General features: G+C 39.6%; 3 protein-coding genes across 3 annotated transcripts in view; all 3 read left to right on the forward strand.

Moving 5' to 3' along the window:
- The first annotated feature begins 4854 nt into the window (after positions 1–4854).
- LOC124112551 (solute carrier family 22 member 6-A-like) lies at positions 4855–15319 on the forward strand. Its single transcript, XM_046472701.2, has 11 exons — positions 4855–4994; positions 8708–8868; positions 9072–9244; positions 9533–9763; positions 10105–10307; positions 11209–11487; positions 12237–12371; positions 13874–13959; positions 14362–14479; positions 14638–14710; positions 14965–15319. The coding sequence occupies exons 2-11, from the start codon at positions 8718–8720 to the stop codon at positions 15118–15120; spliced, it is 1605 nt and encodes a 534-aa protein (XP_046328657.2). The 5' UTR covers positions 4855–4994; positions 8708–8717; the 3' UTR covers positions 15121–15319.
- A 14352-nt stretch (positions 15320–29671) lies between these two features.
- Positions 29672–43973, forward strand: LOC124112552 (solute carrier family 22 member 8-like). The gene is made up of 11 exons (XM_046472702.2): positions 29672–29823; positions 33268–33428; positions 33632–33804; positions 33965–34195; positions 34524–34726; positions 36797–37072; positions 38624–38758; positions 41443–41528; positions 41906–42023; positions 42815–42887; positions 43084–43973. The coding sequence occupies exons 2-11, from the start codon at positions 33278–33280 to the stop codon at positions 43237–43239; spliced, it is 1602 nt and encodes a 533-aa protein (XP_046328658.2). The 5' UTR covers positions 29672–29823; positions 33268–33277; the 3' UTR covers positions 43240–43973.
- Positions 43974–63789: 19816 nt separating this feature from the next.
- Positions 63790–72089, forward strand: part of LOC124112549 (organic cation transporter protein-like) — a 9294-nt gene continuing 994 nt past the window's right edge. Inside the window, exons 1-10 of the mRNA XM_048399348.1 lie at positions 63790–63984; positions 64185–64357; positions 64650–64880; positions 66115–66317; positions 66788–67063; positions 67669–67803; positions 68164–68249; positions 69255–69372; positions 71025–71097; positions 71423–72089. The exon at positions 71423–72089 is cut by the window's right edge and continues 994 nt beyond it. Of these exons, the coding sequence (XP_048255305.1) occupies positions 63834–63984; positions 64185–64357; positions 64650–64880; positions 66115–66317; positions 66788–67063; positions 67669–67803; positions 68164–68249; positions 69255–69372; positions 71025–71097; positions 71423–71578 (1602 nt within the window). The 5' untranslated portion in view covers positions 63790–63833 and the 3' untranslated portion in view covers positions 71579–72089. The remainder of the gene's footprint in view (positions 63985–64184; positions 64358–64649; positions 64881–66114; positions 66318–66787; positions 67064–67668; positions 67804–68163; positions 68250–69254; positions 69373–71024; positions 71098–71422) is intronic.

The following is a 72089-nucleotide window of genomic DNA, read 5'->3' on the forward strand; positions in this document are numbered from 1 at the left end:
CACCCATCACAAACACATACAAAGGCAAGTCATTTGTTAACCTGAAAAGAAAATACGGGAACATATGGTATAAATCAAATAGTGATATGCATCGGCCATTACCGATGTCACTGCTTGGTCAAATTTGGAAATGCCCTCCACATGTCTACCATAAAACATTTTGAAAGCTTTACTGAGGCCTAGAATGTTGCTATCTTGATCAAACAACTTCTGAGCAAGAATCGTACGACGCTCTTTTAAATGTTGATTAACGGAGCATGCTCAAATGTACTTAAACTGTTGTAAAGTAAACACTAAAGATCTGAGGTGCAGGAATATTGCTCGACATTAAGCCAAATTTGACTTTTGGAAGCAGTCCAAGTTTTGTAAAATTGTCAGGTCATTGTTTAAACATGTCAAGTACCACTCACCTTATTGGGTTGCACAAATACTGTGACCTATGTGAATCTGCATATGAATGCATGCTCGGCAAAGATGTTTATATAAATAATATGATATTTATTTTATATGAACATGTATATACTGACAGCGACCTGAGTGTAAATAAAAGTTAATTTCAGTTAGAACAATGAAGAGTGAATCATGTCAGTTCATTTTACAATAAATAGCATTTCCCGGAAAACAAAATATCCGCCAAAAGCACGCCAGACGTGACCTGAATCTTGAAGAAAAGATCAAGCTCAAAAGTCGTTTGAAAGCAAATGTGATTTTTATCCTTGCTACAGAATGTATGTGAGTGAGTATGGTTTTACGCCGCTTTCAGCAACATTCCAGCAATATCACGGCGGGGGACACCAGAAATGAGCTTCACACATTGTACCCATGTCGGGAATCGAACCCGGGTCTTCGGCGTGACGAGCGAACGCTTTAACCACTAGACTACCCGATCGCCCCCAGAATGTATGTGAGATACATTGGACCACAATGTACCAAATGAAATGTTATGAATTGTTTGTCCGACATGAAACCCTGTCGTTTCCGACACTTTCCCTCCAGTCACGAGCAATGTCGGATTACTTTTGTACCAACTGTACATGCCGATATTTAAAAGGCATACACACTGGTGAGTGAGTATAGATTTACTCAGCTTTTAGCAACCATTCCAGCAATATTAGCAACACCCGGACAGTAGGAATGGGGTTTACACACTGTACCAATGTGACAAATCTATCCGGGTTTTAGAAGGGACGACCAAATGATAAAGCACTGGGCTACCCCATCATCCCACATAAACCCTAATCACTGAATAAAGTACATTACGAAAGCTGCCTGTCTGTCATAACTGAGCCATCACGGACCAGGGAATGCATGTCTGGATACGCTATGAGCCTTAACCGTATTAGTTTCAACATTCTAACAAACGGGTATTGTCTGCTTAAACAAACAGTCTGTAGGCTATCCTACTGTAGGCGTCCATCCACTCACCTGTCCCATAAGAGGGGAACAAGTAAGTAGGTGATCTAGATTCGCTATGCTAGACTTGGTTTATCAGATTATGAGATGTGGGCATGGGAAAGCCCACTCCTGAATTCTTAAGGGGTTACCTGGGGGTTCAAAAACTGGGAAGATAATGATACCAGCGATGGTACAAAAGCATGAAATGTAACAATTAATATTACAAATATGATCTAGATGACAGTTCAACAAGTTCATACAAAGTGTGGTCATTATACAAATAAAGTCTAATACGTGTGAAATATGTTGGGGTCCTCAATTCGTTTAAGTTGTGAAAAATAAGCAGGCGTTTATATTTATAGATATTTGGCCATTTAATAAATCTCTCTTCTACACGACAACCTCATCCAATGATTCAATCAGTTCTATAAGTTCAGAAATACGGTCTATTTCTATATTTTGTCAGAAAACATCAGAGTATTAAGATATCTTATATTATTAATCACAAAGTAGATGAGACATATCATTCTGAGATATTTAATCTTATTCTGGAGGAACTTGGGATAGTGAAAGTATCATCGGTGGTTATTTGAAGTCTATCGAACATTATTGCATATTTCTTCGTTCTTTCCATTGACTTTGTACTTCTATCCATCGTTCTAAGCTTGTCTGCCGCCACGAGGGTGAAATATATAAGACATTGTAAGTATACTATTCGTTTGTATTACTATCTCCTAAAACATATTCCTCCTCAAAAGGTATACATTGTACCATGTCTATACTTGGGGTACAGTGGTGTTGTTAAATGGTCAGTCAGATGATATGTATCACCGCTGTCTAATTGATAGGCATGTCCAAGAGAGTAGCGATGGTCCGGTGATCACTGCCATAGGTAACCTTGATGATTAGGTGCTCTGAGCAGTATTTGAACAGGAAAATTAGGTGGTTTCTCCCTACTGTACATGCCTGAAACCAGATAGAATTCGCCAACCAACACTGCTACTGATGCGCCTCCTGTAATAGAAAAGAAAGATATCCCCAAGATACACTTCAACTATTACCTTCTTTGATAGTGAGTGAGTGAGTATGGTTTTACGAAGCTTTTAGCAATATTACGGCGGGGGACACCAGCAATAGGCTTCACACATTACACCCATGTCGGGAATCGAACCCGGGTCTTCGGCGTGACGAGCGAACGCTTTAACCACAAGGCTATCCCACCGCCCCGTTTCTTAGGCAATAAGAAGTTTGAGTACAAAGGAGCTGGAGTCGTCATAGAGCTGGAATATTGTTGAGTGCGGCGTTAAACAAAAACAAACAAAAACAATTTTGGTTTTAATATGTAGCACATCTTGAAGGTAATATTTGAGTAAGGATAAGATTTTATGGAGGAACAACTATCAGATGTAGTTATACTGGAGTGGAGAAGCCTGTTGTGTACACAAAAGGGTAGTAAAGACATTACCGGCGAAGTCAGTAACATAAACAAAAGAGTGAAACAAGTAATATAAACAACAGGAGTATGATATATTGGGGTCTTTGATGAGTTGATGGCTTCTTCAATCCAGTATAACTACATCTGATATCAACTCTACTGTATAAACAATTCCTTCCTGTATATATACTTGTCAACCTTTCTCTGTATATCACTTGGGGGCACGGGTGGCCCAGTCGTCTAAGGCGCCGCGATTCGCTGGGCAGAGTTGCGTCCCTTGGGCACGCCAAAAACCTATGATTGTGGGTTCGAATCCCGGTTCGCCCCGATTATGTTTCTAGGTTTGTCATCACCATAACCGTGCTCGTGGGTTTCACCGAAGGGGTAAATGTCTGAGACCTGCATCACTTCGGGCTTTCCTCCCACATTAAGCTGACACACCGCGATATAACTGTAATACTGTTAAAAGCGGCGTTAAACCCAACTCACTCACACTCACTCACTGTATATCACTTGCTTGATAACGGTGTTAGAACCTACACCGAAACCTCACTCTTAATTGTAATAAAGTTGTTCATCCATAATATCTTATCCTTACTCAAATATTACCATCAAGATGTGCTACATATTAAAACCAACATTTTTTTTGTTTCTTTTTTGTTTAACGCCGCACTCAACAATATTCCACCTCTATGACGACGGTCCGGAAATAATCAAATCTGAACCAAACAATCAAGTGATTGACATCATGAGCATAGATCCACAAAATTAGCTACGATGACATGAATCATCCAAGTCAGCGGGCCTGGCCATCTGATCCCGTTAGACGCCATTTAAAAACAAACATACTCAGAATTTACGAAATATATATGAGCACAAATTTCACAATCCGAAGCGACTAGTGACACACGTAACACATTCACTATTGTGAGAGAGTGAATATGGTTTTACGCCGCCCTTAGCAATATTCCAGCAATATCACGGCGGGGGACACAAGAAATGTCACTATTATGAGATCACAAGTAAATACATAACGTCAAAGCCAGAAAATAACCAATCTCGATTATCTGCTGAAATTATGAGTGAGTGAGCGAGTATGGTTTTACGCCGCTTTTAGCAATATTCCAGTAATATCACGGCGGGGGACACCAGAAATGGGCTTCACACATTGTACCCATGTCGGGAATCGAACCCGGGTGTTCGGCGTGACGAGCGAACGCTTTAACCACTAGGCTACCCGACCGCCCCCTGAAATTATGAAAATCAAAATATATGACACCAGGTGTTCGCGAAAAGGGAACGTATGACCTACTCTGCCGATAGCACCCGCCACTCACACAATTTGCATAAAAAGAAAGTCTGTTTGTTGTCAAACGCTGCAAAAAGCAATTCCACAAAATAATCACACCAGGAGAACAGTCAGTGGTAGCGGATTTTGTAAACTGTAATGATGTGTCAAACCACAACTGTTCGTTAAAGAATCTCTAAAAAGTAAATCTGCTCTTGATAGCATATTGTGTCATCTAATGCCTAATTGCAAACTTTCTTTCGTTCTCTAAACTGTACACAACATGGTTAGAGCTGAATATATGAGATCTGAATATCTACTTATAAAACTTCATATCTAAAGGTTAGCAGTTGTGGGTGGTGCTAGTTTGTCGTTAGGGACCGACCATGTGATATTCTGGGGCTACAGTAACAGCTGAAAAACCAGATATTTATGTTTATTTAAAACTATGAACCTGAATATTTATGAAGTCTGAAAAACATTTTGGCCCATGTATTTCCTCCTCTGAAAAGCCGTGTGAACTTCGAAGCTTGCACGAACGATTCAATCAGTTTCTTTTCATGATGATTATCAAAACGACTACTGACTGTTTTTTGAATACTGGATAACAACATGGAATACAATGTCCCCTGGTATGACAGATGGTTGGTACATTGTCACATACCTTTATCGTGTGAGTAATGTGTTACTTAAGTACATCAATGTTCAAGTGTCTACGGCGGGAATGACCTTCTAACCCAGATTCTGACTGCCGTACCAGCGGAAATTTACACCTGTTTTCTCAGGACACGTTTGGGTACACGCCATGCACGCAGTGGTCTACGAAACGGCCACCACACCAGACACTGTTCCTACGACCCCAACCTCAACCGTGTGGTATGTAATATTTTCATGTCTTGATATACATATGTAACTCATGTCCAACTGATATCAATGATAATATCGCAGGCTGACCTTGAGACATTTCATATTTAGTACAACTATCTGGTGTTTGTTTGTTTTTGTTTGCTTGTTTGTTGTTTAACGCCACACTCAGAAATATTCCAGCAATATGAGGGAGGCCAGTAAAAAATCGAATCAGACAATCCAGTGATTTACATCATGAACATCGATGCACGCAATTGGGACATGATGACCAAGTTCAACCAAGTCAGCCAATAGCCTGGCTATCGCCTCTAACGACAGGAGTACATGTAGGCTGGTGGGGACCGATATTCTCACCCAGAATACATAAGAGTGAACTATTTGATGTAGTAAATATGCCAAGTACTGTTGTCGATATTTTCCACAGCATGACATCCCTGTTTTCAGTACACTTAGTCTGATGAAGCAGCATCTTTGCGCCGCTTTTATCAATATGCCAGCCACATCGCGGCTGGGGCACACCGATATTCGACCTTTGTCCTCTACTGGTACCAGGCCACCCAACCACCCAAATGATAAAGAGGAACACTGCCAAACGTTTCTTTTTATTTATTTTACCAACGAGTGTATTCCTAACATGCACGTTAACTTCACGATTGTAACGGAGAATGAAAAGTGAAAGAAAACTCGACAGTAAAAGACGACAGGGGTGTTGTACACATGAACGTTGAGATGACTTGATCAACAATGGGTCATGCCCCGGAGATTGATTTTACGTTCGTTTATACGACATACATTGTGTAGCATCTCCTAATGACAATTTGAGGGAGTCTTGTCCATTCCTCTTATGTTCACTCCTCTTGTAGCGCCTGATCCAGTTCGGCTAGTGTAGCAGGACGCCTTTGACACCGGAGTACATATTTTGCCGAAATCCCAGACGGTCTGGACACATTGCATTCTGGTGACGTTTGACTGCTTGATGTAGTCAGTTACGATACGTGCAAGGTGCGCACGAGCGTTATCGTCTTGAAAGGCAAAATTTGGACCAGCATGGTGCCTCATTAGTTGTATCGATAGAAAACCGCATAGAAAACATTACAAGAGACCATGGACGATTCCCCCAGTTTCTGACGACCTTTCACTGAAGTGGCAAACTCAACAATGACTCCTTACCGATGTGTACGGAGAAATTGCATTGTTCACGAAGAATGTTTAGGGTGTGTTCGGGCGTAAGGTTTGATTCCAAAACCAATGCAAATGCGAATGCTGATCCTTCTTCTGAAAACCGATTAAAAGATATATGTTTCATGATTCCCTAATGTTTCTGGGGAGTATGTCAGCTATAAGTATATTGAGATTATTGTTCTTCTCAACCATATTTCAAATTCCTGAGACACTAATTACTGGCACCACATTACGACGTCTTGAATACAATAGTGAATATTATTACTGCTAGTTTAGCATGACACATTTACAATAACTAATAACTTTCAAGAGTAACAGGCTGATGTTACTTTCCTATCAGGGTACGAGCACACTTAACGCAATACACAAAACTGGATCTCGCGCTTCCCTTCACCGTTCATGGTGTGTACACGTGGATTAACATAACTTTTGTCATACCTGCCATACCTAGAACAACCCCTTACGACCGTCTGAGATCAGCGTACATTATAGGTCGAGGGTGATAATTTGTGCCATGTGCGATGCGTCAGATGCCCATTGTGAAATGTAGGGGTATATGTCGTGCAATCTGATCGGTTGTGAATTTGACCCGTGAAGATCCACGGTAGAATAGGTCTTCAGCAACCCATGCTTGCTGTAAAAGGCGACTATGCTTATGTGGTAAGAGGCGACCAACGGGATCGGGTGGTCAGGTTTGCGGACTTGGTTGAAGCATTGCATCGATCCAATTTGCATGAATCGATGCTCATGATATCAATCACTGGATTGTCTGGTCCAGACTCGATTATTTACAGACCGCCGTCATATGGTTGGAATATTGCAGAGTGCGGCGTAAAACAACCAACCAACCAACCAACGGTTGTAAATTTGAATTGGATATCGGAAATCGTCTGGAACGTTCATCACAACCCCGAATAGTATTTTTGATGAGTATTGCTTTTTGTAATTCCGCTTGGCAAAACGGGTACAGTGTGAACAGTTTTTCTCCCTATAGTCATCTAACAAGGCGGGTTCAGAAATCATTGCATGATGACATCATATCATTCCGGAGTGACGTCCAAGCATTCCAACGTGATGTCATGTCTATTCCATAACTGCAGTTGTAAGCGTAAATTTGGAGCCCTACTGATAGATTTTATCTTCACGATGTCAATTCAGGTCATATAAATATTCATATAATTATATGACTAATAATATTTGTCCTGAATATAGTAGTAGCAACCCTGAAGATGCCTCCATCATTTATTGTGTGGTATAGGACCGAGGGCATTTGGTGTTTTATTACCATTATTTATAGGATGTTAGTAATAAAACGTCAGTTACAGATCGTTATTTTTTATTTTAAATATCCACAATTCCAAGATCAAAGGTCGTATTACACATTCAACAACGTATTCAATGTTGATACTTTTGTAGGATTGACAGAAATACCAGAAACAGTACATGTGTAACGGCTTAGAATCACAAGATAGATAAACGTGGCAAAAATATCACCCAATGAAAACAGTTGTGACCGCTGCCCCGGAAGTTCTGGCCTACTTCCCCAAATAGGTTTGTTTTGGAAGCCGATCAAGGAGCGTGTTTTATTTCCTCACTTTCTACGAATATTAAGAATTTCGAAATTGGCTTAGTGTGTCAAGGAAAAATGATATTCACAACACAATCGCAATCACTTTTTTCACTTAACGTGCCCTTTAAATACTTGTTCTGGTCTCAATATAAACCATATCATCACTTTAATGACACATAATTGAATACACCTTAAGGGATCGATTACACGAAAAGACATTCTTGAGACTTCGTCAACGATTCCCTTACCCCTTTATTGCTTCTTGTTTTGTTACTTGGGCTCTGTCTATACATTTTGTGATTATGGTTGTGTTCGGATCACACATATTCAGAGGGTAACTAGTTTGTGGTATAATTCAAATCTTGAAATATCCATGTTCATCGAAATTATCATGACGTCATTACAAAATGTATTCTTTTTCGTTGGCAAATATAGTTGACTATAAAGAGGTTGTAAAAGAGTGCGTGCAATAATGCAATAACCCCTTAAATATGTAGCATAAGCTTCTCATTAACAAAGAATTTATTTCATTTCGTACAGGAGCTTCCGACACGGTCGATATATACACGGGTCTCCTTGAATTGGTTTAGTTTAAGTCACACACACACACACACACACACACACACACACACACACACACACACACGGGCGCTGACGGGAGCATACGTTAGATGTAGGTCATGTGTGACACCAAGGTAACAAAACCTTATCCATATCTGGTTTTCACTAAAGTGACAAACATCTAGTACCTGCTACATTTTAGGCATTCCTGCCAAAGTCAGTTGACATGATGTTAAGTAACTCGAATGCTGACCAGAGCGTAGTAAGCAGCACGTCTCTATTTCCTTCATTCAAAGATGTTCATATCATCACAAGAATTGTGCCTAAATCGCAATTAGCAGGAAAGGTCTATGATTAAAAAACTGTTCATTTACATGTATGTAACCAACCTCGGGCATGCTTGTTTCAGAGTTTTGAACATGGCCGACGTCAAACAGGAACCCCCACGGACTATTGACAGTATCCTAGAACTACTTGGCAGTCTGGGACGCTATCAGCTGTTTCAAGCGGTTCTGCTATGTATTGGAAACTTAACAATATGTTTCCATCTCCTTAACTTCGTGTTCATAGGTATGTTTGTATCTGCAAACATCAAGATGAAAACTTACATGTGTGGCAATGCATATCAATTGAAGTAAAGCAAAACAATGATAAGAAATATATTACACAATCATAAATCAGATAATACGCTTTAAATACAAACTACATTGGCAATCTAATAAGAGAATGGTTATATTGACGCAGAGTTTACACCGCAATGCATTATTCAACAGCTCAGACCGTGAAACAACAGTGTGAAGTGACGCCGCTTTATGGCAACAACAGCAACACTAACTACGGCACCTGTGACGTGTCAGTACAAAACACCACCACCAACGTCACCTCAACACATACTTGTAGTGCCTGGACATATGATGTGCAGAAAGATCATTCCATTGTGTCGGAGGTGAGGCGTATTTTTAACTTTCTATAGAAGGTGAAATGTGAAATGGGGTTTAACGTCGCGTCCAAGATTATTGCACTTATATAGCGACGTGCATGCACGTGTATGTGTGTGTGTGTGTGTGTGTGTGTGTGTGTGTGTGTGTGTGTGAATGTATTACATATAACTGACACATACAATGTAATGCCTATTTCATAAACACTGGCATCATAAACAAGCGTCAAAGACGAAAGTCATAGGTAAGACATTCAAACATGTTATACAAGTCAAACTGTTCTGGGTTTTTTATAGTGGGATCTCGTGTGCGGGAATGTCTTCTTCGCCCGCCTCCCACAGTCTCTCTTCATCGTAGGGCAGGGGGTTGGCGCAGCAACTGTCTCGGGGATGTCAGACAAATTCGGGAGGAAACCGTTTCTGCTATTGTCACACATATTGACCGCCGGCGCCGGTCTTGCTTTAGCCTTCTCTCCGAATATCGCAGCCTTTTCTGCTCTGCGATTGGTGAATGGCATTTTTCAACAGGTAAACCTTCACCGGATAATGTTTTTCCATGTTAAAGTTGCATTAGCCGTGAAACTGCATCAGTTCAGTTTGTAATGTTTACCAACTGATGTCATGTATACATGTACAGAAATACGGCCGTTTGAACAAGGAACATTTACATTCCATCTTACAAACGTCCATTTAAAAGTTTTTTTTGAGACGTGTACCAATGATTATTTAGATAAAGCCTATGTCTATCCTTTATTCATGGCATATATATGATATACAACAATACGGAAACATTATTGTATGTAATGTTGTTATTTACTGTACATATTGTATTGCTGGTATGACTAATATCCTATTTTACGTTGTTCCAGGGCATTGTTGTGTGTACATACACCATGATCATGGAGACATTTCCAAGAAGCAAACGTATTGAAATATCCACATTCTATACCTTATCGTGGAATTTCAGCACGATACTCCTCACAGGGACGGCCTACTTGTTACGTGATATGGACTGGAGAACTCTGCAACTCTGTTTCGTGTCTGTTTCCATCAGTGTCTTTCTTCAAATCTTGTGAGTTCAGATTATTTCGTATCCCTTTTTCTGGAATGGAAAAAGGAAAGCATGAATGTGGATTACTCAAAAATGTTTTCTAACATAGGCTCATAGGTGCATCACTTTGCTAGGAACTGATCATTGGTATTGGTTTTTTCTCCCACATAACGCTGCGTTGGTATAACTGAAATTCTTCAGAAACTGATGCAGAAACAAGCATAGCTTTGTATTCACAGTTTAGGTTGTTTGATTGTTAACGGGGATATCACACCATTCTGTACCATGCGGATTTTATTGATATACCCAAAATGATTGGTAATGTGCGTCAAGTTTTTTATGTTGTGTCATCATCCGATAGTCTGTTTATAATATTTAATAAATAGATTTTGCCATCGATGACAAAAACATTTCCACTCCTACTCGTGCCTCTAAATATAAATTACATTGACAATCACTGATAAAATTCAACTTGTGCAGAAATATTATCAAAACAGATCGTTATATTTGATAATACAACATAAATTTGTTTCATCCAATGTTGAAGTATATTTCTTCCCATATGTCTACATATGTACGCAGAAATTAGACTTCAACATGTTTGTAATCGACACTGTCCCAAATGAGCAAATTGTACAATAAACTAAAAATATAGAAATTTGTAAATACCTTTGACCGAGACTCGGCAAAGACCGTAGAGTTTCTTGACTTTTTGGTTTCCAGAATAAAAATGGGACGTGTTAGAATAAGTAAACATCACATCATGATTTATAGCAATTTCATAACATCAATCAGTACCACATGCAAATATTGTATAGATCAAGATATTTCAGGAGTCAGCGTGCAGCGTCAAGGAGATGCAGACTTTACTTATATGAATTCCAAATGTGAGACAACAGAGAAACGATGTTTATTTCCATAGCTTTATGGCGGAGTCCCTGAGATGGTTGATCACGAACAAAAAGGTCAAAAGAGCAATGGCGTTGTTCAAAAGAGTGGCGAAGACGAACCGCCTTGACGTGACTGACGTTCAACTTCCAGGTATAGACATTACGCAAACACCCGTTGACCTGAGCAGCACCAAGAGTAAATACGTGGAAACGCCACCAGAGAAACAGCCCGAAGTAGTAAAATACAGCTGCCTTGACTTGGTGCGGACCAAGTTTATGTTGAAGATATGTGCTGTCGTGTGGTTCTCCTGGTGAGTGAACTGAATGTTGGGATTCACGCTGCAGGGATAGGTTTTGTTAGGGTTCCTATTTCTTAAACAGTCAATCAGTTGGTAGCTAGCTATTCATTCGTTCACTGAAAGAGGAAATATAATATATATTATATATTATATATATACTACTATAATAGCACAAAAGCGTTGATAACAAGAACCAAGTTTAAGTTATGACGATATGGTTCGATGACAGTAACCCTTCTTAAATGTGCATACTGAGACATAGGTACATAAAGTCACAAAGGAATTGCATAATTTATGTATCAATGGCATCCTAGTGTTTCGCTAATGACCTGCAACCCCGAGTGTTGTAATCGTTGCATAATTTGTACAAGTTTGCTGTTTGATTATTGTTTAACGCCAAACTGAGCAATATTCCACCGATATGAATAATCGAGTCTGGACCAGACAATCCAGTGATGGACATTATAAGCATCAATCTACGTAATGGGGACACGATGACATGCATCAAACTGTTAGGCTTGGTATTCAGCAACCCATGCTTGTCGCAAGAGGCGACTAACGGGATCGGATGGTCCACTTGCTGTCTTGGTTGATGCATGTCGTCAATTCCCAATTGGTAGATCGATGCTGGAGTGCCTGAGCCAAACTTGATTATTAACAGCCCGCCGTAACATAGCTAGGATATTGCTGAGAGCGGCGCTAAACAACAAACAAACAAATAGTATGAGAGTTTATGTAGTTACAATGTGACAATGTTGCAGGCTAGTTGACAGCTTGACGTACTTCAGCCTCTACCTGACATCCTCCTCCCTGCATGATGATCAATACCTGAACTTCTTTCTCAACTCTCTGGCTGGAGTGCCATCGGGTCCACTTTTCTGGTTTGTCGGAAGGAGGTCTGTTATGTTCTGAGTATCATATTCGATATTTAATTTAATAATGTTGTTACAGAACAAGTTGACACATCAGGTTTAAACCTTTGTTTTTTTTAGTAATGAACTTCCAACAGGTCCTCATCATACGCGGCAGTAAACCACAAATCTCTATCATCTTATGCTGTTTTACGATAAAGGTATTACGTTACAACTGACCCAACTCAGTCATCGTTTGAAACAATATGAGAGCGACATATCTATCAGTGATGACACCAGGTGGTTTGGGAAAAGGATAAGCATGTCCTGCTCCACCGGTAGAACCAACACCACATCCAGCAATAATCCTGCCTTTCAAAGACTGCCAGGTATCACGAGCAATGATCTATTTTCGTCGGGTACAATCAAAACAATGTTTCACGTGTGAAGGTACTGATTTGTCAGTAGACACCGTTGACACCGAAAACATCCTCAACATATACTGTAGTGCCAAACTGCCCTGGTGGAATAGTGGGATCGAATTCTTGTGAAAAAAACATATTTTTATTCATTTTTTTACCTTCAAATATTTGTTTCGTTTTCTGAAGGACTATCCCGTAGGTTACTTGTTATCTGTTTCATTATCAAAAGTCAAAATAATTGTGTTATTTGGCGCTATGATACATGTCCTATCAGCTTGGTCATAGCTTTCATATCATATTGGTAGTGTTCACAAAAGACGTGATGATTTTCAATATGTTAATCAAACATCATCTTCGATTATCCAGTGTATAATATCTCCTTTCTACTATCATTCATATCAATGACCAATTCGTCGATATTTTGTGTATCCACTTAAAGGACATCGTAACGTTTCCTTTTACGATAGAAACAAGTAACATTATCACTAGTATTCGTCTCAATTGGGAACTCATTGTAACATAAAATAAATATACTGCATGTTTGGTTGTTGTATAACGCCGCACTCAGCAAAATTCCAGCTATTTGACGACGGTCTGTAAATAATCGGTTCTGGAGCAGACAATCCAGTGATTGACATCATGAGCATCGACCCACGCAATTGGGATAGGATGACATGCATCAAACAAGTCAGCGAGCCTGACCTCTTTAGTCGCCTCTTACGAATAGCATTCGTTGCTGAAGACCTATTCTACCCCGAAACTTCACGATTCATATACTGCAAGTGACTCCTTGGCATTTGATTGGCTTCTGAATGGACTTCTGTTCCATTATTGACTTAAACATATTGAGGGCTCGTTCGCACGACAGGGAAGGAACTTACGAAACGAAATTAATGTTGCTAATAGGTCCCGAGTATATATAAAGACTCTGAGAAAATGTAAGACATGATATACTGGATAATCGAGGATGGACATACAGCTGTCCCAACAGTAATGCTTTGATTAAAATATAAATAATATTGATCCAGTACACATTCAGTCTTAATATTTACGTTAGTATTTTTCGTAACACCTGACTGAATTTCAAGTTTTAAACAAGACATTTCCACTGTTGTTACTTTATAGGTGGGGGAGGAGAGTTTTTTTCATGTCTTTCCACGTACTTGCCGGTGTGTGTCTTCTTTTGGCCACAACGGTCCGGGCATTTGCGGGTGAGTTTGTTGACGAATCAATGTACAGTACTGGGGGTGCATATATTTTGACTTTCAATAAATTATAATGCAAAGGAATTGACTAATAATCGCTAATATTTGTCCACACTACTCTTATCTCACGGAGCACAACGAACAACTCGTAGGTTGCCAAACGCCTTGTGTATGAAGAAGAGATCAGTATCACAAGGTGATTTCCTTGAGTAAAGATCCTGAATAGTGATACTTAACATATCGATCTGTGTGTTGGTATAGAACGATGTTATGTTAAACACTTGCTTTAGATATAGTCTGAATCGTATGGCTATGGAAAAGGTTTCATCGCATTTATGTACAAGGGTACGTTCAAGTAAGTAACATTTTAATATTTCAAATACAACTATTTAGACTTTTGACTTTCAGTTGGACAAGCAGCATCAGTAACGGCTACAGTCTTGGCCTTCGTGGGGAAAATTGGTAACAGTGCCTGTTTCAATGCTATGTTTGTGTATGCGCCCGAGATCTATCCGACAAACCTCAGGTAATTTACACATCAGGAAACAATAAAATTAATGTAAATGTTTTTGATATCCTCCATTACATACCCTCATACATGGTTGTACGTTGATATGGTCGTGTTGGGAAGCTTTACAATATTTACTGCAACACATTGACATCTATTATCACTTTGGTTGGCAGATCGGCCGGTATGGGATCTGGTTCCACAGCTGCTAGGGTTGGAGGGATGATCGCGCCTTTTATATCCATTCTTGTGAGTTATTGTATAATTACTAACATTCTTTTACTTCCAATGTTTCTAACAAAATACAACCACCATATACCTGGAATATTGCTGAGAGCGGCGTTAAACAACAAACAAACATAAACAAAATACAAATGTGCATATATGAATCCTTCAATGAAACTGCTCCTCGCAATTAGGCAAAAACACTATCCTCGTGATAGAACAGTGTGATGTCTTCATGCATTAAACCTTTAACTGAATCCTCCACTGTTTTATTCCAGGCAGAAATTGTACCCTGGGCTCCTGGAACTATTTTCGGGATAGCCTGTTTGGTAACAGCCGCGCTTAATTATATGCTTCCTGAAGCAGAGGGGCGAGAACTTCCCCAGACAATAGAGGACGTCAAGGCATGGGGTAAAGCGCCTGCAAGAGGTTAACGTCACTTCAATTAAACAAAGATGTACACGTTTGAATAATATCCCCAGATACAGCCGAGGTGCGGACATTTCTTAACCTCTTCTGAAGTTTGTATACATGAACGCTCTTCAGAGTTGCCATGTTATGCAATTACTTCTGTCCATATCCATATTCTGAAACGTGTGTAAAGACAGTCGAATAAAGATACCTAAACCATCATACATGTGTATGTGTTATATGTCTTAACGTCATATTCGTAACGCTAGGGACAGTGACTAACGTCAGACTGGTAAATAGTGGGATTTGTAACAAGTAGAAAATAGATTTTCGTTAGCCACAATAAATAATAAATTCAAATGGTTTGGAGCGACAAAATCTGACCATTCCGACTATATCACAAGCATGTTTATGAATCACTATCAAACACAAATGATACTAGGTTTTCGTGAACAGGTAAGCTTCCTGCACCACTAGTGGCACCCGATTAGTCGCCGAAACAGATTCCACTGGACGTAAAAGGCAAAATAGTGGTGACAATTATATATGGCCCATCAGTTGGTCATTTGTCATTTGGCTTTGTCACCGTCACTTCCCACCATGAGACGCACTTGTTCTACGGTTACTCAACCCAGATGTCAACAGAGAAAAGGTGAACACATTTTAGTCCACAGTTATGCAAACCCCTCTCTTTCTTATGGCGGTTTACAGAGGAAATACCATTGACCCAATGTGCTAGATATGCTACTGTTTGTTTTTGGTGTGTGATATAAGTTGCGAAAAATATGTTTGGATTGTCATATTGTAAGATGAGCAATACCCAAATCATCACGTTCAGACCCTTCACACACAAAAGATTATTAGAGGTCTAACCCAGTGAGACGAGCCTTTGAGAGTTGTACAAACAAGTCACCGATATCCCGATCTTGTTCGTCCCAATGGGTTGCTGAAGATCAATTCTAACCCGGGTCACAATAGACAATCCACCTATACGTCTGGATACAAATGTCTCTCTGTATAGTAATAGTAAATGGATCCGTGAAACTTGACGGGTCACAGTGACCCAGATCCCTGTTGATTGGCATGCCAAGTGTCATTTGCATAAGGCAATCCATATTTTTTGTATGTTTTTCTCCCCTCAAGCCTAAACTAACCAGAAAGCGGGCGGACGAAATAAAATATATTACTAATAAAAAAAAGTCTTTCAATAATTGTGTAAGTTATTTTATGATATTTAAAAAAAATAGTTCAAACACTTGGTACTAGAATCTAGTCTATGAATTTAATTTATGATGTAGATCGATTCGCTTTGCTTCGGAAGCGATTTTTTAATAAACAACGGAACAAAGATAAAGTTGACCTGGTTCTTTTATGACGGTGCAATGGTAGATCTAGTAGTATTTCTTTTATTAGATCGGTGCGCAATTTTCCACAGCGGCAGCAAAATTAAGACACGAAAACATTAAATTATTTCACGTCGGAATGGAAATACAAATATTAAAATACGGACAGCTTCACAGCCTCACAAACACATGTTTTGTCTCGAAGCTCAAAGCAACAATGTTTCTCTCAGATACATTTTTTTCTCCATCCATGACGAGCATCTGTCATAATGTGCCTCAACAATCTTCCTGGTCAGTTGAATTCAACGATGTAATACACACGGCCTCATTCACAGCGTCATCACAAGATTCCTTCCAAATACCCACCACGTGATCAGGGTTACGACCTTGGGGTGAATTAATAAATTAATTGGCACTTTTAGAAAAGATTTTTTTTCGTGAATATTCTTATTAAAAAATATCCTGTACATGGTACTTTTGGATTGCACTGCGGATTTATTTTATTACTTTCTAAAACTTTTTGTTTTCCCCTTTCTGACCACCTGATCTCTTAGCAACCACGCCCCATGAGCGCATCGAGTTGCTGCTTACAACTGTCAAGAACTTTACAATTTCGCTTGTCTTCATTATGAGCAGGAAAACATTTTCATGTAAATCCTAATTTGACGAAGAGTTGTTCGAGATAATCAGGGAGCCTTTGGTCATTTCGATTATGACATTGATGTCTTTATCGTGGAGAAAGTTCCAATTCAAGATGACATCATTCCGATTCACAACTCGAATCGACAAGATGGCGCCTCTCTTCCCGCCGTAGCAAGTGCAACAGAAACTTTGACAAATTCAGTGCCGATTCTTGGGAGTAGTGAATCAGTGTCACAGCAAGATTTCATTGTGGAACCAGATGAAGCCGAATATGTATGTTCACACTTCTTTTGACAACCATGCGTGACACGGCACAGGCAATCGCAGTTAGGGAATGGTGCGGCCACCATGTTGCAGAAATTCGTCGATTCGAACACATTGCTTCTGGACTGAGCTAAATAAACGAAGTGTTTGGAGAGTTCGCAGATACTTGGACTTGAAGCAATGGATATTAAACGTTGCAGCAGATGAAGGATTGGTGTGGACCAAACGGGAAAGGGATCCCAGTTTGTATTTTAAAACTTGTGCACGAAGTGTATCCAAATACCCCGAACAAAAAAATACATGGGACAAGTGTGGATCTAATGATCAAATTCAATTTTGTGTGTGAAAATTCTGTGAAGGAAAAGGAAATTCAAATTAGGCCTCTTCCTAAACACTAGTTGAACAATCTGTGTAATAATTTAAGTTTTATAAATATAATCTGATTATTGTGTGGCACAGATCTAACTGTTGAATGCAAATGACCAAAACTAAAAAAAATATATCTGTAATTTTCGGATTGAACTGAAGGAATCGTGTCGTCAATTTCGTATTTAAGTATCGTTACTGTTATATTAACCGAAACCGATGTTCTGCTGTTGTTCTGCCGTAAAAATATACAACACAATGCACTTTGACCACAAATACATTGAATGTGTCACATGTACACATGACCATGTGCTTTGCTATTTACAGCGCAACCGTAAATAAGCTCCGCCCACTGTGATTGATGCAGACGCCAAACACGATCGATTCGATTTTTTATGATAAAACTACAGAAATTTTATTGACTTATATCTAGATATGGAGCCATTTGTTGTATCCATGGTTTGTCATTCAAGTTGATACGAAGTTTGACGGTCAATGGTGATCTGGTTCCCTTATGGTTTTCAAAAAACGTCTCCCGACACTCGGTTGTGTTTACATTGTCGAAACTGAAACACCTTGCGGGCTATTTATAGTCAGGGTGGGGCTTTAAGTCTACCTTCTGTGTGACGCGTACAGCGTGTGCCTTATATACTAAAGACGCAAAATCATTTCGTTATCCATAATCATAAGAATTCTTTGCTAAAAGAAAAGCAGAATTCATTGTAAGGTTTCGACTATTATCATAAGCATGTGTCCATGAATCAGTATAAAATAGGAAACTGGGAAGATCCGGGGTAAAATATAGGTCTTCAGCCGTAAAAGGCGGCTATGCTTGTCGCAAGAGGCGACTAACGGGATCAGTTGGTCAGGATCGCTGACTTTATATCCAAATTGCATGGATGGATGCTCATGATATCAATCACTGGATTGTCTGGTCCAGACCCAATTATTTACAGACCGCCATCTTATAGCTGGAATATTGCTGAGTGCGGCGTAAAACAACAGTCCAACCAACCAAACCAACCTTCTGCCCTTCTAGTTTTTTCTCGTTTCAAACATGACAGTAGCCCTTAGGCGTTTATCACCTTGAAGACGACGTATTCCCAATCTGAGCTTTAAAACAACAAACAAACAAACAGTATAAATTAGTGATGACGACACGTTTTTGGTCTGGATTGTCTGGTCCAGCTGGAATATTGCTGAGTGCGGCGTTAAACAACAAACAAAAAACGTTTCTTGGTAATTGAAGCTTGGGACACGGAACTCATCAAATTGAATCTCCAAATGTCACAAAACTTCGATCTGGTCCACTCCTTGTAGAATGTGCGCGGAGACGACAATCTGTCAATCTGCTCAAAGTAAAAGAGTTTGTCAATATCAAGGTTAAGTCTTCCACCTTCCTCAACTATCCAATCAGGGCTTCGGACTGTGTATGATCAGCTCCCAATGCAGTTCATAATCATGGGCGATTTAAACGTCGTTCATAATCCCTTATGGGGGAGTACCGATACAAATATACTCTTAAAAAAACCGCAATACGGATATTTTGGCCATAAAAGCAAAATAAGCGGATCAAGAGGTACAAAATGAAGAGGTTTAATGTGTTATATTTTTAGTGACAAATTTCGCTGATCAAAATGATCACATCAAGGACATGCAAACCATTAGTCGGGAAACACGAACGATTCGGAAAAACCCACCAAGTGCATTAACAAAAGGGCCATGGAGCTGCGCGCGCAGCACGTGCAGCAGGACTATGAACGGTATTAAAGTGCAGGGTTTTTGATTGCCTGGCATCTGCGTCAATCGAACAGTGACAGTTCAACAACATGCCAAGATTAACAGAAGTGCAAAGAAACAACGTCATAGGCCCATTTCATAGCACCATCACAAGGCTAAGGGATCGGTTTCAGCTGCATGGGTTAACACGTGATCGGCCAAGATCGGGACGACCAAGATTAACCACCCCCGCCCAAAATCGTTACATCCGACTGCGCCACCTACGTGAAAGGACGACCACAGCCACCTCAACCGCATCCCAAATACCCGGACAGCGCAGAATCTCCGACCAGACCGTACGAAACCGTTTTAGAGCAGCAGGTCTACGAGCAAGACGTCCTGTTCGACGCGTCATATTGAGTCGACAATATCATCAACAACATTTACATTGATGTCGTCAACATAGGCCTCAACTGTGATGGTGAGATGTCTGGTACAGCGACAAATCAAGATTTCTCCTCCGTCGAGTTGATGGAAGAGCACGGGTCTACAGACGTCGGGAAGAACGTTACGCTGGAAACTGCGTGTACGTACAGGGAGTGGACAGGTTTGGTGGGGATAGCGTTAGGATGTGGGCGGCTATCTCTCATCATGGCTTGAAAGGTTTGGTCCATATCCAGGGCAATCTTACAGTTCAACGATACATCAACGAAATTCCCCTTCCACACGTCCTCCCAATTGCAGCCAACGGCAACGGCGTATTCCAGCAGGACAACGGTCGACCGCATACAGCACAGATCACAAGAGCCTGTCCACACAACACCAACGTTGATGTTCTCCCCTTGCCCTCCAGATCCCTGGATTTGAACCCGATAGAGCAGCTGCAGGATGAACTGGATAATTAGCTACGCCGACGACAACCATAACAGCAGTTGGTTTTTGCGTTGCAGGACGAGTGGGCTACCATTCCCCGGGATGTGATTCGCATATTCGCCTCTTCCATGGGCAGGAGATGTTAGGCCGCTATCGATTCCAAATGGGTATATAGGCGTTATTGATTGTAGCTGACCTTCACCTTGGACTTTTCCTATGTTCCGATGACTGAGATGACTACAATCACCAAAAGTTCTCTCCCAAACATTTTGGCTCAATACCTTGTAAAACTCGTATACTTGTATTTCCTTACCTCACACAAATCTGGCTTTGCATTTCGTTTCTTGAAGAGTATAATAAGAGAGGTCCTTGAAGATTTTATCTCAAACAGTGATTTATGCATCTTCAGTGATGGTACTAACACCTATCTACATCCTGCCACTGGCACATACTCTGCCCTTGATCTTTCACTAACAGATTCAAATATCTTAAACAAATTCGAAATTCGGGTATATAGGCGTTATTGATTGTAGCTGACCTTCACCTTGGACTTTTCCTATGTTCCGATGACTGAGATGACTACAATCACCAAAAGTTCTCTCCCAAACATTTTGGCTCAATACCTTGTAAAACTCGTATAATTGTATTTCCTTACCTCACACAAATCTGGCTTTGCATTTCGTTTCTTGAAGAGTATAATAAGAGAGAAGTCCTTGAAGATTTTATCTCAAACAGTGATGGTACTAACACCTATCTGCATCCTGCCACTGGCACATACTCTGCCCTTGATCTTTCACTAACAGATTCAAATATCTTAAACAAATTCGAATGGTCGGTTCATGATGACCTTTGTGGAAGTGACCATTTTTCAACAATACTAACAACTATCAATCCCGCTGACGAACCACCTTCAACAAGGTGGAACTCTACAAAGGCCTATTGGTCTTTATTCTAAACAATATGTACAGAAAAAAAACTAAACTCGAGAATGTTCGACCCACGAGCACGGGTAAGGTCCTGACAAACCGAGTAACATATTCGGGGCGAACCGGGATTCGAACCCACAATCATAGGTTTCTGGCACGCCCAAGGGACGCAACTCTGCACAGCGAATCGCAGCGCCTTTGGCTACTGGGCCACCCATGCCCCACGTTATGCATAGATATAAATATGAAAAATATGAGGCAGATTAATTTGTCTCTTTTATTGCTAGTTCATTCGGGTAAACCAGTTTAGAGACACATGCCTCACGGATAAAGGAATGAAAATTTACCTTAAATCTGTCGTGTTGGATAGTGGTTTACAAAGTTGAAAACTCAAATGTTTAGACAGAACTGAACATTTGCAAGACTGCAAAAATAATTTTAAGCAAATGCGTTTAGTTCCTGACATTTCACGTGGTAATAATTCCACATGTCTACAACACATTCTGGGAACATTTTTAGTCATCCGTGAATAACAAGTTTTCACGGGATTACTAAGTTCAGGCCATGTGCCTTTTTTACTGTTTTGAGTCTAGATACTTTGTACATAAAGTACCTGCATTTGTAGGAATTCAAGTATTCCTATGTTCAGTCCATCGCCCATCTGTGAACCTCGTCCTGTAGTTAGCATTCCAATTTTAAGTAATAGAAGTATCATCACTAAAAGCGAGACGGTTCTCTTTTCACTATTGTGATTCCGAAGTTTATGTGATAATAACCCAGTGCGTCTGAAGACGCTCATCTGGCTGACCTTAATGACGCAACGACAAGCTGGGGTAACGTGAAACGCTGACCATGGACAGGAGACTGAATGTGAACTGTCCATGCCTACCAAGCGAATGGGGAAAACATTTAAAAGACATCACTGGTGGTACACTTGTAAGGATTTGTTTTGCATTATCACGGCATTACTTTTTCAATTTTGTTCCAAGGTACCATTTGCCGTAGTGTCAGTGTTGAACACTAATGCGTTTTCACTCGTTGTTGGAAACTGAACATAAACGAGGGCGACTTTCATTGATTTGCACAGACTGCCTCTTCTCATTCTATTCATTTAAGCATGTGTTACGTCATATGTACATGTAGGTAGAAGACCAGATGTGAGTTTAGTGTCTCTGAATAGTGGGCGATCTCTGTTTCAGCTTAGATAAATATAGATATTACACAGCAATAGAATGTTAAGATTTACTTTCATTTCACTTTTTACTTTTCACTGTTGCGATAGAGGTAATTACTGTGAATATCGAAGGGATATGTGATCTCCAAATATTGGTAATATGGTTTGGTTTGACCTCAGCAAATCTCGCTGCACTGTGTGGGACAGATATAAGAGAAAGGCATGCCACCGCAGCCAGAAATACAATACAAGCCTTGGGCATCATTTGCGTCAGGACCAGTGCAATGTGATTGGTCGTTGTGAGTGAGTGAGTGAGCAATGTTCCAGAAATATCACGGCGTAACATGTGTAACATTTATACAAGGCGGACCACAAAGCATCGTTTCCCCGTAAATGTTACACCAAATCTCGCTGCACTGTGTGGGACAGATAAGAAAAAGGCATGCCAGCGCAGCCAGAAATACAATACAAGCCTCGGGCATCATGTGCGTCAGGACCAGTGCAATGTGATTGGCCTCTGTCTGTGAGTGAGTGAGTGAGTGAGTGAGTGAGTGAGTGAGTGAGTGAGTGAGTGAGTGAGTGAGTGAGTGAGTGAGTGAGTGAGTGAGTGAGTGAGTGAGTGAGTGAGTGAGTGAGTGAGTGAGTGAGTGAGTGAGTGAGTGAGTGAGTGAGTGAGTGAGTGAGTGAGTGAGTGAGTGAGTGAGTGAGTGAGTGAGTGAGTGAGTGAGTGAGTGAGTGAGTGAGTGAGTGAGTGAGTGAGTGAGTGAGTGAGTGAGTGAGTGAGTGAGTGAGTGAGTGAGTGAGTGAGTGAGTGAGTGAGTGAGTGAGTGAGTGAGTGAGTGAGTGAGTGAGTGAGTGAGTGAGTGAGTGAGTGAGTGAGTGAGTGAGTGAGTGAGTGAGTGAGTGAGTGAGTGAGTGAGTGAGTGAGTGAGTGAGTGAGTGAGTGAGTGAGTGAGTGAGTGAGTGAGTGAGTGAGTGAGTGAGTGAGTGAGTGAGTGAGTGAGTGAGTGAGCAATGTTCCAGAAATATCACGGCGTAACATGTGTAACATTTAAGGCGGACCACAAAGCATCGTTTCCCCGTAAATGTTACGCTTGATAACAAACGTGTCAAACCATATGTTGAGTATACCCTCCATTGTTTTCTGTGATGCAGGATACATGTGATCCCGTCCTCTTAACATTCACTTACTTAATTCGACGCGTTTCCGGACACTTTCATGACGTTTACCAATTGATAAATTTATTTGTTATTAAATTTACTTTCACGGAAATGTATACGTGAAATCAAGCAACAGTGGGGTGCATTCAGTTCAACTTGAACCTTTCTAATGAAGAGAATATATGGATACATTCACCTGATGAAAGAGTTAAAGTACTCACGGAAATGAAAAAAAACTGTTTTATCGATCTCAGATTTTAAATAAATGCAGTTAATATACAAAATATATAAATATTCAAACAACTCAATTAGTAATAATTGGGCCTTGGCACGAATACAGTGTATCAAAGGTTTTTATGTCTTTTTACACGTAAAAGTGTGTAAAAATATGAACAAAACAGACTATTGTGAAACTGAGCATAACCAGGTGTTGGTAGATCAAGGTGAATGTCAATGACCTATGACACCTTGACGACAGGTGAAAACAGGTGCTTGAAACCCACGTGCATGTGATTTGTCAGTGGTTAGTGATTTGTGAGTGGCATGGTGAATCATGGTCAAAACATCCGAACGTAAAAGTAAAACATATTCCCTTCTCAAACAACAACTTACATATCATTATTATTATATACATAAACATAGCTGTTATTTTTATTGTTGTTTTGATAACTTTTTTTCCAGGCTAATTTGCATAATGCCTATAGCCTGTTTCTGCCATGTCAATTTGGACTTAGTTTATTTTTGAATGTTGAAAGTGCCTACAAATTACCTCCTGTAAAGTACATTTTGTATTGAGCACTGAGATAAAACTAGCAAATCCAGACTAGTACTTTTCCGGTTGTTTTGTTATTTCGTATTTACATCTACGTAATGCTTTGTGTCGATTATTAAATCCAGCAAAATAGGTTTTTTTTTCATTTCCATGAGTACTTTAGTATAAATTCCGAAACGTTGTGTTCCTCATAATAAACAGTTGACATCCATGAAATCTCTTCCTCATATGCATCACTTGTAAAATGATATTCAAAGACCTTAAACCTTCAGTTTGAAAATGTAGTTATATCTGTATAATAATACGAATATTCTTAAAGTAAATTCAAAGTAATGCACTAACTGACCCCCACATATGTTTACATTCCACATATGCGTCCAACTCCCATATTTGACCTGGGGATCGCCTATGCAAGTCTACCTAGCCTGACAAGACATAGATGGTCACTCGCGGAGACAGCGATTGATGTGACGACTTCACGTCACGTAGTCAGTCCCGACTGTGAGTCAGTCGTCAGAGGTAAACAATCATCCATGTAAGCAGCCGATATACTGCCGACACTATCTAAAATTGTGATCTTTATGTTTTGTAACATAATCAAACCATATATACGGCTCCCGACGGTATCTACATTGTGTTCATGTGTACTACACTCTGCCTCCGCTGATTGAGACCTGAAACCTCGGCAACTTTCACCGTCCTCAAGGTAGGAAGCTTTTTCACTTTTTTTACTGTTAACTTATGCTACTTGCAGTATGTTCTAAAACCATTATGTTAAAGTTTCAAATAGTTTCCCTTTTGTTAGGGGCAGTGCTAGATCATTTATTAGAACTTACATATTTTGCGGATCAATAGAAAGTATAATTGTTAGATTAAGAATAGGGTTTTATACCTTGTTTGAAGGTCGATGTTCTAAAGACGTTATGTTTAAGTTTGAGATAGAGATTGCCTATAGCGAAGGATATCCCCAGATAATGTATTAGAACGTATATAGGTATATCTTAGCTTTGTGATCTGTATCATGGGCTAAATTCTACATTTAAAATACCCCCCTCTGGGGAATGTGTAATTCTCTCTGTAAATGTGATGGTACTATTTGCGCGGCAGTTTCTCGAAAATGATCAGTGGTAACAATGTCAAAAACTAGTCTGTTATTCACATTCAATTACTCATGCGCAGAGCAATGCTCACAAACGAGTATTCAAACGAGCGGCTTTAATTACTATTCTGAAAAATACCGTATTTCTGCCAAGATATAACTATTATCTCAGAATAAATAAATAACATTTAGCTTATTTTTTTTCTGAAATGTTGATATTATCAAGTTTGTTACATACTGCCGTAGATATATCGACATAGTGTTTAAAAGGTTTAGAATAACCGTATTCATGCTAAATAATGTATTCAGTAATACTTGTCAATGTATATTTCTATTTCAAGTTATTTTATTATCTGTGTTATTCATGTCAATTCACATACATTGATGAATATATTTATTGTTAAAACGTTTTACAAAAACATTAAATATGTACTGCCGACAATAGCCATCAACATGCCAATGACATGAAAATATCATGAGTCAAATACAAACAGCAGTTAGCAACAGAAATTAATTTTGAGATGGACTTTCCTTTTGACTCCCATGGACAATAAAAACGGCATGAAGCTACCCTGGTCTGTCTTGACAGGCGGTTTGTTAAGTGCACCTAGAGACGATTGGCCAATCTGGAGACTCTCATATGCCATATCATCATGATTATTATCATAATCTTTAAGTTGCATTTTTGAAGCTGTTGCCCGTGAGAGGCAAATTAATGGATCGCATGGTCAGGCTCTGTGACTTTGTTGATGGCCTCTCAATGTGATCCGACAGCGTGGATGGTTTCTCATAATCACTGGGTTGTCCTTTCCAGACTCGATTATTTACAGGCCACAATTAAACTATGATGAGCCCGATATGCCAGATATGTGCATATGCTGTCTTCACATGAATGTTTGTCTACATTCATGAACTGAGAATAGTCACTTTGAAAATATGCTTCCTGTTTGTGCATTTGGTTCAAATGCAGTCTGTAAGCATGGACAGTATTGAACTTAATACATGCAAACTGTGTACCATACTACCTTCTTAGTTAGCCTAAGAACATTTAAGCCACCCCTTGTAAGGTGTGTAAGAGTTTCCGCGGGTAATAATTAAGACATGATCGCAAGCATTTGGCTATCCATTTGTGGTTTAAATCTTGTCGCGTCAAAATAATGAAGAATAGTTTCATGGAATATATACTCTTAACCTGAAACAGGCATGTGTACAAGGTGTCGAGATTTATTCAAACATTCTACGTTTACATGTACACCAACTACTGGAAGATAATGTGCAGCCGCGACACGTACCAGTATGATTTCCCTCTACCTTTCTTCTACTCTGTCCTTCTCCCTTCTGTTGACATGTAACTGTCGACACTGAGTAGATTGTCCAGATGACCATAGGGTGGTGTATTACATGTTACCGTTTAATGGGCCATTCACCAATCTACCCAACTGAAGCTGTCATCACTGTTACAGATGCCATCAAAGCTTTGTGTCATTGAAAAGAGAAACAAGAAATTATTGAGGGTACCTAAAACGATAACTACTAATACTGCTTGTTAACATAATTTTTATGTACATACAAAGACTACCATCTCTCTTTTGTTATGGCAGTTTATAGAGAAAATACCATTGACACAATGTGCTAGATTCGCTACTGTATGTTTTTGGTGTGTGATATAGGACGCGAAAAACATATTGTGATAGTCATATTGTAAGACGAGCAAAACCCAAATCATCACGTTCAGACCCTTAACACAGAAAAGATTACCACACGCCTGACCCCAGTGAACCTAACCTTTTTGAGTTGTACAAACAAGTCACCGAGCCTGATCACCCGATCCTTTTGATCGCCTTTAACGCCAAGCATGGGTTGCTGAGATCGGGTTTCAACTGTTCGGTACTAGTAGTAATACATGTGTATTCATGTACTTGTTATGCCGATGAAGTCAATAGCCAATTGATGTTGACACGGATACATGTGAAAATGCTTTAATGATAATTCAGTTAATAGCCACACGTTGTACCTGGACATAGTAAATTTTGTACATGATTTTTGTCCAGTGCAGGTCATCAAGTATTTCAAGCCAAGTGAGTTGATGCAATGGCAGTGTTTGTATTATAGTCATCAGTCCGTTGTCTGTCATTTGGAACAGGATAGAAGTCTCATTGCTAAATGGATTGACATACCACATAAACCTAATGTTTCAATACAAAGGCAAATGTTATCATTCAAAATTACTGCTCATTAGCATTCTTAAAATAATTGTTCCAAATAAGGGGAGATTCCTGAAAAACAATTCTGCCAGATATTTCCGTAGAAATATATTTTCCGGAATTTTGTTCTGCAGATATACACTTCAAACCAACTTGTGGGTAAATAGCACGTGTTAGTTCAATTCATCTCATCCAGAGTTTCCAATGATACGAAGTTTCTTCAAGTGGTTTACCCGCCCTGCCCCTACGATAAAGGTACATGTACACGTCCGTGTTGTTTAGATTTAGCGTACTACTAGGATACTCACGGTGATGTTCTGATGATGATGATACATCCGGCAGTTAGAAACATTTTTTGCTTGTTTTCAGCTAACCCTTGGTTACTGTCTCGGATTATAATTCATTTCTGGTTATAATTGAATTTAGAATATGCGGCCGTGCATTAAGAATATGTTGCAAGCACACAATAGGGCTATGTTTTGAACACTAATTCGAAGGCTCAATCGTGGTTGTACCTCGGGCTTATATAATAATATTGCTGTTTTCATATTCGTCACTTTTGGAAAAAAACAACGTATAAGATACAAAGGCAGTGTGTTATTCTTTTTAGAAAACCCTTTTTAAAGTATAGTTTTTATCAGGTTTAAGTGACACAAACAGAGAGTGTTATCTACATGGAATTCGATACACTATGAATATAATGTACAATTAGGAATCTCTTCATTACATACACACAGTAGACTCTGTGAAATCCGACATCCGTCCATCGGCAGTAAGAATTCCGACAAGTTTTCTTGGTTCCATGGGCAAATTCAACGTCAACCACATGACCACACCATAAAAACATGTCAATGTTCGCTTAAAGATTAGATCAATCTGTACTTTCAGGGAAATGCCATTGAAATGTGAATCAACACCCGTAGAAAGAATATCAAAAGGTTTGCAGATTGTCACTTGATATTAAACATATAAATTGTTCTAAATGTGATAAACTATAAAATGATCGCTAATTATGTACGATGCATGATGAAAAAAGGATATAACGTAAATCTTCATAGATTGGACAACACATGAAAATCTGCACAGCACTGTTGGAGGGGGCAGTTGCGCTGATCACCAGGCGGATTCGTCAACACATCATTCAAATTCATATGTGTCGTTTATTCTTATAACAATATGATGGGGTGTAATATTGGGTTGCCATGTACGAAAATGTTATGAATTGTCTCATATGAAATGCTGTATTCTCCGACATATATTATCCGACACTTTTTCAGGTTCCTAATAATGACGGATGATTCCTTTAAGAATTTCAAATTATCAGCTACAATTTGTATATGTCGCTTTTAGCATTATTTCAGCAATACTGCTCGGTACCTATGTAGGTTGGACGATCACTGGGCTATCCGACATAAACACAACGACTGAACATAGTACATTTCGAATGTCTACCAGCTATAACTGAGCCAGCGTATACATGTACCAGGGGATACCTGTCTGAATATGGTTTGGGTTGTAGGCGTTTTGACGTATTTGTTCAAAAGTCTGCATTGAGATCTTTGAACGTTTGAAAATTGCACGAACGAGTATTGTCTTTTTAAGCAAACAATCTGCCGGGTATACCTACATTCGGTGTCTCAGTTGAATATATGTACTTTGTATATCAATTAACTCGACAATAGATAACTTTCAAACAGGAATTTCTGGCAGATACTTTATGGTACAACAATGTGCTCTTGGCCCAAATAAACTTTAATGAAGGAATGGCAGTATTTGTGGTAGCTGTATTTGTTTCGAAGAATGGCTGCCTTTTGTGACTTTCACTCAGTGTGAGTGTTATCGTTATCAAGTCATCAGATTAAATCAGTTTGTTTGTCTGATTATTACCGAAACAACCACTGTCTTCTTTTCGAAACTGGATAACAGAGTTAGTCTGCCCTGCTATGACAGATCGGTAGTACATAGTCATATACCTTATCATCTGAGTGGTTGATTTATTAACGTAGTTTATCTGTGCTCCAACGTGTAAGGGGTAAATTTGACCTAACCCAGATTATAACTGCAGAACGAGCGGAAATTTACACCTGTATTCTGAGGACACGTTTATGTACTTTCAATACAAGCAATGGGCGAAGAAGCACCGAACTAGACACTGTTCCTGCGACCTCAACCTCAACCTTAGGGTATGTAATATTTTAAATGTATTCAATAGAACCTTTTTTCCAAATGATATCAATGATAAAAGAATGGTGTGACCTGCGAAATGTCGACAAATGTAAAGAGGAGCAGTCTAATAACACTTTCAACACTATTCACAAAGCAGGATCTAAAGCTAGATTCGCCTTTCTTGGTGTTCCGTAAACGCGACTTTTTTGTGATACGTGCTATCCCATTGTAAAAGAGAGAGTGCTACTGACACCTTTTATCCTCACAGTGTCGATTCACGATATCTCATGGCTATCGTAAAAACAGACTAACGCGGGTCTGGTTCTCTCTCTCTCTCTCTCTCTCTCTCTCTCTCTCTCTCTCTCTCTCTCTCCCTTTTACATTCATGCATCAACCATTTCAGCGAGACTCTTGCGATATGCATGGGTTTCCGAAGACTAATTCCAACTCGAATTTTCGCAGGGCATCTCGCTAATAGTAATAATAATAATAACAACAATAATAATAGTGAAAACAAGGCATTCCACAGTTTTCTAAAACGAGCCAAGGCTGTGGGACATAATCTCAATGTCAGGGTTTATTATGTTTATGGTTCTGCACTGCTTGATGGGACAGAAATGAGAGTCAACCAAGAGAAGTGCCACATCAAATCGGCCCAGTTTTTCATTGACAGGCTATATGAACGACCACTGCATCAAGTTTATTTGCAGTGTGTTGAGAAGGTGAACAACCCTGCAGAGTCCTTCGCTTGGATAAAGTCGGCTGGCCTGAAAAGTGAAACAAGGCTTTCTGTTTGCTGCTCAGGACCAGTCACTTCCCACTCGAAACCGTCAATGTGTGATTTTGTATCAAAATGTGAATATGAAATGTAGATTATGTAATGAATTTAATGAGACTGTCCAACACATTGTCAGTGGATGTCATGCTTTGGCACAGACACAGTATCTTAAGCGACATGATGGCGTGGCTCGATCATTTTATTACCGTCTTCGTCATGCGTGTGGTTTTGACACAGAGGTCCATATATGCTACGACCCGGAATACGTAGAGGGCGTCATGGAAAATGGTCAATACAAAGCCCTTTGGAATAGGCCCGTATACAGCCTCAAACGTATCCAGGCCGACAAACCTGATCTTGTCCTTTTTCATAAATCCAATGAAACCATTCATATCATTGAATTTTTTCTGTCTCTTTTGACACTTATGTGATTGACAAGATTCAGGAAAAACATGGCAAATATGCGAACCTCGCTTTCGAAATGTCACGCTTGCATCCGAAGTGCCAAGTTGTCCGACTCCCCATTGTTCTCGGTGCTTTAGGTTTGGTACCTCCCAATTTTTTGACTGACATTGGGAGAGTTTGCGACCAGGAATACAGCCCTTCTGACAATTTGGGTAATGCAGAAGGCTGCAGTGTTGGGGAGTCTTCACATTCTCCGAAAAGTTCTGGGTGGGTTTGACTTGGCAGCGCTTCCTGGGAGAAGTCTCATTCGCTGTGTGGGCTGCGTGTAGAGGGTACAAGGGCCCCGATGATGAGCCTAACCAGCCTGACTGTGCCAGGATCACCCAAACCCTCCTTGCTGCATTTTATTTTAATCTGTAAATAACAATAACAATAATAAAAATAAAAATAATAATAATAATAATTATAATTATAATAATAACTTTTTTACTTTTTCAGGAATTCGATGTACATCACAGAACATGAGAATTTAAATATTCAGGCAAAACCACACGTGAACTTATACGTGAAACATTTATAAATTAAATACATATGGCGTATGTACCCGTTATGTACTATGATAAATATTATAATGAATTAAATGCATAAAATACTCATAGTAGATGATTATATGTAAGTTTGGGACATTGGAATACAAGACAAGTAAGAGTGATATTAAATTCAAAGATAACACATGATTATTAGTTTTTTCTGTTATGTGGGCTGTCTATACATTTAGTACTTATGGATATGTTAGAGTCACATATATTTAGAGGATGACTAATTTGTGTTATTATTTCAGATAATTCAGTTCTTGAAATATCCATGTTCAACGATATCGTCATTAATCGTTGGCAATATGTATGTGTCTCCACACAAAAGTAGTTATAAGGTCACGTTTACAAGGATCCTAACTGCCAATACTTTCACGCACAATAACAAAATAATCCGTTTATATATGTGGCATAAGCTGCCTATAAACAAAAATTAATTAGCATTTTGTACTTGAACTTCCGATAAGTGAACTTGTCATACTTCCATGTCAGAATGATAATATCTCATTTGTCCACGTGATCTTGTCCAAGTGAAATACTGTATATCTGGCCTTGGAGAGTAATGTATATATTTGCCAGCGGGCGAATAAATCTCTTATACTCCGCCACGACCAAGTCAGACTGTACGTGGATTTCTGAAGACGGATTAAATCCCTCATAGCACAAACTAGCTCAACTCAATCGAACAGATGTTTTCAATCAATTTTGAATTTGTTTGAATTATTTTATAATGTCATATTAAAAATAGTCGGTAAGGTAAATTCGTTGCAGCAGGATCACTCGGGGTACATAGGGTTTCTGGGTCCCTCGTTAAGTTTTATACCACTCGCCTCCGGCTCATGGTATAAAACCTGATGCTTTAAAAGGAGACATGTATCGTCTAACACGTTTATGCACATACACGGTCGAGGAATACATGGGTCTCCCTGAATTGATTTATGTCAACTATCTCTACTGTGTGTATAGATTAAGTTACATAGACACACACTCGGTGACGGGAGCATATGTTAGATGTAAGCCCTGTGTGACACTGAAAATAAAATCATTTGACAAATCTTTTCAAACCTGTACCGAGCATTCATGTCTAATTTTGAACAACTTTGTACATTTGTGGGGTGTCACTATCATAGTATATGTGTGGCAATAAATCGTGGACAGAAAACACAGCAAAATTCGTCTGAAAGGGTGCGCTTCGATTGTAAAGGGACAACGGGAAATGTTCACTGCTTGTTCGGTGCTACTGGAGACAATGCCCTAAGATGTATAAAGTATTTCGATTCCCTAAGAAAGATTAGCGTCAGTGTAAAACGGAACCAGTCACAAATCTATCCCCAAGCTAGGGCTTATAAACCCCCTGACATATAAAACAAACTGAAATATACTGGCCAATAGTTTAATATAATGCAGCTTCATATATCAGAAATATGCATGTAAATAACATTCAAACATCAAACGTTATGATGGATATGATGGAGTTATTTAAAGACTCGTGTCGTTGAACGGCTTTGTCGTCTTAGGTGCCGAACGTCGCTGTGTCAGGACCGAAAATCGTGGGTTCGAATCTCATGGTCGTCCTGACTTTGTGCCTTGGTTGGTCAGAATCATATCATATCAATGTCCTTGGGTTTGCGACATTTTAGTTATCTGTTAAATACATAGAGTACTAATCATCAGCTTTGTTTCAGAGTTTTGAAAATGGCAGACGTTAAACAGGACCCACCGCGAACTATTGACAGTATCCTAGAACTACTTGGCAGTCTGGGACGCTATCAGCTGTTTCAAGCTCTTCTACTTGCTATTGGAAATATGTCAGTTTGCTTCCATCTCCTCAACTTCGTATTCATCGGTATGTTTGTTCCTTCAAATAACAAGACCATAGCTTCCATGTCTGGTAATGGATATCGATTGAAGTCAATGAAAACATTCATTAGAAATATATAACACAATCATGAATAAAATCATTCGCTTTAAATACAAATTACATTGGCAATCTAATAAGGGAATGGTTATATTGACGCAGGGTTTACACCGCAATGCATTATTCAACAGCTCAGACCGTGAAACAACAGTGTGAAGTGACGCCGCTTTATGGCAACAACACCAACACTAACTACGGCACCTGTGACGTGTCAGTACAAAACACCACCACCAACGTCACCTCAACACATACTTGTAGTGCCTGGACATATGATGTGCAGAAAGATCATTCCATTGTGTCGGAGGTAAGGCGTATTTTCACACTTTAATTACAATTCATTACATCGACTATAACACATACAATGTAATGCTTGTATCATAAATGAACTGGCATCAAAGTTGTAAGCCAAGGAAAAGACACACAAACGAGTTATAAAAGCTAAACAGTTTTTGTTTTTTTAATAGTGGGATCTTGTGTGTGGGGATGTTTTCTTCGCCCGCCTCCCACAGTCTCTCTTCATCGTGGGGCAGGGAATTGGCGCAGCAACTGTCTCGGTGATGTCGGACAAATTTGGGAGGAAACCGTTCCTGGTTGTGTCACATTTATTAACAACCGGCGCCGGTCTTGCTTTAGCCTTCTCCCCGAATATCGCAGCCTTTTCTGCTCTGAGATTGTTGAATGGCATTTTTCAACAGGTAAACGTTTCACTGGTTTATGTTTCCACGCTACAGTTGTATAAGCATTTGCATCAGTTCAGTTGATAATGTTTGACAAATGATGTCATGCACACTGAAATACAAACATCTTCATTCCATCTCTCAAACCTACATATATGCAGTTGTAGCTTTTGTCGGGCCTTTATGTATGACATGTATAAGATGTACAACAACACGGAACCATTATTGTAAGTGATAGATGTGTCACCATTTTGTTATTCAAATTCCATTTTAATCTGCTGGATTAAAATAGCACTCAGCATCATTGCCAGTGCAATGACTAATATCAGTCTTTCTGTTGTTCCAGGGCATTGTTGTGTGCACATACACTATGCTAATGGAGACGTTCCCAAGAAACAGACGTATTGAACTGTCCGCATTCTATACCTTATCGTGGAGTATCTCAACGGTACTCCTCACAGGGACGGCCTACTTGCTACGTGATATGGACTGGAGAACTTTGCAACTCTGTTTCGTTTCAGTGTCCATTAATGTCCTCCTACAGATCTTGTGAGTTCAGATTTGTTCATATCCATATTTGTTGAAAGGTATAAGGAAAAAATGAATGTGTATTTAAAAAATGCTTTATAACATACAGCTAAAAGGTACACTAATATTGCTTGGAGGAGCTAATGGTCAATGGTTCCAATAACGATCCACGACTATGATGTATTATATATATGGTTTGTAGATACCAGTCCCAATTTGGCGTTTCTCCCGTATTACGCTGACATGGTATAACTAAATGTTGTATATCTAACGCACACACAATAATACCTGTTTATACATATTTCAAGTTGTTTCAGTATTAAAGCTGCAACAAACGGTAGGCACCTACGGAATCAATCCTTGCCAGTGAGCAAGTGGTCAAGGCTGTGTCTGACATTGGAGTCCTATAAAAAGGCTCTCAGCCAGGGAAGCTGGGTTAAATTTAGAAAAGCACATGGGACAGACATAACTTATTCTGCTTTATCTTTCACTGAGTATTTAGCAAATGGAGTGGGAAGAGTGATATGAGAAAAGAATGACTACAAGTGCAATCCCCATACACAAACAAGATCATTCTTGTTCACGTAAGGTAAAAGAACTCCTCACGGTACTGTGAGCATATATGTTGGAATGTCCCTGAATATACAGTCTTGTGTTCGGATCTTCAAGTACACAGAGCATTACAAACTTTCACTTTTACAGTACCAACTTTGAAAATCGCTCAAATGAGAGCTGTATACAAACGCTCCATGTAGTGAGTGAGTAAGTATGGTTTTACGCCGCTTTTAGCAATATCCCAGCAAAATCACGGCGGGGAACACCAAAAATGGGCTTCACACATTGTACCCATGTCGGGAATCGAACCCGGTTCTTCGGCGTGACGAGCGAACGCTTTAACCTCTAGGCTACCCGACCGCCCCCGCTCCATGTAAATGGAGCATCCATGTTTATATTTCCAATTTCCAGTTTCTGCCAGGCTAGTAGGACCATCTGATATTGCTTTGATCTATAAATTGTCAATGATGCGAAATGTCAGTTTATCTTTATATTTTCTTATTCACTTATTACTGAAATCAACAGTTGTCCCTGTCAATTATTGTCTCCCTGCGGGGTCTGATCCAACATCCATAGGAAGGTCTGACCATATTGTGGACAGGGCTTATGCATTTAGACGGCTTAGCTTTACCCTCGATTCACAAAGAACACTTTGTCTCATTCCCGCAACTGACATACCAGCATGGAGGCATGGAGAAAATTGTAACAATATATATATATAACAGAAAAACATGAACAGGAAGCCATTAGAGCTCTTTTGGCCAATTGTGACTGTGATCCTGATATAATTAGCGAACAGTTTGAAAACAGAGAATCTGTAAATGATTCAGTAACTATCAGAACTGCAAATGAAGATATTGTGGTGTAAAAAAACGAGGCAAACACATGTAATGTTGGTATTGAAAATACAAGTAAAATGTCAATATATTTCTTGTTTAACTTCATGCACGTCCTGTCTGTTTTCGCGAAACCAGTGATAAGAATTTGCCCCGCCATCTGTTGCATACCCCAGCTACTTGATGTTAACACGACCCATGACCATTGTACCAGTCAATCAACCTTTGCAAACCTACACAGATCAGAGCATTTTCAAATACAATCTTTTGGTTACTGCATAACCAAATTGTTTTTAAATGTATATGTATGTATGTCTACACCCGCTTATTTTGAGTGTTACCAGAACAAGTCTCAGCTTTCAATACGTGCTAAAGTTAGAGTCTTCTTCTATCAGTGGAGAGATTTTGTGAAGTCACACGATCCTGTGCGCTATGTATTGTGCAGCAACACCATTAACGACAATATAACACCTCATTCCTAAAGTTCACCATGCTGTGCCATGAATAAAATAGACAATGATAACGTCTTCAATGGCAATGACGTCACAATGCATCATTGATGTACTCAGGGTGATTAACTCTTTAGCACAGGCAAAAAGCAAGATAATGCAGAAGTCAGCGTCTGACAAGGACACGCAGACTTTACTTATATGAATCATAAATGTCAGACAATAGACAAACGATGTTTCTATTTCCATAGCTTTTTGGGGGAGTCCCTGAGATGGTTGATCACGAACAAGAAGGCCAAAAGAGCCATAGCGTTGTTCAAGAGGGCAGCGAAGATGAACAGCGTTGACGTTACAAACATTCAACTTCCCGGTATCGACACGAAGAAAGAATCTGTTGAACTGAGCAGCACCAAAGGAAAATATGTGGAAACGCCATCAGAAAACACAGAACACGTGCAATACAGCTGCCTTGACTTGGTGCGGACCAAGTTTATGTTGAAGATATGTGCTGTCGTGTGGTTCTCCTGGTGAGCATGCAGACATGCAGCTGTATGTTGGGATTAAAACTATAGGGAAGGGCGTTGTCAGGGTTCCAACGTGATAAACAGTTAGGACAATATATGATTAACCCATCATTGTGGGTAGCCATTCATTCTTTCACTGGAAGAGGAAGATATAGGACACACAATTTGATTTGCATAAGCCAAGCTGACACTTAGCCCCCTTAAATGTGGATCCTGAGACATAGGTACATATTGTTGCAAAGGAACCGCATAATCAATGTATGGTTGTCGATGGCATCATATTGTCGTTAATGACCTGCAATCTCGAGTGGCATGATTTAGTACAAATTTGTTTGTTACATAAGTCTCCATTGTACTTTATACATGCATGTAGTGGCATAATAAAAACTATCCTAATATTTGAATCATTATTCGAAACTTTACGCCAGAGTAAGTACTTTTGTCTCATGGATTATGTATAATTATGTTTCGATTGTAAAAAATAGCCCACTCAAATTGTCAATATATTTTCATTTGCGTTTGAATATGCATCATTGTCACAGTCGTATACCAATACGCTAAATCTTAACCAAACTGAGGATCCTTATCACTAAATTATACCGCTAATGCGTCTCATGATGTCCGTCAATATCCCTCTAATGTGTAACCAATGACACAAGCGTGTTAATTAACACTGTGTGCTAATTGGTATTCTACTATGAATCTGGAATATACACGATTCTGATTCGCCTATCAGAGGTATCATATCGTTATAACCACCTCAGATTGAAACAGTCGATTTGACACCCGCACTATTAGGAAAGCTAATATTTACCGACAAGTACTTCTTTTTCACCCATTTTCGGTAGGCATTTTAGAATAAATATATGTATAATTACAGATTATAAAATGCAGGTATGCGGTTACTGCGATACTTCAAGTATGTGTTGATACAAAGAGCACGATAGGGTGTATTATTCGAGCGGATGACATCATAACAATGACGTGGTTTAGGAGAAAACATTTCAAGGCTTGCTTAGTTTTCTGCAGGGTCCCACTCTATTGTGGTTTATAAAGCAGATGTGCTGCACACTTTCAATGCATTTTCTATATGTGACGTATAAAGGTGTCAAAAACTATATTTTTGCAAATACTGCGCCATATTTTGTTTATATTATCAGGGTTTCCTTAATTCAGACAACCGACTCAAAACTCTGTCGTAGGGTTCAAATTCTCTCTTGTCTTTGTAGAATTGAGATATACATACTGTGTGTTCAATGTACAGCTAAATTTAGCTTTTGAAACCTCACGATGAGCGTTTCGTTCCAAATTTAATTAAAAGCAGTTAAATCTACATTAAAAACACAGTATGTGTACAACTTATTTTCTTTTCTTTTGGGCTGAGGACCTAACATGCAATAATCCTGATTGAATTTGACCAGTCACTTCGTCTCAAAGAATCTGAATAACAATATGCCATATAAGGTGAATATAAGTGAAATGGCTTGAAACATTTTAGTTTACTCTGTATATTAAAAAGACAATGTATGTGGATACAATGTGACAATGTTGCAGGTTGGTTGACAGCTTGACGTACTTCAGCCTCTATCTGACATCTGCCTCCCTGAGTGAAGACCCATATCTGAACTTCTTCCTCAACTCACTGGCTGAAATACCAGCAGGTCCCCTCAACTGGTTTGTCGGAAGAAGGTATGTAATGCTGATCAAGAATCACATTCGAAGTTTAATTCAATAATGTTTTAAATAGCAAATTGACACACAAATAGTTTAACCTTTTCTCATATTAAATGAAATTCCGATTTTATTCCCTTCCGACAGGTCCTCTATCAAGTTATGTTAACTTAGGATGTACTTATTTCGTCACGGTAGAAACAATGTTTCTACAACATCACTTCGGCCTTCGTTTGTTTACAATCTAGAAACAATCTAAGAGCGACATATCTGTGTTTGTATTTCAATATTACAAAAACAATACACAGACACATGCTATTTTTATAATATATGGACAATACATGTAGAACGTTATTCATAAAGGCTGGCAACATAACGCAATGTCCAGGTGTAAAGGTACTCGTTTGTCAGAGAGGGCCAAAGTGTGACAATGGAATAGTAAGTAGTAAGATAGAATGGGCCTACCTTTAGAATACAGTACCACAAACTTTTCAAACACGTGATCACACCCTATGACGTAATTTGTAGTATTTTGTTGCCAGTCACACCTGCGAAACAATGCCCTGTGACGTCAGGGGTCATCGAGTGTGCATAAGCTCCTCCCAGTGAGCTATCATCACTACACGCAATGACATTGAATACGCCCTTCGATGTTGAGAGTTTTGAGTATTTGTTTACCAATTATAGCCTGCGGCAGCGCATTTTAGAGCAAGCGCTAGTTTACGAAAGCACTTTTATTTTTTATTTATTTTTTATTTCGTCTTTCTCGTAATTCAAGTGGATAAAATGGTTATAAATGGGAACTAATATAAATATATTATTTTTTCGGTTCATTAATTTTCATTATTATGCGCAAGAATGCAGTTTATTAGGGATATTATATTGGCGCTGAACACATCCAAATGTCGCCAGTGTTAGGGTAGGTTACCCCGAGCTCTATCCTTAGCCCTTGGATCCCCCTTTACAATAAATCACCCCTTTACGATCATTAGGGTTAGGTACCCGTTTAGAGGCTATTAGATTACCCGAAGTCTATCCTTAGCCCTTGGATCCCCTTTACGATCAATCACCCCTTTACGATCATTATGGTTAGGTACTCGTTCAGTGGCTATTATAGATATTATATAACGGCTCCTAATATTCTTCACACAAAAACGTCGAGTAAAAAGGATGAAATGGTTTTGTGTCGAATATTTAGGCAATTGGAAACTGTCCTGGAACATTCACACAAGCCACTTTCACCGGCTACATTTTTTCAGTACTGATTCAAAAGCGAACTCACCGTTGCGTCGTCACTAGTCATGCTTATTCCTCCCTCGTTCCTTACTGTTATCCACATCATCCTTACAGTGTTCCCTACCACACTTTTCTGTCACAAATATCACCCGACGAATTATTAAATACCATATCATTCATGCGTACTCGCGAGTTCGACGTCTGACGTCTGACGCCTGGATATTAGTTTTCAGTTCGCGTCATATCGGCTCATTCCTCTCCACTCGGTATCTTGTACATTACGGAATGGGACGAGTGTGCCAAATGGCATCGGGATCATTCGTAAGTGTCCGTAGACTAAAGTCACGAGACACCATGCCTACCCGTTACCTTCGTAAGTGTCCGTCACCTTTTCGACCCTTTTCGTTCAGTTCCGTAACGTAATAGGCATGACTAGGTAAATTTGCACTAAGTTTAACAGTGTGGACGTAGCTCAGTCGGTTAGCTGTCGGGCTAACAATCCAACGGTCGCGGGTAAGCGTCCGACGGATTCAAACAAAAACTGGTTGCTTATCTTGAGCCATGTGACCTACGGCAGAGATCGTCCTCACGAGAAGTTGTGATACTGTATTTTAAAGGTGCTGCTATTGATGCACCTGTATCATAGTGTTGTGATTTACAATATGTTGATCAAACACCATCTTCGATTATTCAGTATATCACATCACTAATATGTCGGATAACAAATACCAATTCACTGCCATACCCTTATTTGGGGTCACGATACTACACTGTTCTTTTGTGATTGATACACTCGGCATCATCGGTAGTATCCGACCCAACTGGTAACTCCTCGTCACATAAAGTCTTCCTTCCCTTATGTTACGTGTATATAGGTGAACAATAAAAAATCACGGACTGCTCATTTAAGCATCAACGCAAACAAATCCCGTCCAGAACGATACCAAATCTATGACATCGTTCAGCGCAATAATGCACAAGCCCTACCCACCCTTTTTTCAGCCAGTAAGAAAACTGTGGTCCGGTAAACACATTTGCATGGTTACACACAAAAAACGCCTTGAATTACATAGTTATTTATTTAAAACATTTTAATGCGTCGTTCGTACGAGGCCGTTTCTTATGATATAAACCGATATCGTGTTCTTGTTCACAGAGTCTGTTTAATTGGTTGATGATTTCAAGTCCCCTACAGGGAGACATTCGGTGCTAAGCTGGTGACTAGAAACATGGAGATGGTGAAGTAGCTTCCAAAACTAAATTAAGGTTGCTTTTGGGTCCGGAATATATATTATGCTAATATTGAGATATAATATATTGGATAATAGAGGATGGACCTACAACTATCTAAAGAGTTGTCTCTTTGATAATATCATGAAACATATTGATCAAGTGCAATCTTAAATCTTAATGGTAACACATAACACGTTTCTGAACAATGAATTCCCATTGTTGTTACTTTATAGGTGGGGAAGGAGATTTTTCTTCATGTTCTTCCACGTACTTGCCGGTGTATGTCTTCTTCTGGCTACAACAGTTCGGGCATTAGTGGGTGAGTTTGTTGACGAAGCAATGTACAGTGTTGGGGTGTATTCCTTCTCACTGTAAGTATTGCCCAAGAATTGACAAATAATCGCAAATAATTGCCCGCACTATCATCTCAAAGAACTAAAAGTTTTCCAATGTGCATTAAGAAGAGCTCAATTATCACAATGTGATTCTCCTGAGTAAAGGTCATGATTTAAAATATTTCACGTATCGATCTGTGTGTTTGTATAGCATGATAGTCTTGCATTTGATATCGTCGGATTTGTAGGGTTATTGAAAGTGTTTTGTTGATTGTATTTGTAAAAGACTTTGTATTTTATTTATGAGCATGGCTCAGCTTAATTAAGTAATAATGAAAACAAAACACTTGATAACTTTCAGTTGGACAAGCAGCATCAGTAACGGCCACAGCCTTGGCCTTCGTGGGGAAAATTGGTAACAGTGCCTGTTTCAATGCTATGTTTGTGTATGCGCCCGAGATCTATCCGACAAATCTCAGGTAATTTACACATCAGGAATCAATAAAATTTATGTAAATGTTTTACATACCCTTTTTATTACAAACCCTTCTACCAGGTAGAACATTGATATTGTCGTCCTAAGGGAATGGGATACCAACACTATCCTTAATTTCAGTGAAGATTGATAGCAGGACATACGACTGATGTGATTTATCCTTCAACCAAACGGACATTTGCAATTCCATCTGACCATAAAAACAACATTTCACAACCTTTTAAGTAGTTGCAAGAAGTATGGTATTTAAAAAAACGCCAATAAATGAAATATCCATCTGAATCACTCCGGCTATATTCGCTTTTTACCCAGGTTTTGAGAGCAGGCAACAACGTGACTTCTCATTCCCTCTCCTTACACCTGCCAAAGCGGCATTAAACCACTGTCATTATCGACATGGCGTCATTTGATCAGGAATGTCATGGCTTCTGCTGTCGATACCACGTTGTTATTTTTCTAAATCTCGAACTGGCTTATTATTTCCTTTCTAAGCGTTTCCCAGTTGAAATAAATATAAGGATTCGTCAAAACACATAAAAGCAAAATTTTGTTTTCGACACCTGCAGCCATATTTGCCATAAGCGCTTTCATAAATTTAGACATTTCTTTCAAACATGTACTTGTCTTGTATCATACGAATATCGAAATATACTTCATTACAATTTCCTGTATAGCTCACAGACCTTTCGTTATATAACCTATCCCTACATTCATAATTTATTTGTGAAATATGCACTGCATCATGTTAACATATGTTACTAATCTGGTTGGCAGATCGGCCGGTATGGGTGCTGGTTCCACGGCTGCTAGGGTTGGAGGGATGATCGCGCCTTTTATATCCATTCTTGTAAGTTACTTTATAATTACGTACACAATGTAACCTCAATGTTTCTTACATAATCCAAATGTGTATATCAGAAACCATTAATAAAATTGCCTTTCCGAAATCAGCAGCAAACATTACCGTGGTCATAGAACAGTGTCATATCATCCTGCATGAAGCATGATAAATATGAAAATAACCCTCCATTGTGTTATTTCAGGCAGCCGTTGCACCATGGGCTCCAGGAACTATATTCGGGGTAGCCTGTTTGATAACAGCCGCGCTCAATTATTTTCTCCCTGAACCAGAGGGGCGAGAACTGCCGCAGACAATAGAGGACGTCAAGGCATGGGATAAAGCGCCTGCAAGAGGTTAACACTGCCCCAATGAAACCAAGCTGTACCCCTTCGAACAATAATTAGATCAAGATATATCACAGGTTCGGACAACTCAAAAACTCTTTCAAAGGATCGTCAACATGAACAGTCCTCAGAAAATAGGCATGCTACTTAATTCGAGCTTACGGTTATGTTATGCAATTATTGTTTTCCATATCCATATTCAGTAAAATGTGTGTAAAGACAGTCAAACAGACATGTATACCTAAACCAACCCACAGGTATTGAAGTAAAACCGTCATTTCTACGTCACTAGTAGGAAAGATGTTATATTCCTGCTCTTGGAAAAGACATCGAACTGATAACAAATAAACAGGTCATCTAGACGCGAAGATTGTTGACAAAAGTAATCAAAAGGACCTAAAATTATTTCGGATGAAATTGATGGGAAGACATACGATTAAAAACAATGCTCACTCGGACTCTTCCTCACCCATACACTTACTAGATATAGGCAACACACTATGTTGAACAATCAGTGCTCATACAATTATAATGTTGACAAAGATAAAATTAAGAAAATTAAATATTAATTCAACGCTCTTCAAAGATTATAATATGAAAAATCTTTAGACTTAGATGCGAGAAAATAGGCATGATACGTACTTCGAAGTTATTATGTTATGCATTTTTTTGCCATTTTCATTGTTAATATTAAATGTGTAAAGACATCGACAGTCAAATAAAGATGCATACCTGAACCGACCTACATGTTCACGTTTATAACATCATATTGGTCAGGGACTAACGTAAGAATGGTGAATGGTGCATCATTCCTTCGGTTGTAACAAGAGGAAAGAAGATTTGTGTTAGCCATATTAGGTAACATGAACGACAAAACTCTTTTTATATTCACAAGAACTCTCTGCTGAAAGTCAAGTCATTGGACCAATCCGACTAAACCATAAGCGCGTGTTTATTAATCACTATTAAATAGAAATGTTTCCAAGTTTATGAGAACAGGTGAGCGTGACCGCCCCAGAGGTGGCATCCGTATTAAGCACCTTTGAAAGGTAAGTCAGGCGTTCATCTGAACAACCTGTGTGATAAAATGGTGGTGAAGTCACAAAAGGCAATCGCAGCGGACATTATTTTTGTCAAATTGGAGAATATCCTCCACACGTTTAATGATGTAACCCTGATCAAACAACTTTTTTGTAAGAGTCGTATGGCGCTCTTTGAAGTTTGTGGCAAGAACATGCTCGATTGTACCTCGCATGTTGTGAAATGTTGACACCAATGTCTTAAGCTGCTGACATACCACTCAACAAAAAGGGAAAGTTGAGTATTGGAAAGTTGAAGTCATCCCGCTTGTCATACTGCCTTATGGATAGCTTTTTACCACCCCGATTCGTTATGCATAGATCTAAATATGACAAATATAAGGTAGATTCACTTGTCTCTTTTATTGCTAGTTCATGTGGGTAAATCAGTGAAAGGGAATTATGTTTAGAGACACATGCCTCCTGGATCAAGGTATGAAGATTGACCTTAAGTTACCTGTTGTGTTGGATAGTGGTTTACAAAGTTGAAACTGAACCTGTTTCATTTGTAAGACTGACAAAAGAGTTCTTGAAAGTTCACATGCTATTAATGTCCCATGACTACATAAAGAAGGTCCTTCCTTAGCTTGATTTTATGAAAGGTTATGGTTAAGCTTTAAGACAGGAATTTGGTAGTACATTTGCAATGTATCTCTGTCTGTACGGATTTTTTAAGGAGCTTTGGTATCCTGCAGAAAGGAGGCATGGGCAGCCGTTTTCTAGTCATCCGTGAATAACCAAGTCAAGTATTACCATGTTCAGTCCATCGCCCATCTGTTAACCTGTTTCGCAAATAGCGCTCCAATTTTAAGTAAAAGAAGTATCATCACTAAAAGCGAGACGGTTCCCCTTTTACTATTGTGATTCTGAAGATTATTTGAATATAACCCAGTTCGTAACCCTGCTTGGAAAGGCCGATGCTCATCTGGCTGACCTTAATGACGCAACGACTGGCCCGGGTAACATGACACACTGACCACGGACAGGAGACTGAATGTGAACTGTCCATGCTTACCAAGCGAATGGCGAAACCATGTAAGAGTTAGTTTTGCATTATCACGGCATTTCTGTTTTCATCTTTGTTCCAAGTTATCATTTGCCATTGTGTCAGTGTTGAACACTAATGCGTTTTCACACGTGTTTTGTTATTGGAAACTGAACAAAAACGACGGCGACTTTCGTTACTTTTCACAGACTGCCTCTTCTCATTTTCTTCATTTAAGCATGTGTTACGTCGCATGTTTATATAAAAAGAAGGAAAGATAGAAGTACATACGGTGACAACGCTCGTCCTGCAAGGCTCTAGGCATCAGGGTGATCGCTGTTTTGTGCGTAGATATATATAGATATTAAAGCAACAGCATGTTTGCGGTCCCCCATCATTGTTATCAGTGAGATCATTTCCGAATGAAATGTTAGGACCCGAAACACTCGATGCCCAATGCCACCTTACCAAACGGAAGGCATTCTGTATTTGTGGTGTGTATTCTTTGCGTCTCTATGCGATAATAGGTTAATTTCCTTTACTTCACCAACAATCTCTTTTCCATTACAAATGTAGTAAGATCATATTTGCAAATCTTGTAATATTGATGAGACGTGTTCCTCAAACTTTCAGTCATGCTATATTTGTGTGATTTACTCATATGTGCAATGACAATGGTAAAGTTACAAACTATCCATCTGTGGTAAAGTTTCATATTTTCCCTGCAGAGGCCTTGGTGTTGAAGCATTGAATCAATGATGTTTGTGCGTTTCTTAAAGTGAGTGAGTGAGTGACCCAAATCGTCTTGCCTGCTTTGTTTCCCACAGTTGTCCCAGTTGGAGATGCACGTACTGCTTAACATAACTGCTTGCAGTGACCACGTGATCAAGACTTTATGCGATATTTCTATTTCAAGTGGCGAGGACTAAAGTATGTTATCACAGTCAGTTACTGATACTGATAACAATGTTCACAAATTGGTATTCAGCGTTACCGCTATAAGCCAAGCCCTGTACTCCCTTGGGGACATTTTCATAGGTCAGCACCACTACCTTCAGTTGAGCTGTCAGGCTGCCGCGGAGCACATGTGTAATGTTCACAACCTGGTATTCAAACGAGCGACTTTAAATCCTGTTTACATTCTAAAACGTGTTAGCGGGTTTCTGTTCTGAAATGTTTGTATTCTGAAGTAATACTCTTGATATGCCAACATAGTGTGTGTGAGAGGTCATTCTCAATATCCATATAAGATTTCGAATTATCGTAATGCAAGGGTGATGTCTTCAGTGATTTTATTCCTGTTTCAAGTAATTGTCACTATCTGTTTTGTCCTCACCATGTATGTCAGTTGGTCACGTATGACCACAACACATGTACGACCACACGCTAACTCATTCATTGTGGTGTCTAGTCGTTGCCAATGAAATTGTGATGCCAGGAGTGAGTGAGTATGATTTTACACCGCTTTAAGCAATATTCCAGCAATATCACGGCAGTGGACATCACAAATGGGCTTCACACATTGTATCTATGTCTTCTGCATGACGAGCGAACGCTTTAACCGGGCTATCCCACCGTCCCTGTGATTCCAGGCAGTCAAGTATGCAAGAAATATGTATAAGCTGGTTTGGACACAGGGGCATGAACATTCAATCACCATACTCGGTATACGGATTAAAGTACTCGGCTAATACCCAAAGGTAACAGATAACTGTGGATGGAAACATGATGCTTCAGCAGTAAACAGTTTACTGTTGTGTAGGACAATGGCTGTACAACATTAGTATATAAATGGCTTTATGTGTTTGTAAATGTGGAAACCTGACGCTATCACAACATGCCTACACCTGATACTCCAGATCCAAACGAAACGATTTTTGCATACAGTGTCAAAACACGTGCATACACACATTTGCCACTGTAGTTGGTCCTTTAGTCCTTCACCACGACTGTTGAATATATTTATTTTATCAAAAAAAATTAAAATCTAAAAACGTATACAAAAACAAGTCTAGACAGCTCTAGCAGCATCGGAAATTTGTTATTCTTTTGATTTTTAGAGTCGAGAAGGGTATTGTGTGATATGAGATAACATAGACTAAATGTTTGTCTATTGGTTTTTCACACTACCGTTATAAATAAGCGATATTGCTCGCCTTTACGATACCGTGGGGAAGATACAAGGAGGATTACACGAATTTTCAACCTACAGAACAGAACAGAACATGTAAGCCACAATTTTATTTCCTTAAATAGAAAAAAATATCATGCATACATTAAACTTCGAAAACATGTTATTGGTGACAATAATGCTTATTTAGAATAAACCAAGTGTAAATAGGTTTCTGACGTCACCACGTAATGGACAAGATAGGAATTGTGTGTTTAAAGTATTCAAAAGTTATTATATAATTGCATTGATAATGATGTCATATGAACGATGTTAATTCAGTGTTACCAGTCACTATCTTCACTGGCAAATACCCATTCAACAAGTATTTCCGAAGATGTCAATGAAGGATTCTGAGTTTTGTCCAACTAAGTAGAGACAGACAGAACGCTGAAACATTTGTTATACCCAGTTCATTCCTCTGAATATTCTCAAATCTCCCATAGGAGATGCCTACTGTATTGGTTGTGTGACGTGTGGTGAGTGAGTTGTCGATCATCCATAATCATATGTATTTTAACAACATTTCCCTTAGTGGTGGCAGTTTAAGGTCTTCTTGATCGTGGGTAATCTTCTATGATCTCCCTTCCCCTCTTCAACACCACTGCCCACCTCTTGACAGTGTCGAAGAAAGGAGCATCATCCCCTACAGTTGACGCTATATCCGCATACATAGCTGTTAGAGTTGGCCCATTCAGTTGGAGATGCATCATGCAGCCTGGACTAACATGAAATCTATAAAATCTTATATTAAACAACACCCTTCTCGACTCTAATATTAAATAACTTTCACGATGCTGATATGTGGGATAGAGCTAGCTAGAACTGGCTAGACTCGCTTTTGTATACATATATGTTGTTTGTTTTTTTATCAAATAAATATATTCCACATTCATGGTACAGGACTACATGCAGCCCATCTTCCCGAGGCAAGGGCGTTAACTGACAATAAAAGTCCGGTTTCCAACCTTGTCGAACTAGGCCGGAATTTCCAGGCTCGGTCGTAGCGCAACCAGTGGTTATTACAATTTATATCATTTCCTCCAACTGACCAACCAGATTCCACGTCACATATGACCTGCAATTGCTTCAAACAAAATGGCGGCGCCCAGTCAAGACGATCTCGTCGATAATCAAGATCTATATTGTTCTAAAACGGGGCTTACCTCGTGAAATGCATCAGATCACTTGAGCACCTTGATTAAAAACATGAAAACATTTGCAAAATATTTGTCGACATCCAGTTTGCGGTATACATGCGTTGTAAATCCTTCAGTCGACCGAAATCTGCACATTGAAATCCATGTTCTTTTCGAACCGGGTGTTGAGTTCGTTACGCTTTTTCGGTTGGGCTATGCATAAACTCGTGAGTCCAGCCATAATGTAACTCTGGAATTCCTGCCTAGTTCGACAAGGGTGGAAACTGGATTTTTAGTCCGTTAACGCCCTTGCCCCGGGAAGATGCATGCAGCAAACTTTGTCCAATTTCATCAACAGAGATCAAGAGAGTGCCCATTCATTTTAATGCCTGCAGAAATATGCTGTCTTGTTGTGGATTTGGTTCACATGCTGTCTGTAAGCATGGGAAGTAATATATTTAACACATGCAAACTGTTGCACCATACATCCTTCGTAGTTAGGCTCAGAACATTAATTTCAGCCACTCTTCGTAATCCGTATTTCAGAAGAGTTTCGATGGGTAAATTTGATAATTAAGACATTCATAAACACTTTGGCAGTCCATTAAAATGAAACAGGCATGTGTACAAGGTGTCGAGATTTATTCAAACATTCTAAGTTTACATGTACACAAACACCTGGATCATGATGTGCAGCCGCGACACGTACCAGTATGATTTCCCTCTACCTTTCGTCTACTCTGTCCTTTTCCCTTCTGTTGAAATATCGGTATTGAATAGATTGTCCAGGTGACTATAACGTGGTCTTACTGCCGTATTTGAGAAGTTTATATGTAAGGCTGCTTCGTACACCGCATTTATGGCGGAAAGTCTGACCCAGATCATTCTGCCAAACTTCATTGCATTCACTACGCTTTGTCTTTCAATGGACCAGTCTACCTCAATGAAGCTGTCATCCCTGCTACAGATACTGCAAATACGAAAATGTCGTTTTTCCGTATATGGACGCATTCCAACCATTGGTTTTCCGTCCAAATAACGTCGTTATTTGACATCGTAATTTACTGCGAGAGAACGATACTAACAAGCGCCTTCCTTTTCTTGATTGACATTGTCAATCGGGCAACAGCGTCTAACGGTATCTCCATTCCACAGCTTTCATTTGTCGACTCTCGCGTGTTATATAACAGGCCGGAGTTTGACGCGGTACTCGTAGTGCTTAGAGGAAATGCTGACTTCAACCGTTCCACGCATGCGGATTGTTTAATGTTGAGTTCAAATTTTCCGTTATGTACATGCGCGATTTTAGTCAAAAGAAATATTAAGAAAGCGCAAGGCTCCGGAACTGCTAAGTATACAGGTGGATTACTACTGTCGCAGTTATATTAACACGAAGGCAAAATCTAAATTCTCCCCACTATACACATTGACCCCTTGCACGCAGACAACATATAAGGCTAATATCTAAAAAATAGTTAAAAATAATTTTAAAAACTCCATAAATCATTAATCTTTTTTAATTTCCGTACTGCTGAGATTTCATACTTTCATTTGTTCAATTCCAATCAACATTTTTGCAGAAAAGATGTAAAACTTATATACACAATTTTTAGTAACATAACATGTAATGGGTCCACTCGTAACAGCTCTATTATTATACCATTGGTACCAGCTGCCCGGGCTGGTCTCTAATGTACCTGAAGGGGTCAACTTGAAGCATTACAAATCACTGGTACATGCAATAACACTATCGCGCAATGGTGAATAGGAATAAACTGTAACCTGTTCTTTTCACGCTGCACTCGGCAATAGCCCAGATAAATCGACACTTGAAAAGACAAATCGGCGACTTTAGAAATCGGCAATGTCCTAGGCCGTCAGTGTATGAAGATACCCAATCGGGCCATGTTACTAATCCAGACCAATCTGGAAAGCCTCCCTCTCGTGCTGGGGGCTTATTCTACTTTCTCCCAAAGTGTTCTGTATTTTGTTGCACACCTACTGAATAAGTTCTGTCACTGCTTGATCATACTTTTACCCTCAACTAATCTCGATTACTTTACCTCCGTGCCCAGTACTTACCCAGGTATTCGAATTAACATGGGTTCGGTGTCCTGAACAGGAACCAAATTTATTCGTTCTAATGGCTAGTTTCGGTAGGTGATGTGATGTGATGTTGTGATTGAAACATTGTTTATTGTGTTATGCCAAGCAATTAGGATAAATGTCTTTTGCTACAAACGAACATTAATTGCATTGTCTAGTGATGGTTGGTTCAGTTAAGGCAAGAATATTGCCTTGGCATGTAATTCGTCCTTCGAAATTGTCGTACGATGGTAGTACAGTCAGAGCTGTTGTGATGTGAGATATTCAGCGACGGTTGTCACAGCACAACAGGTATATAGTGAGTGTTCGAACCAAATAATCGAAAGATTGAATTTTAACTGTCAAGGTTTTATTTTAAATCCGCAATTATGAATCTTTTGCATGGTGTCAGTGTAACTGGGATGATTTTATATTGTGTAGGTAAATGTATGACTAATCATTCTAATCTTGTTTCAGGTTAAAGTGATCTGGCAGATGACGACATGTTGATATATATTTAAATAAAAGTTAGAATTATTTGTCTGCCTTTTGTTTCTTGTGTTTACTGCACAGTTCTGTGTCACAGAGCTGGTTCATGTTAGGTTTAAGGGTATTATGTCAATTTGGTTTGATCTATTTTTTTTATCATTGTCTTTGGTGATTGAACAACAGCCCAGCCCTAGCTTCTCAGTTGATTGGTCCTGTTCCACATATACATCTCATCCGCCATGTTAGTAATTAGTTGCACCACACTATCACTGCATGAGGTCTGCACACCGGTTGTAGTATTGTCCAACCCAAAGGTAAGTTATTATACAGTTTAGTTGTTATATACATTGTAAATTAAAGTCAAAAATGAATCATTGCATGTGAGTAAAAACACAATATGCATGAGTTTATTTTCTATTTGTTTAATCTGGCCAATATGCTGACTAATAATTCTTGTTAATTCCACCAGGTGTTATGTTCTGTTATGTATATTGTGTAATTGTTATTACAGAGTGGAGTGAGCTTTGGAATGAACAGATATCTAACTCACACCCTGTAACCTGTGGATAATGACCGTAAAACTACCATCTCATGGTTGCAACATTAGCATGTGTAAACTTTCAACATTCAAAGGGTTTCCCCTCCTTTGTCAACGCAAATAATGGTGGTGTCAACACCGGGCGTGAGACACGCATGTCGACTGAAAGACAAATCAAAGCAATAGCGAGAGTTGTCCTCCCATCAAATCTTCAAGGTGGTCGTCGGGTCCTTACAGTAGAAGGCCAAGTAGCAGTGCTGGTGCTAAGACAGGATATTGGTTTTAAAGTTTGGACTGTAAAGGTAAGTGATTATACCTTTAACTTTCACGATTTTTCTGTGCTTTGGTCCAGGCAATCGATCCTTAATGATCAATAATTGTTACAGGGGGCGAAGTTTTTTTTAAACTATGCAGTTTCATATACAAAACTACTTATCAAAGTACAAGTTTCTCACAGGTTTGAAAAGAGAATGACAATTATCAGCAAACAAAACGCCCAAGATTCCATTCATTCTTGAAAGTATTACATTTATACCGCTTCTTGTTGTTTGTTTGTTCGCCGTTTTACGCCGCACTCTTCCAGTTAGATGACGACGGTCTGTAAATAATAGAGACTGGACCAGACAATCCAGTTATTGACATCATGAGCATCGATCCACGCGTTTGGGATCGATGACACGCGTCAACTAAGTCAGCAAGCCCGACCACCCGATCGCGCCTCTTAACGACAAGTATTGTCGCCTTTTACGCCAAGCATGGGTTGCTGAAGACCTATTTTACCACTTCTGACCAAGGGGATACGAGTAATATATACTCAACAACAAAAGTTCCTGTATTTTAGTGTATTTTTCAAACAAGAAATGTTTGGTTTTCAATATTGTAGTACATGTATGGAATCAAGTCACAAAAACGCAACTGCTACAGAAAAGGATGCATTCCATGCAAACGTTGACTTTTATGCAAGCCCCATGCATTTCACTACCCAAGAATGGGTATAAAAAACATGTGCGTTAACGGGATTCCATATGCATTGTTTAGCATCGTGCTGGCAACAACCACTGAGAAAAAACAACAAAATTACGAAAATATTTAACATTACGAAATACCACGCCTGTCCGAAAATGAGCGTCTGCGAGCCATTGGTATGCTTGAAGCAGGATCGAGTCAACGTGATGTTGCAAGACAATTTAACGTCCACAGAAACACCATTTGGTGTTTATGGCAACGTTGGCAACAGACGAATGCAGTCAGAGACCATCCTCGGAGTGGCAGGCCACGCGTAACCAATAAACGACAAGACAACTGGATTCGAACAACACACCTACGAAATCGATTCCAGCCAGCAACAGTGACTGCAAGAAGCATCCCTGGCCTTCGACGAATATCTTCACAAAACGTACATCGTCGCCTCAGATGTGCAGGGATTGTCACCAGAAGACCCGCTAGACGTCCCATTTTGACGGGAAACCACCGTCAAACACGTCTACAGTGGTGCAGACAGCGTCTACGCTGGACGGCCATGCAGTGGTGACAAGTTCTATTCACTGACGAGTCTCGTTTTCACCTCAGCCACAGCGATGGAAGGATTCGAGTGTACCGACGTCGAGGTGAACGTTACGTCAATCATTGTGTCATGGAAGAAGATCGGTTCGGGGGCGGCAGCGTTATGGTATGGGGTGGGATTACAGCAAGACAGAGGACCCGTTTGATAGTGACAGAGGGAAATCTCAATGGACAGCGCTACCGCGACGAGATCATCGGCCCTGTTGTTCTACCGTTTTTGCGTCTTCATGACCAAGGCATTATTGCTCGGCTTGTTCAGGATTTTCTTCAACAAAACAACGTGAATGTCATCACCTGGCCGGCTCGCTCCCCTGATCACTCACCAATCGAGCAGATGTTGGATGAGATGGATCGGCGCCCTCGACGTCAACCACGTGTTCCACAGCACTCCAGGAACTTCGAAACATGCTCCAGCAAATATGGACAGATATCCCACACGACTTTGTGCGACGCCTGGACCATTCCATGAGACGAAGATGTGTTGCTTGCATCGCAACCAGAGGTAGACACACACGCTATTGATTTGTAAATTGACATTTTGGCATGTTCATGTTTTGTTTTATGAAATCAGGCATTTTCTGTACTCAGTATGGCAAATAAAACCATTTGAACACTTACAGGAGTCTTTTATCTGTTGCAAACCGAGATTGTTTCAGATTTGGTAAAAAACATATTTTTGCATTAAATCTTATTCAATGTGACAGGATTTTTTATGTTCAGTATAGTAAAGAATCTCTTAAAACCAGCAATATTAAATCATTGCATTTAGATTCTGATAACAATTTTGAAATGTGATTTACTATCATTAGCCGATAGAAATGTAATTCTATTAATTTGTGGATTTTAAAGGCGTTATCCCATTTCTGTCCTTGGGGACATGAGTAATAACATAGTAAAACATCTCTTAAAATTAGGAATATTGACCAAATGAATTCACAAGTTTGAAATATCTGTTACTTTCAGCAGCCAATAATAAAATCTTAGGATTCCATTAATTGCAGATTTTAAAAGCGTTATACCACTTCTGAGCGAGGGGTCATAAGTAATAATACAGTAAAAGATCTCTTGAAATTAAGGATATTGACCCAATGCATTCAGATTCTGCTCACAAGTTTGAAATGTGATTTACTATAAACAGTGAAAAGAAAAGCTTAAGATTCCATTATTTAGTTTATTTATTAATTAATTAATTAATTAATTAATTAATTAATTAATTGTAGATAATAGTATAGATTTTAAACGTGTTATGTCCCTTCTGGGTGAGGTCATACCATCAGTGCATAGAGGTCAGTAAAGAATTATGTGAACATGTGATATTTCATTCTCTACCCGGTAACAGGACACATTGCATGATACATTAGATACATGTTATGACATCATCAGGATCAACATTATGTTCAACAATTAGTATACATACATGTTTAAAGATGCTGCAGTGAAACAAAAAACCATTATGCATTAACAAATGCTGTCAAAAGTGAAAATTGCTCTCTATGTTTGCTTTACAATTACAAAACAAGGTCATTATAAGGTGTTTAATGAAGAAGTGGCAATTCTACTCAAGATATGCCTATTTATTCACCTGATACTTGATATCATTATAACAATATGGCACCTGTGTCACTTAAACCAAACTAACACAAGGAACGTTGTCCACCACTCCTCCTTTTACAGTTTCCATACATACAATGTGTGAAATGTACAAGTTTTCCTGCTCCTCAGCTCCTCTGCCTCAAAACTGAACCAAGCATCAAAAACACAAGATGTGACTCCATGTCTGAACATTTTTTGTCTAGATATTTGTAATCTAGTTCGGTGAATTTGAAAAGGTGCAAAAAAACGTACACGACAATGTGCCTCATTGTAGAAAGGACATGCTAATAATGATGTTATCACATTTTCTTTTGTTCCTACAAGCTACTGACTTTACCATCCCAATGTCTGTTTCATTCCTTTATAGGTCAAATCTATAATGTCAAAACTGAGTCACTGCATGACAAATGTAACAAAGATCTTATATGATTTAGATTCAATGTAAATTAATAGTACCACATCTACTGCGGACTGCGTGTCCCATTCACATTCACACAATAAGGACAGTGGTGAATGAACTGCTGTAGGGGCCGGCTGCAATGAACATGCCCTTCTTTGTAGTAGAAGTAGACTACAAAGGGCACACGCTATACTTCCAACACTTGCAGACTACAGAGCACACCCCACACCTGCAGACTACAGAGGGCACATCCTATAATCGTACATCATTCACCTGCAGTCTACAGAGAACACACTCTATATATTCTACACCTGCAGACTGCAGAAGGCACAATCTATACACCCTACGCCCGCAGACTACAGAGGGTACACCCTATAGATCCTACACCTGCAGACTACAGTGCATATCCTATACCTTCAGACAACAGAAAGCACACCCTTTTACATCCTAAACCTGCAGACTACAGATGGCACATTCTATACACAAATCACATTCAGGCTTCAGAGGACACAACCTATAAAGCTTCACTTGCATACTACACAGCAATTATACAACTGCAGACTACATAGGTCTCATTCTATACTTCCTACACCTGCAGACTACAGGGGACATCCTTCACCTGCAGACCACCGAGGACACCCTCTATATATCATACACTTGCAGACTACAGTGGGCACACCCTTTACACCCTTCGCCTGCAGACTACTGAGCACATCCCACGCCTGTAGACTACAGTCCTACACCTGCAAACTAATAGAGGGCACACTGAATATATTGTACATTTGCAGATTACAGATGATGAATACATGGATGAATACTGCTTATTTTAAGATATTTTTGCTATATTATTACTCATGTCCCCTCGGCCATATGTGGGATAACGCCTTTAAAATCTACAATTTACTGGAATCTTAAGATTTTCTTATTAGATGCTTTTAGAAGCAGATATTTAAGACGTGTAGAAGTGGCATGCCACCTTTAAAGTCTATTAAGTGTGGAATATTTATTATTAGTTTTAGCTGATGATAGTGATTAGGGCTACATACTTTTTATCAAATATTGAGAGGAGTCATGATTGATACTTTTATAGCAATTATTATATGAGCACATGTGTCATACTGATTTTTCGAAACGGGTGTCAGAATTATTATTTACCGAGCGAGATTGAGGGGAATACATGAATTCTAACACGAGTTTCGTAAAATAGAATATATACCATCTACAGTCTTCTTTTATCCACTTCATGCCAATCGTCAGGCAGAGTACTATTTGTTAACGTTGTTTTGACCTTCCGCACTCCATGGGGCGATAGGTAAGCCTAGCCCATTTCTGGTGTCCCGAGACGTGATATTGGTGGAATGTTGCTAAAAGAGGCTTAAAAACATATTCACCCACTTACTCCCTCTGCAGACGGTCTATCGACTAGACCACGGAGGTATTTGGTGCGGTTTAGAAGTGATCCCAAGCAACAGATACTTGTTTTTGTAGGTGATTTCATGGATCAGGTGTTCAGGTTCAACGTACTCAGACGTCCTGCTTATTATTGTCAATCACCATCTTGCCAGGGCCAGATTTATAGGCCGCCTTCATAAAACTGAACTATCGGGTGTATAAACAACAGCAGCCCGATGTGGATTTATAGAAGTTACAAGGCGGGCTCTCTGCCGATGTAGACCAACATTTACTCCAATACCAGTTGACAGCAAAAACGAGCGTGCGGGTCATATTCCCTTTATCGGATTGCGGCCCCGGGTAAGAATCGGTTACCAGTGTGTTTGTTTGTTGTTGTTTAACGCAGCACTCAATAATATGTATGTGTTTATCCCAAAACCATTATTGTCCATGAAAATTAATAAATTATTACTATTATGCCTACCACAAAAAAATACATTGCTGCAAGGTCTTTTTTTCTCTTTTTCTGCTCTTAGTTTTAAATAAAACAAATATATGATTTTGTAGCTGTGGCTGAGAAAAAAAATATCTGGAATCCCAATATTCAACGGCCACAATCAGAAATATTCCAGAAACCTCTCCAATTACTGTTTTTACGATTGTAAAATGGAGTATTCTATGATACTTTTGTGACCACAATGTGATGTAGAAACACATACCTGATTCCAGAAATTCCCTTTAAAAAAGCATTGGATTATATTACGTATACGTCTCAATATAACATTTATGAAAAAGAATATCTTACAGACACCGTAACATTTGCGCATGAATGTGACGACGGACGCAATTGCTTTTAAATACTAGTATACTGAACCGCAAAAGAAACGTCACCATGGATAGATATATGAGAAGCCTTATTTGTCCAAACACTGTAAACATACTTTGAGACACATTAAATAGATAAAAATAGGCAAAACTGATCCTCAAGGTTGAAATTAATGTGTCAAATGTTCTTAAAGTGAAACACAACACTAGTCTCTGACAAAATGGCATCACAAGTCAATATCTCGTGTGTCCGCCATGTGCATTGATGATTGCCTTGCAACGTCGATACATGGAATGGATGAGGCAGTTGATGAAGGCCATAGGCACTTGAGCCCACACTCTGAGGAACGCCTGACGCAGTTCAGCTGCAGTTGTCGGCCTTGGTCGGACGTCATTCCGCCGTCTTTGAATCTCGTCCCACAGGTGCTCAATGGGATTTAAATCGGGACTGAGGGCAGGCCACTGAATGGTTCTGATGCCATTCTGCTGGAGGAAGTCTCTTGTTGCTCTCGCAGTGTGGGCACGGGCGTTATCATGCTGAAACTCGTGGTTTCGGCGACGTGCCAAATGAAGTATGGCTTGTGGTCTCAAGACTTGATTAATGTACCGAGATGCTGTGACACCATTGCGTCTCCCTGGACCGATGTTCTTGAAGACCACAGGGCCGACCCTCTGTGCAAGACAAATTCCACCCCACACCATGATGCTTGGAACACCACACGAGTCTCCCTCAACAACATAAGCATCCGAATAACGTTCCCCACGACGTCGACAGACTCTCTCTCTGCCATCTTCTGTTGAGATACAGTAACAGCTCTTATCTGAGAAGAGGACTCTTCTCCACTGCTGGTGGCGCTAATGCTGGTGCTGTGTTGCCCGCTGAAGACGGTCCCGGCGATGACGTGGTGTCAGAATAGGTCCTCGATGTGGCCTGTGATAGTGGTGATGTCTGCTCGTCAATCGTCGACGCACGGTGTCCGCACTAATGTGTCGCTGGTGTCTCCCCATGGTCTGTCGAGCAGTTTCCGCAGCAGTAACAAAGCGATCGTGAAGATGCTGTATTACAATCCGACGATGCTGACGTCGGGTGATGACCCTTGGTCTTCCACTACGTGGTCGGTCATCTGTAGTGTTGGTGGTCTGGTACCGTAGCTAGAGCCTGTATATGGTCTTTACGTGGACTTGAAATGCATTGGCTACTTGCTGGACGGTTTGTCCAGCTTGCAATCGTCCAAGGGTTTGGTGTCGCTGATTTCTTGTCAAACTTGGCATGTGGTAGCAATTCAGTAACGAATGTTATCCGATCTGGGTGGATTTTTATAGGGCAAGAAATTTGGGAACGTATGTGCATTTCAATTTGCACGGAACTTACGTGCATCGGGTTACCATGGCCGTTGCCGTTATGCGTTTGGGCGATCGGTTTTATTGTCCAATTTGTATTTTATCATCACATTTCATTTTTCCGGACAAGGTAATGTTAAATTAGAGATTTGACAAAAAAATACCCAGATATTTAAAAGACAACTTTTCATGCAATGTTACTTGGGGTGACGTTTCTTTTGCGGTTCAGAATATTTGACAAGCACAAATTTAATATTAAACCTTCAAGCTGTTTCCAATTTATAATGGAGAATTTAATGTGGGTTATACATAAGAAATGGAACATGTAAATATATAAAGGATCATATTCAGTATGGTTCCCCACAATAGTATAAGCTAAATCATATTCCGCATACTAGTATATATCGCCAAACGTTTTACAGTTAACCGAAAGCTTTACGAAACTATCCACTGTTTATCCCAGTTCTGGTCGCTGCAGACATTTGATTATAAGGTACAAACGATGGAAGGATAGGGTGTATCAGTGATATATGCAAATAAAGACAGGCCATTTGATGGTAGAAAGTGTCTAACATCTTTCTATGTTTTTAGCGATTGTATTTAACAACCGTGAGAAAGGGGCTCTGATGTGAGTGAAGTGTGAAGTGAGTGATGTCAGGCCCTGTCGAGGTTTAGGCAAAGCCTGGGGATGTCGGGCTATTCCATATTGTATCTCTCCTAATTTAATCAGGGAGAGTACATGCGTCTCTAAGAAGGCACACATGCACTGATCAAGAGATGCACAAGTTCAGACCCGAACTAACAAGACGATTTTGAATACAGTCATAGCAGGCTGGCGAGAGTTAAGAGATGGTGTCCCAAACTGCATACGGGATGGCTAGTTCGCGATGAATTAACAGTTCAAGGGGGCGTCCTAGACAAAGGGATGACGGCGGTTATCCCGTCCGTCATTGGGGCTCAAATGATCGACAAAAGCTCATACCAGTCACCTAGGCGAAGAAGCATGCGTTCGTCTGGCTAGAGATATAATATTCTGGCCTGGAATGTCAGGAGAAATCAAGGACACAATACAGACATGTGGGACATGATGAGCATATTTAGCCACACAACAGGAGGAGCGTGATAATTGGATTTCTTTCAGTATTAATAGTATTTCTCCAACAAGTTAATTTTTTTTTAAAAGAATGGAATATTTTGGTACATGTACATTACCATGGACCCGTGAAGATCCGGGGTAGAATAGGTCTTCAGCAACCCATGCTTGTCGTAAAAGGCGACTAACGGGATCGGATGTCAGGCTCGATGACTTGGTTGATGCATGTCATCGATCCCAATTCCGTGGATCGATGCTCATGATATTAATCACTGTATTGTCTGGTCCGGACTCGATTATTTACAGACCGCCGTCATATAGCTGGAATATTGCTGAGTGCAGCGTTAAACAAAAAACCAACATTACCATGATTACGCAAATCTATATTTAGCACGGAATACACCGGAGTGCCCAGCATGGCATTAAACCACGAGTAACCTCAAAACCTTCGTTAGTCTTGTTGTGACGTAAGTGAGTGAGTGAGTTGGGTTTAACGCCGTTTTAAACAGTATTCCAGTCATATTACGGCGTGTCAGCTTAATGTGGGAGGAACGCCCGAAGTGATGCAGGTCTCGGACCTTTACCACTTCCGTGAAAGAGGTACGGGCACGGGTATGGTGCTGACAAACCTAGGAACATAATCGGGGCGAACCCAAATTCGAACCCAAAATCATAGGTTTCTGGCGAGCCCAAGGGACGCAACTCTACACAGCGAATCGCGGCGCCTTAGACGACTTGGCAACCCGTGCCCCCTGTGACGTCAGCACAGCAAACAATATACGTGATGTAATAGGCGTCTCATAACCGGCATACGCGAAATGCGATTTTGTAAACGCCATCCAAATATGGCGGGAACTCACTTCGGCGTTCGTGTTTGCGTATTTTCCAATCATTCCAAATTCTAGGGTTATCAGCGCCGTTTTGGAATGATCATTGGTTATTTGATAAAATACAGATATCCGTGATCACTAATATGCTATTTTTGAAATTAATTTCTCCGAGTGAATATCCGAAAATAAGATTTCAAAACATACTGTAAATAACGCCGTTAATTGTGATTTCGGAAAGCGTAAAAAAATGGCGACATTTACGATGTACCTTATTTTCAGAGGTAATATTGCTTTGCCTAATATGATAGCGGATGACACACTTATATGACAGAACAAGGAAGTTCCCACAGAATTCAAAACTGCGAAGAGAATTTGTGTCAGTGATGCTTGTTGAATGTTTGTCTCCTTCAAAGTGAAGGTTGAAGAGGAGGGACATAAACTGTAATTAAAATAAACTCTTCTTAGGCAATACTGATACCATTCTATTACCACCTGGCTTTGTGTAGTCAACTTTGACAGCCCAGGGCAGATAACAGAGACCGAAATTACAACTAAAAGTAATTGTTAATGTGATACGAGTAGAGCTGTGGGGGTATATAACTCCTTGGGTGTTGGTCCTCAGCACACTTGCTTGAATAAACCCTAAGGACCTCACAGCTCTCTTCTCTCTTGTTTCAAGGTAAGAAACATTTAAATATTCCGATGTTATGACTAAACTTCTTATTTCATTGTTATTATTGTGTAGAAAATGTTATAGTTAAGTTGAATCAGTACTGCCATATTGTTACTCTCAATCTACTGTGTACAAGTTCTAAATGAATGTTCATTATATATTATTTACCGTTTAATACTCAGGCACTTTCCAGTGTTGTTTGAAGTATAATGCGTCGTGGGCTCCTCCAGTTTATGTGTCATTAATATTCGGCACCAATAGTTCTCTCCTATATTTCGACATCAATGATTATATTCCCCTTCCATGTCTAACATCATCTGTTCAAAATGCCAGATGCATATGCAGTTTGTATTTCCGTGCAGTAGCGTAGCGTACATGTAGCTTAGTCACAAAACTGTTCCTAAAGTTAACGCAATTGTTTCAAGCAAAAATTTATTCTATACGTAGGTCGGTTATTCCATATTTTCCGACAGTCCACCGATCAAAGGTTATATGTGCAGCTTTACCTTCCGTGTGCGCTTACAGAATAGGCTATAACAACGCATTCCATATTTCTTAGGTTTTATCTTCATCAAGTAAGTATTTGAATATATTGTAAAGAGTCCCGTCCCTCATATAGTTGCATACGCTGCAACACAGCCTATACCACAATTTCATTATCGTAGTCATTTAAATACTGTTAAAGTCATCTTTTATACTTCATAATAACGTACATTCAAACGCGCACCGTTCAAGTATACAATTACCGTATTCACTCCATTAGCTGTTATCGTCTAGCTCCGTATATATTTAGGAAATGCGCGTAGTCAATAGCAACACAGCCGCCGTGATTCATTACCGTAGTCACCAAAGTAATCACTACTAAAACTAATAATTACACAACTAAAACCGAGCTATATCTTCTACCGCGTACATTCGTACCTTTATTTGGATCAAGTATTTACTTTCCGTATTTGCCGAAATTATTATGTTGTGATAATTATTACTGAAACTACAAATATTAATGTTTACCGTCTTTTCATAAGTAAATGTCATGTTCCTCATCTAAGCAGTTTGTGCAGTCTACCGTACATGCTCTATTAAAATGTTACGTCTACTCAATTTAGCTTTTAAGAAATGTTATTTGGCATTACCGTTATTATACTAGTAAATACCGCATCTGTTGTATAATGTTACTGTACATACTCCAATATTAATTACATTGCTTTTATTATTATGCCTTTATGAGATGGACACTGTGTTAGCATATTATTATCATTATTATCATTGTATGTCACTATTATATATTAATTGATGTAACTTGAATGATATGACACTTGCTTGAATAAACCCTAAGGACCTCACAGCTCTCTCCTCTCTTGTTTCAAGGCTAGCTCCCAATGGCTAATTCCCAGAACCGAGGCCTGACAGTTACTGAATCACCCCTCAAGGCTGTCTTATCACGAATGATTTATAACAGGAGTCGAAGTTAAACACATTTATGCAGGGAACGTCCAAACGTGAGCAATGAAAATGCCCTCGGGCAGATAATATGACGAGGAAACACAATTTGTATCCAAGCAGCGGTTATTAATGCAGCTGATAAACGAATCCCACAGGTAAGAAAGAAACCATTTTACAATGTATGAGGTGGTGAGATGAAATGGGGTTCACGTCGCGTTCAAGATTATTGCACTTTTATTGCGACGTGCATGCACGTGTGTGTGTCTCTTTGTGTGTGTGTGTGTGTGTCTCTATGTGTGTGTGTGTGTGTCTCTCTCTCTCTCTATGTGTGTGTCTCTATGTGTGTGTGTGTGTGTGTGTGTGTGTGTGTGTGTGTGTGTGTGTGTGTGTCTGTGTGTGTGTGTGTGTGTGTGTGTGTGTGTGTGTGTGTGTGTGTTGCTGCTTGTACTAGTCAGGCCGATTTTTTTTAGTGCAAGCCCACTGTGATACAATGCCGCAGTTTAACATGAATACCCCCATCGGACACAGTACACTGACTCCGAGTCGACCAGTCCTTGATTTTACCTCTTTAATGCCGCGCGCAAGACAGGGTAACCATTAGTACCATCTTTTAACGCCTTCTAGTATGACGAGGTCGGGGATCGAACCCCGTACCTTCCGCTCTTCGGGCGAACGCCCTACCACGAAACCACGGAGGCGGTCTAAAATGTATGAAGCATCAAGAATTTAGTAAGACAACGTGGGTGTAACTCCACGACCTCTTTCCTAACATAGATAGTTTAACCTACATTTATGTGCCATGCCAGTCGGTTTGTCTTGTCACTGGGAAGGTGAAGGATTGGGGCTGGAGATGTTGCTCAGGGTAATACTGAAAGAACCATGTTTTTATCATTTTTTATGTGACTCACCCTTGTCGCAGTTGTTTGGGCATGAAAACACCATCTTGCATCTTTATATCTAAGGTTTCGACATGGAAGACACCAAAGTGGAACCCCCACGGACTATTGACAACGTTCTACAACTACTGGGCAGCCTGGGACGTTATCAGCTGTTTCAAGCTGTCCTGCTAGCTGTTGGAAATCTGTCAATTTGTTTCCATCTTCTCAACTTCGTGTTCATAGGTAAGTTTAGCTCATTGTTCATTAATATAACGGTATCAACATTTGAGACCATACATACGATGCCAGATAACATATATATTAACGAATCGGAAGCACTTTGCGAAAATAACTTTTACCCTTATCACAAAATAGGTTAAATACATAAAAATTAGTTTCAATCAGTTTAAAGAAACGGTATATTGTCATGTGTTATGCAATAGCCCAGGATGCAAAAGAACAGTGTGAAGTGACTCCACTGTATGGCAACAGCACGGACACAAACTACGGCACCTGTGACGTGTCAGTACTAAACAGCACCACCAACGTCACCACAACACACACATGCAATGCCTGGACGCATGGTGTCAAGAATGATTATTCAATAGTGTCGGAGGTAAGAGGTATTTTCAGAAGGCGTCATAGAATAGTGAGTGAGTGAGTTGGGTTTAACGTCGCTTTTAACAGTATTCCAGCTATATCACGGCGTGTCAGCTTAAGGTGGGAGGAGAGTCCAAAGTGATGCAGGTCTCAGACGTTTACCCATAGAATAGATATCGCTAGATCGACTACAACAGAAACAAATAGGATTATACGCTGTGCATAAATACTGGATTTCTGGACAATACAGCAATAAACATTTTTAGCGTCAATACAAATAAGCTCATATAATTTTTCTTAACTTCTAGTGGGATCTCGTGTGCGGGAATGTCTTCTTCGCCCGCCTCCCCCAGTCTCTCTTCATCGTAGGGCAGGGGATTGGCGCAGCCACGGTCTCGCTGATGTCGGACAAATTCGGGAGGAGACCTTTCCTTGTAATGTCACACGTGTTGACCGCTGGCGCGGGGCTTGCTTTAGCGTTCGCCCCGAATATCGCAGCTTTTTCTGCTCTGAGATTGGTGAATGGAATTTTCCAACAGGTAAACGTACACTATTGACATAAATATAGTTTGCAGTTTACTGTAAGTAAAATATGACCTCGATTGGTATGGCCGATGTGATATGTCTAGAGGGCACTGCAGGAAATGGCGCGATGATGAAGGCGTACATTAAACTACTGAATATCATATGAACGGAAGACAAATGCAAATTTGGTCATTGCAGAGTCTTTGCATTGAAATACATAATGGTTGTACATAAGTTGCTTTTATGCTTTTATTCATTACATCTCTGCTTCACATGAGTCGTGGTCCCGTGAAGATCCGGGGAAGAAAAGGTCTTCAGCAACCCATGCTTGCCGTAAAAGGTGACTATGCTTGTCGTAAGAGGCGACTAACGGGATCGGGTGTTCAGGCTCGCTGACTTGGTTGATGCATGTCATCGATCTCAATTGCGTGGATCGATGTTCTTGATGTCAATAACTGTATTGTCTGGTCCAGACTCGATTATTTACAGACCGCCATCATATAGCTGGAATATTGCTGAGTGCACCCACCAACCAACAGTATAAAACATCAAGTCAAAGTACACTAGCGCCTGACAATAGCACTTATTATTTATTGAAAGTCTTTTATTTATTTCATAAGAATAATGCGTACAACTATAAGAACTCAATAAATACAAACGGCAAAACCCTTTCCATTTTCGATTCTGTACGATTCTGACTCATGATTTATATGTTTGTTTGAAACGGGATAGTGTTACTACTGCGTCTCGTCCTGTTAACTTCCTTATACTGTAATGTTGTTTAATCACATCATTGTAGTGACTAGTATTTGTAATTTTACTGTGAATACTGTGAAATTATTGTCAATGGGCATTTTCGGGCGAGCCTGAGTAATAATTAGGTGAGGGCATAGGGTTAGAGTAACTTCCCTTTTGTTTAATTCTTTATAAAACAGTAAGAATCTGGGGTATATTGTTAATTTCGTAAATAGGCGTAGAGATACCAATTTGCTTGTTTCCTATCATTGTAAGTGTTTGCATGCATGTATTTTAGTTAGTATCATGTTTGAAAATAAACTTACTGTTGTTTTAATCATACGTTGGTTGAACACTATTCAACTTGGTTACAATAATAGCAATAATACGTATTCAAGTTCGAGTTAAAAGCACGTGACCAAAGGTTAAAATCGTATAGGGTATCAAAGTAAGCATCATGTAAAGTCGCACCCCCCGGCACCGTTCAATGAGGATTTGTTTTCATTGTTCCAGGGCATCGTTGTGACAACTTACACTATGCTAATGGAAGCGTTCCCGAGGAGCAGGCGGTTAGAAGTGGCTATGTTCAACGCCTTATCTTGGAGTATGAGCACGGTACTCCTCACAGGGACGGCCTACTTGTTACGTGATGCGGACTGGAGAACCATGCAACTGTGTTTTGTGTCTGTGTCTATCACTGTACTTCTACACATCTTGTGAGTTCATCTTGCTTCATATCCATATTCATATCATTCTTTTTCATGTGTTTGTAACGGGTCCCAACGATGGGGCAAAATACACTACCTATTTGATAGTAACTCATAAACATATGCTTATGGTATAGTCAGACTCTGCTTTAAGTAGAGATTTCTGATAATGGTGAAAAGGGGTTTGTCGCTTTTACTTAAGTTTGAGAAACAGCCACTAAAACATAAGACAATGGTAAGATTTATTTTGCATTATTAATTAGTTTCTCGTTTTGAAACTATTTGATAAATCCTATTCGTCCACACGTTATTGAGTTATCAACAATACCAGATAGGATAATTATCAATTTCTGATGTATGGATTTTGTCCAGTAATAAGTATATACTTAAAAAGTATTCTGAAGTTACATCAATGCAAATTTAATAACCACTTACAGGAAAGGGAATGGTTAGATATTTTCACGTTTTGACTTTTTTAGCTTTTTGGGAGAGTCCCTGAGATGGTTGATCACCAACAAAAGGGCCAAAGGAGCCTTTGCGATATTCAAGAGGGCGGCGAAGATGAACAAAGTTGAGGTGTCAAATGTACCATTGCCCGGTATTGGAACTGAAACAGCACCTGTTGAACTGAGCAGCACGAAGAGTAAATATGCGGAAACACCAGAGAAACATACAGAAGTAGTGAAATACAGCTGCCTTGACTTGGTGCGGACCAAGTTTATGTTGAAGATATGTGCTGTCGTGTGGTTCTCCTGGTGAGTATACAAATACTTGGTGGAAGAAAACACTATTTCACTATTGCAACAGGTTAATAAATAGCCAGGTCAGTCAATGGTAGTAACCCCTTTCAGGTGGTCCAATAATTTGATGCACCTAAATTAGCTGTGGGGATCTTAGTCGGGCCAGAATCCGAGGATTCAAGATCTGCATTTATCCTTGGGTTTTTTTCGGCACCATAGTTTCACCAAAGTTGTAAAATTTTATGACCTGCAATACATAAGTCTTTTATCCCACATTAAGCTGACATGTTATTTGCAAAATACTGTTTAAAGCCATTTTAAACTCACTCAGTCACTAAAACTCGAATGTGCACATTTTACATATTATCAATAATATTAGTAATATCAATAAGATTAATACATATCAATAACATTAATTTTACAAAGCTGTTATCGTAGTTTATGAAGTAGATAGGGCTAGTGGTCAGAGATGCATGTTTCCCTAAAATATACGAATGCAGTTATTGAGGTCATATCGTAGCAGGAGAATTCGTTTGTCAATTCCTGCAACCTGAGACTCCTTTTTAACCAATAACCAAAGAGAACCAAAGGTTCTTATTATTGAAGCTTTAACATTGCAGGTTGATTGACAGCTTGACGTACTTCAGCCTCTATCTTACCTCTTCGTCCCTTGCTGATGATCACTATCTGAACTTTTTCCTCAACTCGCTGGCTGAAATACCATCAGGACCACTTAACTTGTTTGTCGGGAAAAGGTATGTTTTATGTGCATCATGTTTTCAATTTCCTCAAAAAAGAAAAGTTGTGTACTGTATACCCCACCATGCCTAAATTAAATACATGTTGAACATCTCAATCGCGTGCATCGATGCTCATGGCGTCAATCATTGAAGTGTCTGGTCCAGACTCGATTATTGAACAGACCGCCGTCATAAAGCCGGAATATTGCTGAGTGCGGCGTTAAACGACAAACAAACAAAACATGTTTAACAATAATGCAATTGCAAGGAGGTTATGTGATTGCTTGCAGACAGAGTCACTTGCATCAAATCAGTTTCTTCTTTGGAAAAAACCGTTTATATCAAACAGTTGTATCTACTGTTTCTATGTTGTAGGTGGGGAAGGAGAGTGTTTTTCATGTTTTTCCATGTACTGGCCGGTGTATGTCTTCTTTCGGCAACAGCAATCAGAACATTTGTGGGTGAGATTTTGTTGATTATTTGCAATGCTGATTGATGCAAGACAAAATCTAAGTCATGAAAGGCGACTATGCTTGGCGTAAGAGGCGACTAGCGGGATCGGGTGGTCAGGCTCGCTGACTTGGTTGATGGATGTCGTCGTATCCTAATTATGAGTATCAATGCTCATGATGTCAATCACTTGATTGTCGGTTCCAGACTCGATTATTTACATATAGCTGGCATATTGCTGAGTGCGGCGTTAAACAACAACCAAACAAAACATTCTAGGAAAAAATCGAGAAAATGCAGCAATAGCCTTCGATGTAAACCACAAACTGGGCTGCACTGGTTGTAAATATTCTTTCGAAAACTTAGTCAAGCGTAGTCAACATTATTATTAATAGGCTATGTCCGAAGATATTAAATTGAATATTATATTCAATTTAAATGCTTTACGCGTACTTGATGTAGATGTGAACATACTGAACAAAATGAGTTGAAATCATTAATATTTTGAGCATATTCTTTTGTAGTGAAGACAGCACACAATTTCATACACATATGAAAGTATTCTCATGATCCCTTACGTTTTTCTTAAGTATCTATCCGATATAATGGTGGAAAGAATATTAACCTTTTGTTAATTTAACACAGCCATGAGATTGGTTATATATTTATTGGCACTTTACTTTACTTACCTACTTAGCTCCCCTGAAGATCCGGGTTAGAATAGGTCTTCGCCAACCTATGCTTGCCGTAAGAGGCGATTATGTTTGTCAGAGGCGACTAACGGGATCGGGTTGTAGGCTCGGTGACATTGGTTGATGTATGTGAGGCGTTACACAACAGGCAAACAAACACAACTTACAAATGAAGTGAGAAGGTTATGTAAAACACCGCTTCGGACATTATTTCGGTTCTATCATGGCGTGTGAGCTCAAAGTGGAGGAAAGTTGATGCAGATTAATCTGTTCCCCTACACATAGAACATGTTTCGGTTAATTGTTTAATGTTTTGACCTTCAGTCGGACAAGCAGCGTCAACGGCAGCAACAGTCTTGGCTTTCATAGGGAAGATCGGTAACAGTGCCTGTTTCAATGCAATGTTTGTGTATGCGCCCGAGATCTTCCCGACAAATCTCAGGTTAGTTACACAAGACACAGCTACCTTTTCCCTTGGTTAAATGCATCAGGAAACATGTATTATGTCCAGGGTGCAGTGTAAATGTTATCGGTTTATTTGCGCTGTGTATACTTTTCGCGTTTATTGGTTATGTTGCCAAGCATACAGTATAAATACATGAACATGCAAATAATGTCAAGAGGAACCAGTGCTTCCTTTCATCATTGCGGCTTCTCATTGCTAGATGCTTGTTCTCATCACGTGAGAGGTTATTACGTAATGGTCAATGGTCAAAGGTATTCCTAAGTTCTGTTTTGAATTTTCTCCTTGCAAATCTTTTTTTTAAATAAATATAACTCGACAATAAATATAATATATTATATTATATACAACCCACAAAAAGAAACTGTATAGGTGTGCAGTACATTAACACAAATGTTGAGTCAACCAAACGAAAAGTGACAAGTACATTGTAGATCATGATCGTTTAATTATTTACCCGATGTAACAATTTCTGACATGAACCTGACACTGACATACCTGTCATGTCCTTACGAAATCACAGGGGATGAATGCACGAATTCACAAAGTTAGTATTGAGTGTGTTCACTCTGAGCATGGATCACTGCAGTGCATCTGCGTCGGAAGGACCACGCTTGATTCGTAAGGAAGTCTTATGGAATGGCATTCCTTATCCTTGTGAGTGCATCTGCCAAATCTCGAACGTTATCATGGGGATGGTCGCTCTATTTCACCCCATACATGTTGAGGTTTGGTGAGATGATGTGGGCTGTAACGTCGCGTTCAAAGATTATCGCACTTCCATACCGACGTGCATTATACAATATCTGAACATAATGAGGATGTTACCGACGGAATAGAATTAGTGTGTGTGTGTGTGTGTGTGTGTGTGTGTGTGTGTGTGTGTGTGTGTGTGTGTGTGTGTCAGCGTGTGCGTGCGTGTGTCTGTGTCTGCTTGTACTAGTTCGGACAATCTTTATAGTGATCGCCCATCCGTATCAGACACAACATACTGACTCCAAGTCGGCCAGTTCTTGTTTTCTCCAGGTACCTTTTACAGTATTTTGGTATGACTCGACCAGGGATCGAACCCCGACCTTTTGCTCCCTGGGCAGATGCTTTGACCCCTGAAGATCCGGGATGGAATAGGTCTTCAGCAACCCATGCTTGCTGCAAAAAACTATGTTTGTCGTAAGAGGCGACTAACGGGATCGGGTGGTCAGGCTCGATGACTTGGTTGGTACATGTCATCGAATCCTAATTGCGTGGATCGATGTTCCTGATATCAATCAACAAACAACCAAACAAACAAAAGTTTCGATGGGAGAGACATTAGGGGCAGCAGCCGGAGGGGAAGCATGTGTATGTTGGTTTGTTGACGAAACTGCTATACGACTGCTGCATTGGGTCGATGTACATTGTCCTGCTGCACAACAGCACCGGGTATATGACGTTGATGAAACGCTATGACAGATCGGATTTGAACATATCGCATAAAAGCACAGTTTCTCTTCGTACGAAGTATATGTTTTGGTCATGAACATCGAGAATGTAAGGGATTTATGCCGTAGCCGAGGCATGCATTAAGATGTGGATACTCAGGTATACATTGTAAGTGTATATATCTACTTACATTTCTAACTATTCGACAGATCGGCTGGTATGGGATCTGGTTCTACAGCTGCGAGGGTTGGAGGGATGATCGCACCTTTCATATCTATACTGGTGAGAATCAACATTTACCTTCTCTTTGCCACCTGTTTCCGTATGACTTCCTTTAATGAAACTTTCCTAATTAATAACACTACAAGTTATGATCGTGAGAAACAAGTTATGTCATTATGATGACATCTATCAATACAATGGCATATTCATACCGTTGCGTTGTGTTACTTGTAACTGTAGAGCAGTAAGATCAGCGTATGTTTTCAGGCTGTCATGACTCTACCTACATTTGCTTGTACATGTACATGTGCTTGTAAATTGGCAACTTAAGCCTCGATTGATACAATCGTTCAAATCTTTTAATTGTACCGTAAACTTTTTTCAGGCAGCTATTGCACCCTGGGCTCCTGGAATTATTTTCGGGGTAGCGTGTTTGGTAACAGCCGCGCTCAATTATATGCTCCCTGAAGCAGAGGGACGAGAACTTCCCCAGACAATAGAGGACGTCAAGGCATGGGGTAAAGCACCTGCAAGAGATTAACGCTACTTCAATAAACCAAAGCTTATGGGCTTTTGAATAATAATATCCCACGTACATGTATATTCCAGGTGCGGACATTTCAAAAACTCTTCAAAGAATCATCAACATGAGTTAGTGACTTAAAAGTTAACGTCACACTGCTAATTTTCCAGCCATATCGTGACGAGAAAAAAATTATACATTTACAATAATACATATATTTAGATGAAATAAAAATTTATCATCAATGCACAGTACAATAACTATGTTATCAAAGATTTGCTTTAAAACCAGTTGAGAATATTTAAAAGAATAAATTATCAGGAATCATCAACATTGGAGAAGTAACCAGATTTATATACACGTATGATCCAATGGAACATACTGAAACTTTTCAAATTCCCAGGCTGCTTCTCTTGATTGATTTTGAGAATATATTTGATTCAGTTGACAGACAATATGTTGCTAATGTCCTGAAGTTTGTTTTAACTTTGGACTTAGAATTACTCAGTCGATAGAAACTCTTAATAAT

Source organism: Haliotis rufescens, unplaced genomic scaffold (assembly GCF_023055435.1).
Source record: "Haliotis rufescens isolate VD_foot unplaced genomic scaffold, xgHalRufe1.0.p SCAF_1, whole genome shotgun sequence".
NCBI lineage: Eukaryota > Metazoa > Mollusca > Gastropoda > Lepetellida > Haliotidae > Haliotis > Haliotis rufescens.

Excerpts from the sequence above, each read along its gene's own strand:
- LOC124112551 (XM_046472701.2), top strand. The coding sequence starts at position 8,718 with ATGGCCGACGTCAAACAGGAACCCCCACGGACTATTGACAGTATCCTA. Across the intron at positions 13,960-14,361 it reads AACGGTCCGGGCATTTGCGG|TTGGACAAGCAGCATCAGTA; the intron begins GTGAGTTTGTTG and ends TTTGACTTTCAG. Across the intron at positions 14,711-14,964 it reads CGCCTTTTATATCCATTCTT|GCAGAAATTGTACCCTGGGC; the intron begins GTGAGTTATTGT and ends GTTTTATTCCAG.
- LOC124112552 (XM_046472702.2), top strand. The coding sequence starts at position 33,278 with ATGGCAGACGTTAAACAGGACCCACCGCGAACTATTGACAGTATCCTA. Across the intron at positions 34,196-34,523 it reads TGAATGGCATTTTTCAACAG|GGCATTGTTGTGTGCACATA; the intron begins GTAAACGTTTCA and ends CTGTTGTTCCAG. Across the intron at positions 34,727-36,796 it reads AATGTCCTCCTACAGATCTT|CTTTTTGGGGGAGTCCCTGA; the intron begins GTGAGTTCAGAT and ends CTATTTCCATAG.